Source organism: Zingiber officinale, chromosome 3A (genome assembly GCF_018446385.1).
Source record: "Zingiber officinale cultivar Zhangliang chromosome 3A, Zo_v1.1, whole genome shotgun sequence".
Classification (NCBI taxonomy): domain Eukaryota; kingdom Viridiplantae; phylum Streptophyta; class Magnoliopsida; order Zingiberales; family Zingiberaceae; genus Zingiber; species Zingiber officinale.
Window position 1 is genome coordinate 33,124,741 of NC_055990.1, and position 69,639 is coordinate 33,194,379.

The 69,639-nt window shown below is 38.3% G+C and overlaps 1 protein-coding gene and 1 pseudogene across 3 annotated transcripts; both read right to left on the minus strand.

Moving 5' to 3' along the window:
• Positions 1–16,006: 16,006 nt before the first annotated feature.
• Positions 16,007–37,866, minus strand: LOC122051686. 3 transcript variants are annotated; one of them, XM_042612907.1, is made up of 8 exons: positions 37,572–37,866; positions 37,373–37,482; positions 19,900–20,005; positions 18,963–19,145; positions 17,324–17,797; positions 17,160–17,246; positions 16,975–17,067; positions 16,007–16,383 (listed from the first exon to the last, which is right to left on the minus strand). In XM_042612907.1, exons 2-7 carry the CDS (start codon positions 37,397–37,399, stop codon positions 17,000–17,002), a joined length of 945 nt encoding a protein of 314 aa, XP_042468841.1. In that variant the 5' UTR covers positions 37,400–37,482; positions 37,572–37,866; the 3' UTR covers positions 16,007–16,383; positions 16,975–16,999. The 3 variants fall into 3 exon arrangements, with proteins under 3 accessions (XP_042468841.1, XP_042468840.1, XP_042468838.1); XM_042612906.1 differs by having other exon boundaries at positions 17,330–17,797; positions 37,349–37,482; positions 37,572–37,865; XM_042612904.1 differs by having other exon boundaries at positions 37,349–37,482; positions 37,572–37,864.
• A 251-nt stretch (positions 37,867–38,117) lies between these two features.
• On the minus strand, positions 38,118–49,758 carry LOC122050327 (annotated as a pseudogene).
• Positions 49,759–69,639: the final 19,881 nt, after the last annotated feature.

A 69,639-nucleotide genomic window follows, 5' to 3' on the forward strand; every position in this document is an offset into this window, starting at 1 on the left:
CTTCATACCATCGGCCACCAAATGGAGAACTGCGATTAAATAAGGTACACCCTGTACGCATTTTCTCGAAATGTATTGTGGGCATCCATCGTGGATGCCTACAAAATTTCGAAGAATCTTTAAAAAATAAAATTGGACGAATTATTTTGTGAACTTAAGCTACACGAACAAACTAACACCATAACCAAGAAAGGTGTTGCTCTTTTTGCAGGTTCCTCCAAAGAAAAGTCAAGAACCAAATCTAAATTTGAAGGTGAGTCTAACCAAGGCTCAGAAGATGAAGAACACCTGGTGAACTTGGTAAGGAAAATGTTCACCAGGAGAAAGAAGAACTTGGCAAAAAAGACCTACAGAAGATCAACTCCACCACTGAACCAAGAAATGTGACCTACTTCGGATGCAACAAGAAGGGTCACTACAAGAACGAGTGCCCAAAATTGAAGAACGACAAGTCAAAGACAACCAAGAAGAAGGCACTCAAAGCAACGTGGAACGAATCGTCTTCAGAGGAATCGGAAGACGAAGAGCAGAGGCACCAAAGCCACCTCGCATTGATGACCCGCAAATCAGAATCGGAAGACAGGTCCAATGTAAGATATCACAAAATTTAAATAATAAATGTTATTGGACGAAAAATCTTATTGGAGTTTTCAGGAATTTTTAGAATTTTTTTGGGATTTAAACGGAGTCCGTATGATCCGTTTTGAGGGGATGGATTTGGGGTACAGTGAAAGCCTGTTTGGGATACCTCTTAAATAGGAGTTGATTAGGGAATAAACTTAGAGGTTAATTAAGCTAACCTAAGTTATTAATCCCTAATATCCCAAATTCACTCTCCCGATCTCCTCCTCACATCGTGCCCGAACCCTCCTTCCCTCTCCGGCGATTCCTCCTCGCCCGATCGCCGGCCACCGCGAGTTCACCTCCGGCAGCGACCTTTCCTCCGCGTGCCTCACCAACACCAACCTCTCTTGGCTACCAGGCGGCTCGATCCTCTCCTCCCTCTCCCTCGCGATTCCTCCCCAAAATCGCGATGCCGACCCTGTGCTGCTCCGATTCGTTGGTCGCCGAGCATCCATGAGCAGTCGATGCTGGCCACCGCTTCCTGAGCCCTAGCTTCGGGTCCGCAACCTTCTTCTTGATCCAAGACCTCGCCTTGGCACGATTTGATCTTGGACAAGAGCAAGGATCGGAGCCCTAGCTCCTGTTTTCCCACCGCGCCAACCTATCGGATTAGTCACGATACTTCCGGCCATAGGAAGGTAGGTTATGTTGTTGATTCCTGTTTTCTCTAGCTGATCTTTGCTTTGAGCAGTGCTTGGATTCTCGATCCTTTCCTTGTAGAGGGATTCCGTTCCTGATACTTGGAGTTGTACTAGTCTTCTTGCTTGGATCCGACATGAAGCATCTGCTTTGAATCTCCGAGACAATACAACCCGACTACACATCACTGTTCTCGTTGGAAAACAGGGATTGAATTGGAGGTAAGCTGTGATGAGAATTGAATTGATACACTATTGGTTATTTCTTGCATTAGATTTGTGGGTTGAAAGGTTGGTTGGATTGTTAGGCTAGTAGGTGATAGAGGTGTGGGCAGTAGTAAGCATCATACCCATGATTCCTAGTAGTAGTTGCTTCGATTTTGGCTCTTTGATGGCTCCTGGCACTGTCGACACCAATCTATGGTAAGTTGTTAATTAAAGATTGTGAATTAAGGATTAAGATTTTTCTTCTAGTGGTAAGTATTGTTTTGGTTAATTAGTTGTTGATAGTGATTGGTCGATATAGATTGTTATGTGATCATTCTTAGGATCATCGGATTGATTGTCGGTTGGATTATCAGATGGGGTGGTTAGAGATTAATTTGGTGGAAGGATTATGCATGTTGGATTCATAATGTTTAGTAGAGATGATACAGGGGATTGATTAATAGATTGTGGATTATGTTTGGATTTAGAAGGGGTTGGGTTAAGGATGGATTTATCATTTAATTGGATCTTTAGGTGGAATTAAACATGGTTACCTAATTTACGTAGGATTAGGTTCGGGGTTTAGCTAGTTGTTGTTGATGTGAATAGCTAAACTATATATATCATGTGACTCACAGGACTTGGATTAGGGACGAGCATCTCGATGTGGGATTTCCAGGCACGGTCTACGTATTAAGGTGGGTATTTCGTCCTTGGCTCTATGTAGATTTTTATTGAGCTTAGTGCATGGTTTTATGTGATGGATTAGGCTGCATTTCCTTATATCGTATTCATTTGCTGTTTTTCCTGCTTGATACTTTTGCTTGACCCTTGTGATAATCTATTTAATTCATATACAGTCTCCACTCTTGATATCTACTCTGTTGTGATTACACGTATAGAGTATGTCTTATAAGGATTGTCGGGTTATTGGTATTACCATGCTGATTGGGTATAGGATGTGGACTGCACATAGATGGGTATGTGTTATAGGAGTCATCTTGTTGACCGTGCATCTGCATGTTGTATGTACACGTATTTGTCATGTACTTTTAGAGGAGTTGTGTTGATTGTATGTTTGGAGTATATATACATGTCTGTTGTGTTTTTACTGGAGGATGCATGTTGATTATACTTATATTTTGTGTACATGTGTCTGGTGGGGTTATTGGAGATTTTTGGTTGATTATACATGTGTAGTGTGTACATATGTATGGTGGGATACTTGGAGGTATCATGACGATTATATTCATGTTAGAGGTATTCATGAGGTTTGGGGTATTGCATGGATGATGATTATATATATATATATCATGTTTATCATTCATTGCATCTGATGACTATTGTCTCCCTTGTGGTTGAGAGAGTCATCGGTTTGGTTTAGCGCCGCACACTCGGCCACTCATGGGTAGTGGTAGCTGGAGCAGTTGCCGCTCGTCCTGTCGTGCCACCCGGTCATGAGGTTTAGTGAGATCCGGCGTTGTGAGCAGTCAGAGATCCTGATGCTATGTAGTTAGATAACTACTTAGCATTCCGTCTGCCTCAGCTTCTTTATAGCAGTTTGGAGTATGAGGCTTGTACGGTTGTCACGGACCCAAGCCTCTCGGCCATACTGGGGTCGTGGTGTCTGGAGAGGTGTCGGGGTGACCATGGAGCATGCATACGCAGTTATTATTCTTGCATTTGATGCGCGGTGCATCTGCATTTGCATACATACCTAGTAGATACTAGTTGCATATGATTGTCGTTGTTGCACTTGATTGAGATATGGTTGTTGCATATGATTGTCATGCTGCATACATGTCATTTATTTTACATGTATATGCAGTCGTATTTATATTGCACAGGTGTCATGGGTACGTCTGTTGCAGATCCGGTGAGTTTACTGATCATTGTACTATGTGTCGATTCTAGATTGGGTATGTATCTGTCATTATGTTAGTTGTGGTTTGTACAGTTTATATGTCAGGTTATTATGTCAGTTATGTTTAGGTGCATTGATTATGAGAGTATGATCATGTTCTTTATTCCCTACTGAGACTGTATACTTGTGATCTCCATGTTGTTTATAGACCATGCACTATCTTATCTATTACCCGCTGAGTTACCTATACTCACCACCGCATATATATCTTTTTGTTTTCAGGTAGATGGTTGGAGTGTCGCTCGGAGTATCCTGTCTGCCGGGTCCTACGTCACATCCGAAGGTCGTTTTTGGTTTTGTTTATGTTTTATTTGTATTTGTTGTATTTGGTGGGTTGTTGTATTTGTTGTTGTGGTTGTTGTATAAAGCTTAGCCGGCTAGCAGTGTGTTGATTGTGTTGTATTGGGCTTTCCATTTTCATTTTTCCACTGTGTTGGTTTGTTTTGTACAGCCGTGTGGGCTGTTTTATATATAACTGCGTGGTTGTGATTGTCTCATTCCAGCCGTGTGGGTTGTTATTATAACTGTGTGGTTGTGTATATAAATATTCCAGCCGCATGTGGCTGATGCATATTTTGTTTGTAGTGATGCTTCATATTGTCACCAGTACAGGGGAGATGCTGTCGGATTTTTGTCTGGCAGGGACTCCTTTGGGGGCGTGACATCCAAACTCGAATCGAGCTACGAGTCCACACTCGTTTCCGAAGGTTCCGAGGAGGTATAATTTACTTTAAACAAAAAGTTTTTTAAAGTTATTGCTTGCCTAGATAGAAAATTAACTGCAACTGAAAATCAAAATAAAATGATCCTTGAGGAAAACGAACACCTCAAGAAACAAATTACAAAATCTAATCCAAATCAAATTATAAAACTTGAGGAGGAAAATTCAACACTAAAAGTTGAAATCAACAAACCTAAAGGGTTATTATAAAATTTTACAACCAGATCTAAAAACTTGGACTTAATTCTTAAAAGTCAAAAAGGTGTATACAACAAATCTGGTCTTGGATATAAGTCCAGTTCAACAAATAAATCATTTGTATTACTCGTAACCCAAAACAAAAACCAAATTAAAGCTTGGGTTCAAAAAGCGTGCTTAACCATGCAAGTAGGAATTAAACAATACTATATACCTAAAAACAAAATATATTATGTAAAATCAAATAACCTAAATCAAAAGCCAAAATATAAACCTAAATCAACTAAACTAAAACCAAACCATAGAAATAACCATAAAACCAACTTAAACCAAAATTATAATCAAGTATATTATAATTATAAAAGTAATCGACATAAACCCAAAACTAAAACCTAAATCAGATCATTAATTCAAGGGGAGACACCAGAATAGCTGGTACTTTTAAAAAATAACCTACCCGGTAGAGGAATTAGGATTAGTTTAAAAAGGGACAAAGTTTAATTTGACTTACGGTACTGGTGAAGTTTTGGATGATAGTACATTAGGGAAGCTCTGTCTATGCATGTCTAGGAAGATATGACTTTGACTTGATGCATTTGGCTGAGCCGAACTTATTGAAGCTACCCCTTACGGATCTTATCTAGTTAGACCAAGGTTCTGTACTAAGTTCAATGGATGATACTATTTGGAAAACCTTGAAGACATGGTTACTCTAATAATGTCCAGGTGACTCACCATAGCCCAGAAGTTTATCTAAAGAATGCATGTCTGTTGAGCACAAAGCTAAACCTGAATCTAACACAAAGTTAAACCAAAACCTGAAATTGAATTTAACTCATCTCGCAAAACTTATAGAATTCCCTGATTAAAAACATAGATCGGGTGAGATGACTAAGGATTTTAAAATTAAATTAAATTAAAATTTAAATAAAATTAAATTAAATCTAATTAACTTTAAAATTAAATTATTTTAATAATTATTTTAACTTAAATTATTTTAACTTACAAATTATTTAAAAATTAATTTAACATAAATTATTTTTAAAATCATTTTAACTTAAAAATTATTTTAAAAAAATATTTTAACTTAAAAATTATTTTAAAAAAATATTTTAACTTAAAAATTATTTTAAAAAAATATTTTAACTTAATAATAATTTTAAAAATTATTTTAACTTAATAATTATTTTATAAATCATTTTAACTTAAATTATTTTAAAAATTATTTTAACTTAAAAATTATTTTTAAAATTATTTTAACTTAAAAATTATTTTATCTTAAAAATTATTTTAACGTAAAAACTATTTCAAAAATTATTTTAACTTAATAATTATTTAAAAAATTATTTTAACTTAAATTATTTTAAAAATATTTTAACTTACAAATTATTTTATAAATTAATTTTAACTTAAAAATTATTTTTAAAATTATTTTAACTTAATAATTATTTTAAAAAAAATTAACTTAAATTATTTTAAAAATTATTTTAACTTAAAATTTTATTTTTAAAAAAATGTTTTAACTTAAAAATTATTTTAAAAATTATTTTAACTTAAAAATTATTTTAGAAATTATTTTAACTTAAATTATTTTTTTAAAAAACTACTTAAATTATTTTAACTTAAAATTTATTCTAAAAATTATTTTAACTTAAAATTTTTAAAATTATTTTAACTTAAAAATGATTTTTAAAATTTTTTTAAAATTATTTTAACTTGAATTATTTTAAAAATTATTTTAACTTAAAAATTATTTTAAGTTGAAAATTAACTTAAAAATAATTAACTTTAAAATAATGAAATTAATTTAAAATTTAACTTCTATTAACTTAAATTAAATTAATGTTAATATTTTATATTAAAAAAAATCTGAGTCGGAAACCAAGGGCAGGCGCCCCTGGTATTCAACTCCGGGCGCTCGGAACACGCTCCGGGTGCCCCGTCTCGCTCCTGCTCCTGGTGCCCAGACCCCGTCCAGGCGCCTGGAACACGCTCTGAGCGCCCCGCCTCGCCCCTGCTCTAGGAGCCATGACCTCGTCTGGGCGCCCAGATCGCCCTATATAAGGGGCGGCAAGGGCACCCCCAATAGCTGCACCTTCCCTTTCTCTTTTGCAAAGGCCTTCGCCAGGCTTTAATGCAAAAGAAACCAAATTTTAAATTTTATTTTCTTCCTCCGGTTATTACATTGTTGCGGAACAACCGAGATCATCAGTTCTATTATTTTCAGTACTGATGCCTCAGTAAATTCTATCTCCCTTCCTAAGTTTTTAAATTATTTTGTTTTAGTATTTTATGCTTAGTTCAATTTTCTTTGATAAATTAGGAAACGTTCTAGACTTGGTGCTAGGCCCTCTACGGCTAGTACTGACCTTAGATTTCCTACTGAAGAATTTAGGATTATGTTTGCTAGTACTATCTACAGTCCTATATGGACTAGGTGTTTAGATAGATAATTTTTTATGCGTTCATACATTCCTGTTGTAGAAGTCATTGACTACTACAGCTTGTATCATCTGGTTTATTGTACCAGTTCAGTTAACATAGGTTTATGTGCTGAACTGCACAAACCTAGTTAGAGTAGATGACCTTATATGCACTACTAGGGTAGCTGATATTGATATCATGCTATCCCCTGCTGTCATCCGTACCTTTCTAGGTTTACGTCTATCTGCATGCACTTTTCAATGCTATCCTCCTAGGAATCAACCATTTGGTGATCCTTACTCACACATCACACTTGATACGATTTACTCGTATGTTTTTTAGGAAGAGCGAGTACTCACAATTACCCTATTCAGGTCAGTCTCCCTTAGAGTTCAGGACTGTTGGAACCCCATCAAATTTATTTTTCAGGGCAATTCACCCGTCCCCTCTTGCCGGCCTCCAAAGGAACCAACAAGGACTATGTCCTTTATAGAGTTTTAGTCTCTTGCATTTTGTCGTTGACCACTCGTGACATCGCGATGATGCATCCTTTTCACTCATTTTACTATATGCCCTACGTCATAGATTAGATACAGATATTAGTCTGCATATTTTTCATGTCATTATTTACTCAGTCGGACTCATCACTAGCAGATGAGTTCACATGCTCTACTGTCATATCTTGACCGCATATCTTGCATCCTTAGATATTGATGTCACCAGAGGTGATGTCAGAGTCCTGACTGACTTTGACATGGTAGGATCTAGGAACTTTTCATTAGGTGGTATCCATACAGATGATGAGGGTGTCTTGTCCTGGCGGAGGGGGTCCCAGCATCAGCTTGACCCGGACGTCGAGCCACAGACAGATGCCGAGGGGGAGAAGGCAGGGGTGGATGAGTTCAAGGATGCACTTTTTAGTGATATTCCTACTCCAGCACCGCCTCCAGCTCGAGCACCATGTTCCACCCCTCGCACTCTAGCCGATCGAGTTACCGGCCTTGAGACAACTATGACTGGTCTTCGGCAAGAGGTCTCTGATTTTCCACGGGGCATGCAGCAAGAGATTTTCGATCTTGGACGAGACATGCGACAGGATGTCTTCGATCTTTGACGGGACATATCTAGCTCTTGAGAGGATGACCAGACTCGTCACACTAAGTTGATAGAGATGTTATGATCTTTGGGTTCCAGACCACCCTCCTCATTATCACAGTAGACTAGGTTGTTATTATCTCCGTGTATTTTGTCTTGATCGTTGTCCTTATATATTGACTTATTTTCACTTCAGATATTGACTTGTCACATTATGCTTAATAGACTAAGACTCTTACTTTTAAAATTATTTTCAAAATTTTATTTGAAATTCTAGGGTAAAACATTTTATTTATATTTCTCAAAATTTTCTATTTTTAGAATTTTTTAAAATCAGTTTTAGCCTTAGTATAGATCAAACCCTTAGAAAGCATGCTTCTATAGGTCTAGAACTTGAGCATCTCACCAACATACTAGAACTATCTTATTTGTGTATTACTAAACTTAAAAAGGGGTGAGATGCTTAGGCAGATTGCCTGGACTTAAGATGCTTATATCAGTGCATCAACATAAATCTGGGCGTTAAAATACCAAATAAATAGTAATGAGGTTAAGTATTTTAGCTTAGTCAAACACTAACTGAATACAATTAACTTAACCTGACTAACCAAGTGAAAACTGTTATCTTCTGATAGTCAATAAGTAACTAATGGTTAGATAGTTAAGGATTTTTTTTGAATGTCAAGTTCAGGGGGAGAATTAATTCAAATTATTTTTATACTTATTTATAATAAAATTATTTTTTCTTCTTTGAAAATATTTTTAAAAATTATTTTTGAAAAGTATTTTTCACTTCCTTAAAAATACTTTAGCAAAATTGTTTTAAATTGCTTTAATTTTGTAAACTTATTTTTGAAAATTATTCTGAATATTACTTTAATTTTGTAAACTTATTTTTAAAAATTATTTTTAAAGTTACTTTAACTTACAAAAATAAGTTACCTTACAAAGTTAGTAAGTTTTTACCTTAATATTTTAGAAAAATTATTTTTGAAAATATTTTTAACTTAAAAACTAAGCTATTTTAACAATTATGAAAAGTTAGTAAGTTTTTGAATATGTGTTCAAAATTTATCTTACAAAGCTTAACTATTATGAAAATTAGGAAAAAGTAGTAGATGTTAAAAATTATTTTTGATATAAAAATTTAAAGCTTATATTTTTTTTAAAAAAATCACTTAATATGATGCCTTTACAGACTTTTCCAAAAATTTTCCTTGTTTTATAAGTTAAACTCCCCCAAGTAACTCTGGATTCTATTAGCAATCTCTATTACAATTTTTTAATCGCTTATTCTTATCTTTTCTATGTTTTTGATGAATGTCAAATGGGGATGGTTAGGTGGATTAAGTTAGCACCAAAAGTATCAAGCATAAAACACCAACTAACTTAACTAACTTGAAAACCATTGTTTAACTAACTTAACCCAGTTTGTCATTGCATCAAAAAGGGGAAGATTGTTGGTGCGGCTAGCACTAACGGTCTAACTCAGGTTTTGATGAAAGTCAAAGTAGGTTAAGTTAGGTTTGTTGTGATCTAACACTTTGACTGAATGTACAGGAGAAATCCAGCTAGGTCAATGAGCCGACCAGATAGCTGGTCTAAAGTTCAGATAGGTCGATGGGTTGACCGGATATCTGACACGAAGTTCAGCTAGGTCGATAAATTGGCCGGATAGCTGGCACAAAGCCCAGCTAGGTCGACGGATTGACCGGATAGCTGGTACGAACTCCAGACAGGTCGACAGGCTAACCGAATGTCTGACAGGTAAGTTAAGGTAAGTCACTGGAGGGAATAACTTGGTGAGGACGCATTCCCCATTCAAGGGAACAGTAGATGTTGATACAACTTAGAACCATTTTAGGAATCTAAGTTGAGATCATGACTAGATTCTGATCTCGGTAAGACGAAATTTAATTACTACCCTAATTGACTATAATTGTGCTAACACTTTGTTTTGAAGGGTAGTATAAGTTTTATTTGGCTCGGACTAACTTTGTCTTGCAAGAAAGCAGCTTGTTGGAAAAGAAGGCCCGGGCGCTCGAAAGGCAAATTTTATCTCAACAGCTTGGAGCGCGCTGATTGGGTGGTCAACGTCACGGTCCAAGTGCCCGTGTAATGACCACCCTTCTTAGTACTCTACTACTCTCTAAAAGTGACTGTTACTTAACTACTAACTCTACTTAACCGGTATAATTAAAAACCACGAGGAATCCCTACCGAAAAATTTCGACAAAATTTCCCCTGTACCGGTGACCATAATCATTAATACATAACATGATATATACAGCCACAGGCGGCTGGAACATTTATCAAACAACCACGCAGTTTATAAGACATAACAACTTTAAAAAAAAAACTAATCTAACAATGATAAATGAATCAAACTCCAACAGTGGAAACATCCAAACAAACAATGCGGAATAGACTCAATAGCAACATCAGAAAAATAGAAACAACTCTTTATCAATCTCTATTGACATAAAACATAAAGTGTGACTCAATTCCCCTGATCTCTCCCACAGTCCACGCATCACACACCATCCGCACCACCTTGTCGCCTTCCTTGCTAAATCTTTTCCTTTCCTTTATCTGCAGTAAGAGGAAGTGCAGTCTATAAGCAAAATTTGCTTAGTAAGCGCTATCTAACTCACAAAAATACGAATATGCATGTATACAGGAAGATCTAAAAACTATATGCTCTAACAGAAAGTAAAGCACAAAAATATCTGCTCATGTCAAACTAATAGCAAAGAAAAGCTAAGGAATCTACTCATGTAAGTCTAATAGCTAATCATGCTGTACATGGATAAAACTGCATGCTGGAAAATAAAGCTAATCATGCTAAATATCAAATCAGGAAACAAATAAAACTAATACTGCATGCTAGAATTCAAAAGAACTAAACTTACTGATTCTAAGCATATGTGAAACTTGTTTCATTTGTTCCAGAACTTATACTTTATTACTTCAAAACAATAATAAAGTTCTTCTTGATTAAAAACTTATACTTTAATACTTAAAAATAATAATCAACTTCTTTCTTAGGCCCAGGCTTAGTACCAATGCGCGCTCCCTAATAGAGACTGTGGTAGCTAGTCATCAGTCCTACGAGGGTAAAGACCTTGGTCTTACCAGGGCCAAGACCTTGGAATTGGTCACCTGGATTTGTTTAACGACAACCTTGGAAGTCGGGTACTAGCCTTTCTTTAAAATAAAATACTTGTTATCTTTAATATTCTTATAATAAAATGCCTTGGCATTTCTTTGAGCACTTGATATGCTACTGATCCCAATTCTTAAAATTAGGGATCCTATTAAGACCTTGGTCTCTCTTTCTTATAACTTCTTATAAACCTCTAAGGATTTAATAGAACTCTTATTTTCTTTTTCCCCTTACATGCGGATCCTGGAGTTTTTATGAAGCAACAGGATTCTTTAAGCATATATCAACAGAATACATCAAAAGAAAGCAAACCTAACTTCTTTAAGTATGCTACAACAAATATAATTCAAAGGAGAACTGAATCTGACTTCTTTAAGTACGCTACAACAGAATTAAATAAAGGAAACCACATCTGAATTCTTTAAGCATGCTATGTCAGAATTAAAACAAAGGGAAGCAAATCTAAATTCTTTAAGCATGCTTCAAAATAAGAAACAAAGAATCTTCACTGCTAAAGGAGATAAACTGCAATGCTACATAAAGTGAATCACTTAAACACATGTTGTTCATGTCATTCTAATGGTAAAGAGGACTAGTCATGCTCAACTAACAGGTTATGCCAACTAGATAATTATTTGGAGTTGCTCTGATTAATTAATGACCCTTCTCACTTAAGAAAGCCAAACCTAAATTCGAGATGCTGATCATAGGGTTATAAAATGAAATACTAATCATAAGAGCTGTGGAAAGAAATGTTAACAACAAGGAGCTGTAGAATCTACAGAACATGCTTGATCTACAAACATGTTTGCTCTACAAAAATAACAGCATGCTTCAAGAGAAAATCCTCTTTACAGAATGCTTCAACAAAACCAAAGAAAGACTCAAGAATCCGAAACCTCATTCACCGCAGCAAGCTTCAAAATCAACTCTTATTCACGGCAGAAACCTAGTACCAAATTCTCAATTCACGACACATTCAAAAATAAAACAAAGGAAATATCAAATTAAACTCGGAAGGTCACGGCAGAACAATGATTCCCCTTTGCTTGCCCACAAAACCCTTAACCTAATCCTGTTCTTTCTTTGAAGGTCACGGCAGAGCAATGATTCCCTTTTTTTTAAGGTGCACGGCAGTAAACACTCAAACAAGTTCACGACATGCTTCATAATCAAAAGACACAAGGAAACTTCAAACAAATCTGGAGCCACTCTTACCGCAGGTGAGTAAACGACTTACACTTGATTGCTTGGACTTACAACCGAAGGAGAGGAAGGTCTAGGGTTTCAAAGCTTGAAAACTTGCGGCTTCTTCTTGTGCCCGCGCTGACCTTGCCGAGAGAAGTTCGTCTTGGTGAAGGATCCGTGGAGGAGAGAGCTCGCCGGCGCCGGAGACCAAACCTGGTTTCTTCTTTGTTTCCGCCGCGAGAGAGGAGAAGAGTCGCCGCTCGCGTCGGGAGAGGAGAGGGATTTTTTAGAGGAATTGTTTTGGTTTTCGGAAAATCAAAAACCTAATTCCCTTTCTTATATTTGGGTTTAATCAAAACTATGCTATAAATTTAATTCTCTCCATATAAGGTTAATAAAACCGTGTAGCTCAGCTGGTTGGGCCGATTTTGCTTGGGTTAGTCTGACCCGAGGTTGTAGGTTTGGATCTCGCCTTCAATAATTTTTTATCAAAATTTCTTCTTTTTTTGTAAACATACTAAACGACCTCCAAAAATTACGTAAAAATACTCTAAAAATTTCTAAAATTCTCTAGAATATTTTAAAAGTATTTCTAAATATTTTTATGGACTTTTAGAACTCAAAATAGGAAAAATTGGGTTGTTACAGCCCGGAAGGGATCCAGGCGCCCGGAGCACTCCTATAAAAGGAGCCTTCCACCAGAGCTTTAGTACACACCTTCTCTCTATGATTGCTCTCGTGCGCACTGCTTCCAAGATGCTCTTACTACGCTACAAAGATTCTCCGACAGCCAACGATTCAGTTTTTATTTTCTTGTTGTCGGTAATTTCATTTTACAAGTTCCTGTACTCATTTTGTAAACATCTTTTTGAATTATTAGTGATTGCCCAACGAAAGCACTCAACGAGTGCGGGCCTTGGAGTAGGAGTCAACGAAGGCTCTAAACCAAGTAAATTTGATTTTGTTAACGTTGTGCTTGTTATTTCCGCTGCGTACTTGATTTTATTTTCGAATTCTCGACAATTTCTATTCCCCCCCCCCCCCCCCCCCCCCCCTCTAGAGAACTCTATGATCTAACACTGAGTCCCGCCTTCTGAGCGTTCTACCTGCCCAAGACCTCGACAGAGTTGAAAAATACAAGAGTACAAAAGAACTTTGGGAAAAATTCTTAAAACTCTATGAAGAACCAAAAGTAGCCGAATCTAACTCCTCGATGAACTTTGAGTCGTCCCCAGAAGCAGAAAACCCCTCAATGAACTCCAAGTTGTCATCAAAAGCAAAAAATGAGGAAATTGTCAAAACTGCTCTCATAGCTAAGTACCTACATGAAGATAAAGAAAGTTCTTCAGAAATGAGCATTGAGAGCATCAATGAAGGGGGAGCAACGTTGAAGGAAAATAGCTCTACAGGGGGAGCATCAGAAGTCGACAAGATAAGTCAGATACGATATCTACTTCCTAACTAATTGTTTAATTTAATAAAAATATTGTCGAAAGATTCTTGTAAATCAGAAATAGAAAATAAAAAATTATTAACGGAAAACAATGAGTTAAAAGGAACTCTAGCAATAACTTGTCGATTAGAAGATTTCAACAAACTAAAAATAGAAAATGAAATGTTAAAGGAACGTATACAAACTTTAAAAATTTCTGCATGTTCAAAATTCTCTTCTTTGAATTTTAGAAATTATTATAGACTAAAATGAAATTTTAAATATCACAATGGACAAATTAGAAAATTATCAAAAACCTAAAAATATTCTTGTTAATACAGTAGAAAGGAATCTATTTTGGATTCCAAGATCATGCTTGTTTTTTTTTTCAAATTAATTTTTTTTAAACTACAAAATTCCTTTTGAGTTTAATTATTATTCAAAATTAACTTGATCCAAATTTGTTTGAGAAAGAGGAATTCAATATTCATCCATAGAAAAATTTAAATAGTTAAATTTTGTTATTCAAAATTTTCAAGAATTATCCCTGCTAACTAAGAAAATTTTTCTGAAAAGTTTTGGAGTTATTTATCTAAATACAATCTTTTTAAGAATGTTTAAAATTATAAATCTTGAAAATAGATTTTCTTTTGTCAAAATACAAGCTCTATACATTTTTAAGAAAATATTTTAAGATTTCTAAAATTATTTTAAGGCTTTCAATTTCAATTTTTTTCCTCTTAGACTTGTGTTTAAGATTCACCAAATTTTTTAAGTCATTTTAACCTTGTAAATTTAGAATTTTATTTGTTAAACAACTTAAAATTCTTGAAAAGTTACCCTTAGATTTTTTTTGAGGTACCTCATTTTTTATGTGATCAAAGAGAGAGAAGGGAAGATTAAGTCTAGGGGGAGGTAGTTTAACTTTTTTCAATTTTTGCACTTTATTGCAAAATTGATTTCTTTTACTTTATGTTGGTTTACCCTAATTTAACTTGGGTTGCTTACATCAAAAAGGGGGAGATTAATGTTACCCCAAGGTAGTTTTGATGTGATCAAACAAGTTAAGTTAGGTCCTGTTGTGTTTAACCCTGTGTCTAAGTGTGCAGGAACTTAGGAGTACAAGAAGTCGAACGAAAGACACAGCTAGCGAGAAGGATAGCACGGGAGAGAGCCAACGGGCTCGGTGTATCTGAGGGACGAGGTGCTGCGGAAGAGTACACCAGCGGACGAGAAGGAAGTGTATGGTGTTTCTGAGGGCGAGAAGCCGGAGCGGAAGATTGTTCAAGGAGCAAAAGACGCAGTTGTTTGAGGGACGAAAAGCTGTGGAAGAGTACACTAGCAAACGAGAAGGAAGCAAGCAACGATTTCGAGGGACGAGAAGCCGGAGCGAAAGTTTGCTCGAGAAGGTTGGAAGTTGGATTCGGGTGAGCCCTATTCCAGATGACTGAAATCACCCAAGCGAGAGGAGCCGGAGCGGAAGATCTGAACCAATGCGAGCGGAACCGGAGCAGGAGACCGGGACCAAAAATCAACAAAAACTTATTTTTGGCCCCGGGGCACCCGAACCTGGTCAGGGCGCCCGAACCAGTCTGGGGCGCCCGGACCAATCCGAGGCGTTCGGACTTTGGGCACCCGGAACCCAATTCTTAGCCAATTCTACTTGGTATTTGAACGTTGCGTCAGGAATAAAGTTTTATCCCATTTCAGGTGCTTAGAACCCTTCTAGACACCCCAAGTAAGGGTATTGTGATAAAAGACATTACAAAATCGAGGAAAGAAGTTTACAGACTATTATGATTACAATATTAGTACTCAAATATCTTAACATATCACATAAACTCTAACATCTAATGGATATTACTTATTATTTACATGAAAAAGATGATGGTGGAGATTCTTCAGATGGATGAATAGAATAGAAGAAGTACAAGACTTCAACAACTTCACCTTATAAAAATTTTATATTAAAATTAAACTTTCAACTAAGATTTTTTTATTTTTTCGTTTCTTTTTTATCTAAAAATATAAGATTAAAAATATTTCAATCAGACCATTTTTAACAATCAGAATTAGAATATTCAGAATTAAAATATAGGTAATAGATTATTTTGACCATTTACTATTTTTTTTCTTCTGATTAACTTCGGATCAAAGGAGGTCAAGTATTATTTTTTAAATATAGAAGTGCAAATTACTAGTTGATAGAAAACAATTTTTTCAAACTTTGAATTGAATTCCAATATCATATATATTTTTCCAGTTTGAATACAAATATTAATATTTTTTATTCTATTCCGCCAATTCGACTCGTTCATTTACGCTCCTAATTAACTCATTTAACCATGCATAACGATATCATACTTCAATTCCACTTAGTGCTGCTTAATGAGCCAACATGGGAATTCCAGCCTTTACTGGCATTAAAATGCAAGCATTCTCACTCGTTCTTCTACAGACAAAGAAACTTGCACATTGCAATGGATGGATAGAGAAACAACATAGGCAAAACATATGTACATTGGAATGAAGCAGCGCCATCCAGGTCTCACAACAGGCCACAATATGAAGGTGTTGCTCGCACTCTTCATCGCCGGTGTTCTTAGCTACATAATAACGTCTGCAAATTGTTTCAAATAGCAGTGAAGAGTAAGCATTTAGCAGCTGTCATGCGGCATTAGAGCTAGACAACTTTAATAGAATCCATTGGTGCCTGGAGAATAAGAATCTGTCATTTGGAACCGTACAGATGCCTGCCTGATCAACCTGCAATTAGAATATACCAAATGCGTTGGAACAATATCCATTACACTAGAAACTCACATCACAGAGTGTTGCTTAAGCACGTCAGCAGAAACAGTTAATTGTTTGTATAACAATTTCTTAGTTTCCACTAGATGCTTAGCCATTCTTGAATCGGTCTGATGGACAGAACAATAACACATGAAGTAAAGACAAAAGATAATAAAAGAAGCTCCTGGTGTACCCAGAACGGAGCATCAGGAGAAAGATGCATAAAAAGCATTTGGTTGTGATGAATCTTTGCAGAAAAGAGTGACTGAATAGAGAAAAAAGCAAATTCATGATGATTCACTTTACAAAACAACGTGATGAATCTTTACAAAAATACCTCTGTATAAATAACACCTAAATGCAAGCTAAGACTGACATTCAATTGTGGCATGTATGTTGTGCCCTGTGTAATTGTTCGCATCTCCAGGCACACTACTAAGTACTAATTGAATGGTTCCCTTATTTTATTGCTAGCAAGTAATATAGTCTTTCAGTTCCTGTGATCAAGAATCATTCTCTTCATGAAAAGTGAAGGTAGGTTGGCCCACACATGGAAAAAGTTACCTTGGAAGATGCCACATGACGTTAGTCAGCCACTTCCAAAATCCTCATAACTTACTCCTTCGGATTTGGTGTCAAGCCTTTTGGGGTCTTCCTCTTAACAGAAGTAAGAAAAAAGCTGCATAACTCAAGGTCGAAAAATATATAGACAAGACAAAGAAATAAGGAAGCATACAGCAACATAATACCTTTAAATTCCCTTGATGGAGGAGAGCTGGAGAAATCGTTTGAATCAGGTGGAATATAAGGAGATCTAGCGTAATTCTCTAATATATCTATAAAAAAAACAAATAAATTAGTATAATATGTCGATAAAAAAATTCTATATAAAAGTGTTGTGATTGAAAGAAACCAGCACAATGATTGAAGTCATCAGTTAAATCTAAAAAGCTGAAGTTTCTGGGCATCTGACTAAATCCAAATGAAGATGTATCCATATCAAGGAGAGAATTATGTATATGTTGTCCACTCAACTCTGAGCTACTAAAAGATCCAACTGAAGCATCTGCTAGTGATTGTGGTTCCAAGATAGTGCTATCATTACCAAAGGGAAACTCATCATTTGAATAGATTGGCTCTGACTTCACTGTCATCCCACCCATTTCTGAAATCCTCCCAATGCTGTCTCTATGTGACGAAAAGACATTTTTCGAGGCATTCATGTGCCCAGAAAGAATAGATGGATCATTGCCCAAACAATTTCCAGGTTGCCCTGAGGTTCTAGCATTTACAAGAGGATTTGAAAACTCTTCATTGTAAGGCATGGAATCTGGCCTTGAGGAAGTGGATGCATGTTGAGACAAATAGCATGATGGATTTTGATGATCTGGAAAAAAAATAAAAGAATTAGATTTATTGATTGGTGGAATACAATGATACTTTCTTTCATTGAAGAACCCTTTGTCAATGTCAAATTAATCCGGCAACTCTCCGATGTCATTCCACTTCATGGATATGTAATTTAAATATGACAAGTCATAGTCAAGGTCATTAGAAACTGTCCACATGGATTATAATACTTATGAAAAAAGACATTAACTGAAAAATTTTATAAAAAAATAAGAAAAATCAAGCAGTCAGAAATAGGAGGTTGAGATAGTCAAAACTTCAAACCCAAGAAAGTTAGAAGCATCATGGATATTCAAGTTATTTTGGTCTCTGTTCAATTGTTTTTATTAATTAAACTCTAACTATTTCATGCTAATTCAAATTCACACTCAGCTCCCTATTGAGGATATTGCTATGAGAGACTGCTGAGCTTTTTGTGGTGTCTATAGAGTGACAAGTGTTCTAACTAAACTATTAGAACATCCACATCAGATATCCTATTAAAAAATTTTACTCTAAATTTATGAACAGTACTTCTCTAAATTTAGGAAATGGATTTCATTCCCTAAACATTATAGAAGAGAGAGAAGAAATAGGGAAGCTGATATATGGTGTATTGAAAAACGGATATCCAAATTTAATAAAGTAACTTTTTTACCCTAAATTATATATTTTAGATAGGGAAGTTGGTGTTGATGCTCTTAGCAAAGAACTTCCATTTCTTCTCAGATAGTGTGCAGTTAAAATTCCATTACTTCACTTTTTAACAATGTCACTGTTTTCTGAACCTAATGAGCCTAAATCTTCCTGTAACAAGGATAGTAAAGGCTAAGGGTTAAAGTGTAGAGATTGTGATCAAATGGTTGATTTAGATGAGACCAAACAAACCAAGTTATGTGCAAAAATTCCAACTATTTGGAATTCACATTCATCTCATACTACCATAAAACTCAATGTACTACATTAGATTTTCCAAGATAACTTTTAACTATCATGTAATGTAAAATTTCTTTCATCTCCCTTTACCTTCTACTCTAAATGACTCAACCTTTTCAACTAACTAGAGAATTTCAAAACCAAAGACATAAAAGCAAACTAATATAGAAGAAAAAGGAATTAACAATAATTACAAAAAATAAAACACAAGATGAAAATAGCCGTACAAGCTAGAGAATTAGAGCCATTGGAAAAGGGTAAGACAGCAACTCCTGGAGGGCATGCTTTCCGCATAAGCTCAACCTGTTTCTCAAGAAGCTTATTGAAAACCACTATTTGGTTCTTAAGGATCAATCTAACATGATAAGCTTTGAAAAACTCTTGATTCTCTTCCTCAAGCTTTTGCCAAACTGTACATCAACAAAACATGGATCTTCATCAAAAATGAAACCAATTAAAAGTTGAACCAACTATCAATATGGCAGATCTGGTGTTTTTAATTCAAAATATTAAGAAAATTTTACGAGTCAATGGTATGATCAGAGATACTTTATAAATCAGGGTGTTGATTTCTAGATGGCAGACATACATGGCAGATCTCATGTACCATTGGCAGACATACAATATTGCTATCAAAATCAAAATATTTGTTGTTTGTTGGTTACATGAGAATATTTAGATAGATATGTAGGATTTCTAGGCAAGACAAAATCAAAGTCAAAATATTGCTATCAAGAAGCAATCTGGAATAGACAATAAAATAAGAGGAAAATAAGATTAGGAGAGTATTGATATGTTGATGGTCTGGATACAATACTTTGCAAATTAAATCAATTAAGGCGTGAGAGATAAAAGAAAAATATATTGATCAGAGATTTTGTAGTTACTAATAATATAAACTTGTAGGAGTGAAGACAATGTCCATGTAGCTGACTCCAACCAGTTGGGACAAACATAGATTATTATATTGATCAGAATAGTGGATATAAATGCTGAAGGACAACCAATCACAAGACTGATATGACATCTGCAAGTGTGAAAATAAGCTATATATTAAATAACTTGTTGGTCCAAATGAATAAAAATCAGACAAACACAATCCCCTATACAGTTTTCCAAAAACAGATGAATCGTAATGAAACAGGATGTTCTGTTTAGAATTACCAAGTTCAGTGAAACTAGGTTCTATATTTGCTTGGAGAGACAAAGTGTCAACTACTTCTTTCTGGTTCATGTACAGTTGCAGGCATCGTTCAATAAGATTCTGAACCTGAAAATTGTGAAGGAAATTTAGCAAATCAGGCCTACACTAAAAAAACTGATGTAAACCAACTATTTATTTAACATTAAAAAATCTAAGGTGTATATACTTCATAATCAACCAATCTTCTCTATATCTTAAAACAGAAAAGTAAAGAGGCAAGTGAGTTTTAGAAATGGAATAAAACTAACAGAATTGTTCATCATACTCATCCATTTGCCGATAAAATCTGAATTCAACTAGAATTTGCACACCATTAAATCAAGGTAACTAAATCATTAGCCTGTAGTATGTAACAAGAAAGCATAGAAGTCTAGACCATAGTTTGTAGGGTCGCAATCCTACACAAAATCAATTTGAGATCAGAATCAGATCAATCGGGATCAGATTGTAGAATCGTACGATCCTATCAAAAATCCTTAAAATTTAATTTAGTATTTGATAGGATAATCAAATTGATCATTGAAGACTAAATCAATTTTATATTTGATTAAATTCCCTTTAGAATAAATTAAATCAAATTAATAATAATAATAATAATAATGATATTAATGGCAATGATAGAGTGAAAATATATATAATAAATAAATATTATTTATTTATAATTTTAAAATTTTAAATAAATTTATATATATATTAATAGAATAATTCAATTAAGATTTAAGAAAGTCTATTTATACTATCTCATTTAAATTAAGAATTAGACTGAATCAATTAACTAAAGTTTCAATTAAAAATCTAACGTTACTATATCGTCGTCTCTCCTCTCAAAAATCATTGTGTCGCCTCCTCTCCTCTCACCTACGAGAGGCCAAGGCTCTCCTCTCACCTGCGCTCGTCGCTCCCCTCCATGTCGTTGTCCCTGCCAGCTATTGACTGATGCCTTCCCCTCTTCGTCCGTGTGCTCACCGTCGTTGTTCCCCTCACGGCCTCACCATTGTACTCGCGCATCCATGTTGCCGCCAATGCCTTCCCCTCTTCGTCCCCCTGCCTCCTCGCATCCCCTCCACTTGCTGCCCGTCAAGAAATCGACAAGGACGCTTGGTTTCATTGCCGCATCCGAATCGTTTGTAACATAAGATCTTGTCAATTCCACCGATATTATATGATTCCAGATCTAGTTCCGATTCCACCAAAAAATCGATCCCCAATAGATCCGGATCATTTTAGTGATTCTGGATCATAGGATTGTCCGATCCTATGATCCAGATTGCGATTTTACAAATTATGGTCTAGACTAACAAGAAGAATTTGATTGTCATCTTACATGAATTCACATATGATTTGCAAAAGCACCGGATGTTACGCATTTATCCAGATTACCAAAGTACTATAATCGAACAGAATTTAATGGCCTGTTTGTGACCCAGTAACATAAAATGTAATGCCATTTAAATTCAAACATAGTGCCACCTAATGAACAAGCAAGAAATGCATGCAAATATTACATGATATAGTAGAAATTATATAGATGTTCCATTAGATATTGTGGGTCCTCCAATTCTTTGAGGAATCAGAAGCAAACGACTCAAAGTTTAATGCCGGAGTACAAACAGTCAAGATGATTCAAATATTTGGCGTGCCAAAACATTATGGACTTGTGGCATGAGTTTTGTGTTTTTAGTTTTTTAGTAGAAAATAGCAATATACTCCAAACATAATCATAAAGTAGCACAATGATGAGACTGAGTATAAACATCATGGAATCTGAAGTATTTTTGTTGCATAGACTTGGTTTTTGAGTGTAAGATCTGGGTAGAAGAGGTGTAGGGAGTGACAGAGTGGTTGGCAAGGGACAGGAAGGCAAATATAGAGGTGAGCAAGGGTGGATGCAATTAGAGAACATAGTGTCGGGTGAAGGAAGCTGCTCTACCAAGCCAAAGAGATGATGGAAAGGGAAGGAAGGACTCAGAGAAAGCATCCAGCCAAGAACTCATGAAGCACTTCACGAGTGCATTTGTGATGGGCAGGGGAGGTTGTGGTGGCACGGCAAATGAAGCGTTGCGGATCACCATATCAACAAGACAATGCAGTAAGAGAAATGTCAAAAGGGAGGGCAGGCCAAGTGATAATTGCAGCCTCCCCTCCAACCAAGAAAACAAGGAAAGCAATAAAGATCAAAATTGACTTTGATACCATGTAAACTTTGGGGAAATGGTGGAATTTGTAAGTTATAGTAAAAGCAATTGACAAAATTACCTACAGATAGGAATTTGTTCCAAGTCTTCTTTTGGTTTTGTAGATCAATTCTCTCTGCTTATATTTTGTTCCTATCTGATACAAGTTATGACGAATGGACCCAAAAGATGACGTCGTAGTCAAAGTCAAAAGGACGTGATAGTCCTACTCCAAAAAAAGAGTAATATCCCTTCAAATCGGAGTAGTTCCCTAGTATTAAATCCTAGGATTAACTAGACCGGGTTTTAATCCGGCTAGGGGAAAATGGTCGATCATTAAATCGAACAAACTGGGAGTATAATGTCTTAAGGATAGCCAGATCTTAGGGAGGTCAAGTTTAAGGTTGATTGGTCTTACATTGTGATCGGAATGACTGACTCATTCTACGACATGCTGATCATAAACAACAGTGTGTGCATTCGTCCAGTCTTAAAGTCGAACGGGCATGTATGCTCTAACCGGCTGAATAAAGCCCGGCTAGGATAAAAGTGCTCAACCTCATCAGTTCTCATATATGTAACCGGTCGGATAAAGTTCGGCCGGGATAAAGGTGCTCAGCCTCAATTCCCATGTGTAATCAGTTGGATAAAGCCCGGTCGGGATAAAGGCGCTCAGCCTCATCAGCTTCCACATATGTAACCGGCCGGATAAAGACCGGCCAGGTTAAAGGCACTCAACCTCATTAATTCCCATATATGCGACCGGCTGTCCGGACTTGAGGCCCTCATCTTCATAAAACTTTCCAAGTACACCCGACCAAAGTGCACGTACTCCCGGTCAAGCATGATCAAGCATACGACACTTATCAAAGGGATTTCTCAGGATCCCGATATACTCCACCATTCTCTAGGAAGTATATTAATGTGGCGCAGGACATGATTGAACAACTTAATCTGATATAGGGCAAAGGAATATATAAAATGCAACTGAATGGTTCAATAAAAGAGGTCGGCTTAAGGACCGGCCGAGATATATTTAGCGCCGAGTACATTAGCCAAACAAGCAGGTCGGCTCAAGGACCAACCAAGGTAGCAAACAATATTTTAACAGTCTATCAAGGTTGTCAGAGAATATTCCTTAGATACTTCTTGCGGAGGTTAGTTATGATATCATACTCCCTCGACAATATCATCAAGGGTTTAAGTCATAAACGACAAAAGAGGTACATCTGATAGTAGAAAAAAGATTCCTCGGACTGTTACTACATATCATCCAGACTGTACTTTTTCCATCACCTAAAAAACTTAAATGCACGATGCCATCTCATGATCACGAAGGTTGTGAGAGGTGGTATATAAAGAGGGATCCTCTCCGTTGGCAAGGTACGCATCATTTGCATCTGAAACCTACGCTCTCGCAAATCCACTACTGTTCTTCATTTCACTCATCGGAGATAGTATTGACTTGAGCGTCGGAGGCCTGGTCTTTGGTCACTGACTTTTTGTTGGATCGGCTGAGTATGCGCAGGATCTGAAGGAAACCATCTTCTCTAGGAGGTCTTCTCTTCGTCAACAATCAAGTCATTGTCACCAGCATGTCATCTCTTCATCTCTCAGATAAGATCAAATTTTGCGCTGTCTGTGGGAAATTTCGTCTGAATCTGAGAATCAGAGATGGAAGAGCCTGGAAAACTCGCCACTATCACGTTGACGCAAGAGGATCTAGATCTACTCATCATCACAAAAGCGCAAAAGCGCAAAAGTTAATGCAACAGCAACAACAACAAGGAGCACCCGACGGTGTTTTGCTGCCATCTAATCCTGTCGCTTCAGTAACAGCTCACCAAAGGGAGCGAGGAGTATAGGAGGGTCAGGCCCATGTACCTAGGGCATCTAGTTCACTAGATCCACACTATTGGGCACTTTTTTGCACGCAGCTTGAATATATAGATCAAGAAGAACCTCACCAGGAGTCTTCTAGAGACAGGCGAAGGGGAAAAGCTTCGGCACGATATAGTTCTCCTGAAGACATTAGCACCCCATTCTCTTAGAGGGTGTTAGAGGATAAGTTGCCGAAGCATTATCAAAACCTAGCCATAGGGGAATACTCAAGATCAACTAATCCTGAAAATCATCTTGTCAAATTTGAGCATGCCGCCCTCCTTCATCAGTTTACTGATGGGGTGAAGTGTCAGGTGTTCCTCACCACCTTCAGTGGAAGGTGGTTCTGCATAGAGGTGGTTTAGACGATTACCCGCTGGATGAATCCAATGTTTTAAGGATTTCAGCAAAATTTTCCTTCACCACTTTGCAAGCAGCCAACGTGTAAAATACGGCAACAAGATAATAATTAAAAATAGGGTTATTTGACAAATAATCTTTTAGGAATTTTCAGAAATTTTTAGATATTTTCTAAGAATTTTTCGGAGCCCGTTTGACGTATTTTAAGGGGATAAATTTATAGGCTATATGGAAGCCTGTTTAGAGAACCAAAAAAAAAAATTGGGAGTTGATTGAGCAATAAACTTAGGTTTTAATTTTTCTAAACCTAAGTTTAAAATTATATAAACCTAATACTATTACCGTGCCATAGCCCTAGCCTCCTTCTCCCGATTCCTCCCCCTCCTCTCGTGCGTCACTGCCGACCGCCTCGGCCCGACACCAATCGCCAGCCACCACCCGCGCCGAACCTCCTTCCCTCTCCCTCTCGTGTGTTCCCGCAATCGGAGCCGCCGACCTCTCCTCCTCTTCACGCGAGCACCACACACAGCCGTCGGCCTCTTTCCCGCAGGCGGGCACCAGCAGATCTTTCCCTTGCGAGACTCCACACCACATCCGGCGATCTTTCTTCCTCTCTCGCGAGCACCACCGGCCTCTCAGATCTTTCCCTTGCTTTTCCAGTGTTGTTTCATTCTTCTGTAATGGATTTTAATTGCTAGAACAGATTTAAGAGCTTGTAATTGGGTTTGGGATTTGAGCTTTGTCATCTTGTGTTGACTGTGATATTTTTGTACAGATTTGTGGTAATATCTTGACAGATTTGGAGGTGGCGAAACAATTTTGTGGTTGTTCTTGATGTTCTGGGATTAACTTTGGATTTCTGGACAGATTTGAGTCATTTAGGATGGCTATACATTGTGCTTTGATCTCTAGTGTTGGCTGCGGTATTATCAAACAGTTTGGAAGAGGTTAAAACGGCTTTTTATGGTGCTTTTATTTTTGGTGTTGGTAGTTTCGATTCTGATTTGGAGATGTGCTTACTTCCTTCGTGTAGAATGAATTATAAACAGATTTGGAAATTCGTAACTCATTTCTCTTAAAACGTTTTATAGGTTGCAGCAGAATTCGGATTTGATGCTTCATCTTTGGTTTTTTAATGCTCTCCAAATTGTGCTTGCTTAAGCTAGATAGTTGTAGCAGCATCTGGATTTAGTTCTATGATTTTCACTAATGTTTTCCAATGTGTACTAGTTTGAGGTCTTACCTATAGTAAATTGATGTTGGGTTCTTCTTGTGGTATTTGAGGATGTTGTAACCGATCTGAGGGGATTGGAGATTCTCTGTTGTCGCTTTATTTTCATGATGGATCCAGACTTTTAGTATCGATTCGTAGAACGAGATTTGGGAGTTGTTTAGTTAGTTACTTCCTATGTAATTAGCTAAATATATTATGTGATCGCAGGACTTTGTTTCGGGATGAGCGTCTCGACGTAGGATTTCCGGACACGATCTACATATAAAGGTGGGTACTTCTTGCTTTGTTTCTTTTAGTACTTTGACCTTGGTGCATGAACTATTTTGGATAAGAAATTTTTTTTACCTTGACTCCACTCTTATTTTCCTGCGCTTGATACTTCCACGCGATCTTTGAGAAATTCGTTTCCATATCTATACAGTCTCTTGTTGTTATTCATGATAAGTAGCAGATACTAGATACCATGTTTGTATGCTTTGACTGTTGTTTATTTATGTACTATAATATTGAGCATGCTGGCTTCATGAAGCATACCTAATTTCTGCTTATATTTGTATGATGATTGTTGCATTTGGCGCATCATGTCATGGCATGCATGTCAACGACCAATTCTCCCTTGCGGTCGAGAGAGTCGTTGACCAAGGCCGCATCCTCGGCCACTCGAGAGGGTGGTAGCTGGAGTTGATGTCGCTTGTCCTGTCGTGCCGCACTCGGCCACTCATGTGAGTGGTAGCTGGAGTACGAGCAACAGGGACCTCATCGCAGATGTAGCTAGTTAGCTACTATGCAACTGTCCCCTCGGCCACTCGTGTAAGTGGTAGCTGGAGTGGTGTACAGTCTGTCACTGATCCGACCTCTCGACCATACAGGGGTCATGGTGCAGAGAGGTGGACGGGAGTGACCATCCGTGCATACGCTGTTATTATACTTGCTTTGATTATTGTTGTTTATATATGCCGTTATTGCTAACTGCTGTTGTTCACTTGTGCTGATATGCTTACTTATGTTGAAATATACTCTCATTGTAGATGTTTAGATATTGGTTTATTCATTGGAAAGTTGTATATACCTTGCTTATTACCTCTGTAGTTATGAGCAGTACTATAGCAGATTAGTGCCCTTTCTGACCTTCTATACCTAGCCTAGGATATGGTTTCAGGTATGAGCATTTATTATGGTTCTATTTTAATATCTGCTATTCCTTTTATGAGACTGTATTCCTTTTGGCATTCTTTATTGGTTTATTTTGTTCATGCACTATCTTATCTTTACCCGCTGAGTTTCAATACTCACCACCTCGCAAATTGGTTTTCTTTCGCCAAGTAACAGATAGATGAGTCATGGATGCTTGGAGAGTCTCGACTGTCGGTCCCACGTCACACTCGAGGATAGTTTTATTTTGGGGTTTTGTCACTGTTTGGGTGGTATATTAATTTTGCGTATTTTGCTTTTCAATAAGTCGATGTGGATTTTGGAGTCTAGTGTGGTGGTTGCAAGTATGTTTGGTTAGTGACTTTGTTGGTTTTACATTCGTATTATTTTATGATTTTCCGCTGCATTTACGTTCAGCCGTGTGGGCTGTTATCATACTGTGTGGTTGTGTGTTTACTTTTAGCCGTGTGGACTTATTATACTGCGTGGTTGTTTTATTAATTTATGTCCAGTCGGGTAGGATGCGTATATTAACTGCATGGTTATGTTGTTTCTATTGTGTATATATTCCAACCGAGTGTGGCTGATGGTTATATAGATGTATATTTTGTATGTAGTAATGCTTCAGATTGTCACCCGTACTGGGAAGATGCTACCGAAATTTCTTCTGACAGGACTCCTCTGGAGCGTGACACAACGCTACCAAAATACTCCCTGAGTCTTTTCTCACTAAAACAGGGGTCTAAGGAGTCACTGAGGTCCTACATTAAAAAATTCAACCATGTGGCAATGACGTTCCTTCCGCCACTACCGAAATCCTGATGAGCGTCTTCTCCCAAGGGCTTGTCAATAATGATTTCTTCAATTCCTTAGTCTGGAGACCTCCGAGGAATTTTGATCATCTGTTGGAACGACCAATCGAGTTTATCAATGTTGAAGAGGTGTAAGTTGCCCGAAGGAAAGATACTCCTACACTCACACGGGCTCCGGTGCCCAAGCGCTAAGCATTGCCTGCTCCTCCGCCTAGAGGACCTCGAGCTGCCCCTCAGCCTCATCATCAAGAGCCATGACCCCAGGTTATGCAGCATGTGGGGGTCGAGCAAGAAAGGTATCCAAGCCTCCTCAAGAAGCTCCAAGACGACGGTGCACTCTTCACCGGTCGACCACCCATGACACGCGGGATTACTACACACTGGCTAATCGCCAGGGTGGCAATCGAAGAGTTCACCGGCGCACTTCGTCGCCTAACCGCCGACCCTACCGAAGACCGAATGGCTCGTTCAGAAGAAATCAGTGCGAGGTTGAACGACAACAGAGGACTCCACCACCACCACTAGTGGATCAAACGCCCACTCCCACTCGAAACCAACCGAAGCTCCCGATCCGGCAGGATGAGAACCATAATAATGTCGTCAAGGGCAACATCAACATGATAGCAGGAGGACCGACTGATGGAGACTCCAACCGAGTGAGAAAATCACACGCTCGACGATTGAAAATTCATGTGGTCGGCTGCAGCACAGAACGGATGGCCGAGCTTGAAATCAGCTTCGGACCCAAGATCTAAAGGTGGTGGAGATACCCTATAATGATGCATTAATAATCAAGGCTGTTATAGCCAATTATAATATTTCTCGTACTTTTATTGACACAGGTAATTCTGTTAACATCATCTTTAGGCGGGCGTTTGAGCAGCTACAGATAGACGCGAGTGAACTCCAACCCATGGTGACCCCTCTATATGGATTCACTAGTAATGAAATCCAACCGCTCAGCTAGATAAAGTTCGTCATATCTTTAGGGGAGGAGCCCCTAATGAGGACACGCCGATCAAACTTCATCGTGGTTGACGCACCCTTAACTTATAATGTCATTTTGGGCCACCCGACCCTAAATGAATTCCGGGTGGTAGTCTCTACCTTCTGCCAAAAAAATAAATTCTCCGTGGATGACCGAGTTGGGGAAGTTCGAGAAGATCAACTAATGGCACGCAAGTGTTATGCTGATATAATCAAGACTGAAGCCCGCTCTACACGGAAGATACAGCGGATGAAAGTCATGCTATCCAGGAGGCTCCACCCGCCCTCGTCTATGAAGAAAAAGAAGAAATACAGATTCAGCCTGACCGGTCGAAAGCTACCACTCAAATAGTGGCCGACCTGGTTCCTGAACTTAAAGAAGAGTTGATCAAATGTTTGACGCGCAACAGATGTGTTTGCTTGGACGCCCAAAGAAGCGACGGGTGTGTCGCCCGAGATTATAGAGCATGTGTTTCATGTCTATCCAAACGCTCGGCCGATCAAACAAAGGAAGCAAGATTTTGGAGCCGAGCAGAACAAGATCATCAAAGATGAGGTGGATAAGCTGATAGAGGCGGGCTACATTCCTGAAGTTCAGTTTCTGAGCTGGTTGGCCAATGTGGTCTTGGTCTCAAAACCGGGAAACAAATGGGGGGTCTATATCAATTTCAGAGATCTTAACAAAGCCTGCCCGAAAGATTATTATCCGCTCCCTCACATCGATCAGGTGATGGATTCCACTTCCGAGTGCGAGTTCATCTATATGTTGGACGCATATTAGGGATATCACCAAGTCCCTTTGCTAAAGACAACCAGGAAAAGATCAATTTCATAACTGCCGAGGGCACTTATTGTTATAATATTATGTCATTCAACTAAAGAATGCAGGGCTACCTACCAACAGCTCATGAATAAGGTCTTTCAGAAGCAGATCGGGCAAAACATGAAAGTGTACATGGATGACGTCCTTAGTAAGTCCCTTCGAGCGGCTGATCTATGTGCCGATGTGGAGGAGGCTTGCAACACTCTAAGGTAATATGGATTGAAGCTCAACTCCAGCAAGTGCATGTTTGGAAACAAGAGAGGGGAGTTCCTGGGCTATATTGTGACCTAGCGAGGAATTGAGGCTAATTCAAGCAAAGTGCGACCGCTGCAAGATATGGCCCTTCCACGCAATCTGAAGAAAGCTCAAAGATTGATTGGCCGGATTATGACCTTCTCTCGTTTCATCTCCCATTCGAACGATCGAAGCTTGCCTTTTTTCAAGATATTCCGCCGAGCGCAATAGCTAGCCTCTGGCTCTTATTATCTGGAAGATGCAGAAGGCAAAAGATTGGATAAGCCCTGGAGTGCAAATCATTTACAACCCTATCAAGTACGCCAGTAATTTACTCATATATTATATAAAATTTCTTACACTTTATGAGAATGCAGGCAAATTTATACGAAAATTCATACAAATTGTAAATTATAGCCCCCGGCTTAAAGACTTGGTGAATTTTAAATTCCGAACCGTTCAATCGGGTTATAAGCGAGCATGCTCTCGCAACTCAAATAAATCCAGAGCGGCTTAATGATCGAATGAATTTCAGACTCCCGAACCGTTCGATCGGGTTATAGGCGAGTATGCTCTCGCAACTCAGACAAATCCAGAGCGGCTTAATAACCGAATGAATTCCAGACTCCCAAACCATTCGGTCGGGTTATAAGCGAGCATGCTCTCGCGATGGAGATAAATCCAAAATCATTCGGTCGAGTTACAAGTGAGCATGCTCTCACGGCACAAATACAGAACGGCTTAATGACCGAACGAATTTCAAACTTCCGAACCGTTTAGTCGGGTTATAAGCGAGCATGCTCTCGCGGCAGAATGGTTAAGTGTTTCTGCAAGTTGTTGTGCTAGTTCTCTCTTAAAATCAATAAAATCTAGATAAGCTCTCATCCTAATCTTAAGACGCTCATTCTCTTCATCTTTATAAAGTGATAGCTCAATCCGGGCAGCGTCTGCTTCAGCCTTTGCAGCGTCCAACTCGGCCTGCATGGATTGTAGCTGGGTTTCTCGTGTATTCAGCTCCACTTGTTGTTTCAATAACAAGAAGTTCTTAATGGATAGTTCCTGGGTTAGTTCAGGAGACCTAGATGCATGTGAAAGCTTTAGCTCTTCTAGTAGGATATCTTTATGATCTAGGTCAGAAATGACGTTATCTTTCATCACTCTTTCTACTCGGAGCTTGGATTCAGGTTCTTTACCTCGAGCAAAAGAGATCTCGGCCAAAGCAAAATGATCCCATTTAGCAGTAGGTTGTTTGGGTACATTCGGGCCTATAGCCTCTGCTTGGGATCTTTTGCACATAATTATGAGAGGGGTATCCGAATCTGTAGCGCTGGAAGAACAACTATGAGAAGGTTCAGAGTCTCTTCCGATGGCCAATTATTTTTGAAAAGGAAAGTCGAGGTAATGGCTTCCACTATAAAAATAAATAGATAATTAAAATTAAAAAATTTTATAATAAATGGTTAAGAAATAACAAATAATTAAGGGATTTTCTTACCGAAAGTGGCGCTTAGCTCAAAATCCACCAGAGTGATCCCAAAAACATATAGTAGACCTTCTATAGTCAACTCTGGCAAACTAAACTTCAAACCTCTCAGTTGACCTAGAGCTTGGCAAAGGATTGGGTGTGTGCGAAGGTTGCCCAAGATAAGAATAGGGAGAAAGTTTGATTGTCAGGTTGTGGGGCAGGACAGAAAGCTCGGAAGGTGTATGAAAAAATACTTGTCTCTCCATTCTTCTTGGGCTGGAATTCTATTGAACAAAATAGTCTTAGGGCGAACCTAAAAGTGAATAAACCGTCCTCTACTTGTCGGGGAAAGAAATAATGGTGGAACAAATGAGGAAAAAGAGGGGCATTGAACAAGTGGAAAACAATAAGGGCACCACTTAAGATGCGAAGAGATTGGGGAATAAGTTGATGAAGCGGGATGTCAAAGTATTGGTTAACATCAATGAAGAAAGGATGCAGGGGTAAACGAAAGCCGGCTATAACTTGTTCTCTAAAAACAGCAATACTCTCCAACGGAGGAAGATGGGGGCGATCGGATGGAAGCCCATAGTTGAGAGTGAGGTCATAGGCATCATCAATAGTAAAATTGGAAGAATAGTGAGTATACCATCGTGAGCTTCAACCCTGGTGAACAAGAAGATGAGGAGAATGAAAAGTGTAAAAATATAGAAGAATTAGAAGAGGGCAAAGTCTTAAGGTTTTTTCTTTTTCACGAAGTTTTTATACGGATTCTTCGAAAATGCTTTTTGAGTTAAATCGTCGAATCATAATAGTGAAAAGGCAAGGTCACCTGTGAACCGAGTGAGTCGATGAAAAGTTGTATATCTAGGATGAAGTGCGCACACGTGTCACCAATAAAAAAACTTGCAACGGTAATTGATTTGACAGGCAGTCATCCCGAAATGTCGGTGATGTTTTTGAGGTGAGCTTGGTTTTTTTTGCAACTCTTTTAGAAGCATGGCCCGTCCAAAGCTCGAACGAGCCTTTACGACTTGACCGGGGAAAATAAGTTGAAGACCGAATGGATCTGTACGAGATTGATTGTTTACTTAGACAAAGTTGTACCGAGCGGGTTCAATTTCGATTTGTTTGGACTAAACAATATTTGCTGCAGTTCGTCTTATCCTAAAGCTTAAGGTACGGACAAGTATAAGCCCAGGCAAAACTAAACTTGAACAAGTTTTATTTATGGCCGGTCGTAAAGATGGGCGTTCTTAGGTGAATAAGCATTAGGCGCTATAGCTCGTCCGGCCTAGATGGTCGGCCCTAAGCATTCTTGTCCTGCTCCATTCGGATTCTCGCCCGAACGTATTCAAATTATCCTTAAGATAGTGCACATGTGTTAAGTAAAACCATAAGTGGTTACACAATCAAATTTTAAAGAAAAGATATTTGATAGGTTCAACCAAAACTTACATTAGGACAGTAGAAATTAATATCCAATTCATTGAAGAAGACAAATAAAGAACAAGATAGATCACAATAGGTTTGGAAACCGATCAAGAGAAACGCTATGGGTTATCTTTTTATAATCCAAAAAACTGGTAGGAGGATCGGAGGTGAGATATCCACCTTCTTTTAATTATTTCATCGCACCTTCTGCTCCAAGGAAGAGGGCTTTAGTAATGGAGTCAGCGATGGGGACGTTGAAGTCATGTGTTAGAAACAAGGCCTTTTTCTTAGACTCAAATCACTCGTCCTCTCCTACCTGATAGGCTGCCAATTTCAACCAGACTGCTATTGATTCAATCTGAGAAGTCATTAGATCTGATAGCATCTCGCTTGGCCTTTTGAGTCACCAGTTCGGATTCTTTGGCAGATAGTTCAACGGCATATGAAGCCTTCAATTCTTGTAGTTGGGCAGACAATTATGCGTTCTCTGTCATTTGCTCATCCAGTTTTTTCTATATTTCTACCCGGGAACTTGTTTTCGATTGAAGTTGAGCTTAAAAAGTGTTCAGGGCAATCTTCCACTAGGTTGCCTTCTCTTGCTCGGTTTTAGCTAACTGTTGAGCTTCTTGTAGTTAAGCATCTAGCTCCTTTATTCGTTCAAAGGTACACGCGGAAGTTGCTTCGATGACTCGTTGCTTTAGCAACCCGTTCTCCTGAGCCAAGTCGTATAGTTGTTGAGCAACGCTCATGATAATTGTCCAACACTGAAAGATGAGTGTAATTATGAGCCTTCAGAATGGATGGACTACAATCAATTAAAGTAACATTACCTTAGTCTGTTCATAAGAGAATTCGTCTGCCAACTCTGTTGGAGTAAGCTCGCTAAGTCTATTTTTTACATCCTCCCAAGCAGTTATTAAACGATTTCCTAATAGTATTGGGAGGGTAGGAGAAGGTGTGGATGTTAAAGCGAGCAGAGCTTGGGCAGAAGGTAAGGAAAAAAATAATGGATAATTGATGAAGCCACTCAAGAGCGGCAGTGGTGGTCTCTACATGAGGGGACACGGAGAAGCTGGGGACTGAAGAACTGCTCGGCAAAGGAACGTCCTCTCAAGTTTGAGCAGGACCAAGGGTAGAGAGGGCCGGATAAAGGACAGACAAGGTTTGCTCAGGAAATTGTTCTTGTGTATCCTTCGAGGCAGAATCTTCCTAGGCAGAAGGCAATGGTAAAGAAGGTGTCTCTGTGAGGACTGCTAACCTCTTGGGAGGAGGGGCAAAGGTAATCTTTCGCCCTTTGCGTTTTTTCTTGGGGAGACATCCTTCTCCACAAGACAAACCTCCAACGCTGGAAGCGCATCGGGGGGTGATTCTTCGGAAGGGGTAGCCTCAATGGGCGCAGTTCTGTGGTGTCCCGAAGCCTCGTTAGAAGAAGCAGCCAAGGGTAAACCTCATTCGGTTAGCAATTCTTGTTCCTTGGCGGAAATCTTTTCGGTGGTCAGGTCAATTGAACTTCAAAATGGCATCCACTACACAAAACAAAAAATACCTTAGTTAGCAATAACGTAAAAATTGAATTACCAAAACTTACCAAAAGAGCGGGGTAGCTTCTTGTGAATGGGGCTTAAGCCAAATGGATATAGGAAGCCTTCGTGTAGCCACCTATGAATTCTAAAATGTTGATTATTCAGCTTAGGAAGATAAGAAACAAAAATAGGATCTTGTTTGAATTGGCCTAGGTCAGGAAGAGGAGGAAAAGAGGATCGTCATTCTACAGGTCAGGTAACCGGCCAAGCATTTTCATAAAAAAAAAATGAGATTTCCAGCCTTTGTTCGAAGATGGCATATCTTCGAAGAAGATCGCCTTTGGTCGGGGCTGGAAGAGAAAGGCATCAGGTTCTGATTTCATGGGATAAGAGAAGAGAAAAAAATTGCGTGGTGTTGGTGGCATGTCAAATAGGCAGAACAACATGAACATTCCACACATGTATCATAAAGCATTTGGAACGAACTGTTGCAAAGGGTTTTGGAAGTATCAACTTACTTCAAACAAAAAAGGATGGACAGAAAAGCGTAAACCTGCCGCTAATTGGTTAGAAAAGAAGGTAACGTGATTGGGGAGAGAAAGGTGAGGTTGATCGTCGGAAGAAGGCAAGACGATGGTATACTCTTTAAGGATTTCAAAAGATAGATCCGCTACCTTAGCGGCCCCCCTAGTGTCGGCCCCACGGATATGGGGGGAGGTTCATGCAGGTACACAGGCCATAGGCGCATGGCGGGGTAAACCCCAGGTCGTCAGTTCCTAAGAATCGACCCCTGCCCATTACGCCAGAGATACCATGCGCCCACCGTCTGCGCTACGCCCTGGGGCTACTCTTTAGGGATTTCAAACTTAGACCGGATGTAAGCCTCATTAGAATCATCAAAGGTGGAACAGGTAAAGATATACCGGGGGGTGAATGATTCATGAGCTATAATAGGATGTAAATCCAAAAGAAGGGGAACAACTCACTGGGTCGCTTAAGGGCGGAAAAAAGGAGAAGTTTGGAGAGGTCGTCGGAGAAGAAAGGCAAGGAAGATGAAATGCAAAGTGCGGAGAGCGCATGCCGCTTAGGGTTTTATAAAGTAAAATTTAATTGTCACCATTGGATTAAAATGACTTGTGTCGGGAGGGTCGTTGATCTGTAGGGAAATACGTGCAGTTGAGTCGTACAAAGAGGCGTGATTCATAAGTCATTTCAAAAAACAAAAAGGAGAGCCACGTGACTTCAACTCATAAGCAAGCATTTATGATGGAAATGACAACCATATTATTTCTCTGACCATGAACCTCCCCACGCATCCTCAGTAATCTCATCTAAGAAAAACTAGTTGCAGACAGATGGTTTTTGAAAAATTTGCCAAGTCTCCAAGGTACAAAAGGAAGGAAGCATGAAAAGATGGAGCGAGCAAAATTAAAACTTGAGTTTAGTCAGTCGGTTACACCTCCTTCGACTAGACATGAAGAGGAGGCTAGTGATACGAGTTATGACAGATGGACCCAGAAGGTGACGTTGTAGTCAAAGTCAAGACAACATGGCAATCCTACTACACAAGAGTAATATCCCTTCAAATCAGAGTAGTTCTCCAGTATTAAATCCTAGGATTAACCAGACCGGGTTTTAATCCGGCCAAGGGAAAATAGTCGGCCATTAAGCCGAACGAATTGGGAGTATAATGTCTTAAGAGTAGCCAAATCTTAGGGAGGTCAAGTTTAAGGTTGACCGGTCTTATATTGTGATTGGAATGACTGACTCATTCTACGACATGTCGATCATAAACATAGTGTGCGTGTGCATTTGTCTGTCCTTAAAGTCGGGCGGACATGTATATGCTCTAATCGGCCGAATAAGGCCCGACCGCGATAAAGGCGCTCAGCCTCATCAGTTCCCATATATGTAACCGGTAGGATAATGTCCGGTCAGGATAAAGGCACTCAGCCTCATCAGTTCCCATGTGTAACCGACTGGATAAAGTCCGGCCGGGATAAAGGCGCTCAGCCTCATCAGTTCCCAATTGTAACCGGTTGGATAAAGCCCTACCGGGATAAAAGCACTCAGCCTCATCAGCTTCCACATATGTAACCGGTCGAATAAAGACCGGCCGAGTTAAAGGCACATAGCCTCATTAATTCCCATATATGTGGTCGGCTGTCTGGACTTAAGGTCCTCAGCTTCATAAGACTTTCCAGGTACACCCGACCAAAGTGCATATACGCCCGGTCAAGCATGATCAGGCATGCGACACTTATCAAAGGGATTTCTCGGGATCCCAATATACTCTACCATTCTCTAGCAAGTATATTAATGTGGTGCAGGACGTGATTGAGCGGCTTAATCTAACATAGGGCAAGGGAATATATAGAATGTAACTGAATGGTTCAATAAAAGAGGTTGGCTTAAGGACCGACCGAGATATATTTAGCGCCGAGTACATCAACCAAACAAGCAAGCTGGCTTAAGGACCGTCTGAGGTATACTCAACAAACAAGCAGCAGACAATATTTTATAATAGCCTGTCAAGGTTGCCGGGGAATATTCCTTAGGTACTTCTTGCAGAGGTTAGTTATGACATCATACTTCCTCGATAATTTCATCAAGGGTTTAAATCATAAACGACAAAAGAGGTACATCTGAGGGTAAACAAAAAATTCCTCGAACTGTTACTGCATATCATTCGGACTGTACTTTTTCCATCACCTAACAAACTCCAACGCACGATGTCATCTCATAATCACGGAGGTTATAAGAGGTGGTATATAAAGAGGGATCCTTTTCGTTGACAAGGTATGCATCATTTGCATCTAAAACATACGCATCCACTACTGTTCTTCATTTTACTCACTGAAGATAGTACTGAGTTAGCGTCGGAGGATCTTGCCAGGAATCCTTTCCTTAGCCTTTGGTCACTGACGATTTGTTGGATCAACTGACTGTGAGCATGCGCAGGATCTGAAGGAAACTGTTTTCTCGAAGCCAGGAGGTCTTCTCTTCGTCAACGATCAAGCCATCGTCACCAATGCGTTATCTCTTCATCTCTCAGACAGGATCACTATATATTTCATAGACTTGGTCTTTTAGACAAATTCTAGTTTCGTTATGGTTAACAACATCATTATCAGTTCAACTTTTGGAAGGAATTTAAGCCAACAATTTGAGAATTACTTCAGTTCACAATCAGCAACCAGTAGATTACAAAAAAGTAATCATAGTCAGTGAACAAGTTTTGGATCACTTTCGAAATAGATTAAAATTCAGCAAAAGAGATCAAGGAAAATCTAAATTCACTACTAACAATAAATTCAAAAGCCTCCTTACTAGTTGAATATCCTGACGGGATACCTTCCTGACTTCTCCGCTCGACATCATGCCCTTCCAACCCAAAAACTTAAAACACTTGAATCTTCCGCAATAGACAGTGCCCCAAAACGCGCTCGAACACAGAGAACGACCTGATGAGCACACAGCAAAAAAAACTAAATAAACTCACTGAATTAAGAACGGCAAAGGATAATACACCGGACATGAAGGATCACTTTACCTTTCAGCAAGAGAGTACGATTCTTGAAGCGACCTTGCTGATTTGTGGGCTTGGGAACGTCGGCAAGCGTTTACGCCTGGAATTGGGCGCGGGCGCGGCCGATGAGTAGGGCATCGGTCAGGGTGGGATCATGGGAAGGGGATGGGAGTGGAAGAAAGGTGAAGGTGACGTCCTCGTGCTTCCCTGGTGGAGCAATACAAGGGCTCTGAGCGAACCACGTCGACTCTGACCCAGAGAGGCGACGATCGGAAGGCTTCGATGAAAGATTCATCGCATCGCGAATTAATTGTCCGCCGATTTTAAAATTCATACGCTTACTTCAGTTAACATGTGGCTGTCGTTCCCTTAGAATGGTGGCGTGCGTGGACCCCACAGAAGCTTCTTGTTACTAGGTGGGTAAAACTTAGGGAGGTCAACAGAGCGCATTGACCGGCAGGATCTGACGATTAGTGATTTGTCGATCGTGACTACTAACATAGACGGGTAAAATAATTAAATACACATTTTTTATTTAAAACAATTATATATCAAACTTAGTTCAAAGAAATAAACACACCGACTCAATTAATCTATTGCACGAATACAATCAAGTGAATTCAGAAACCTTATCGACGTACATTACTTGTCTTCTTCAACATCAAATTAAGCACGCTTGAATCTGTATATCTTATAGCTTGATCGTCGCTTTTTAACCGGGAAACCTCAGGAGCAATGGAACGGGATCGAAGGAGTTGGGAGGAGCGTCCCACACGGAGAATGCACTCGTGGAGTTCATCCATGTCGAAGCTATGCTGGGATAGTGGCGTTGGATCACATCCCTTAAACTCTCCGTCGAGTTCACCCACTGAAACCCCTTCTTCGTGTACGTTTCCTCGTTGAAGTAGCTCGTGAAGAATCGATCAGCTTCCAGTCTCCTGTAAATATTGATTCGCTTGTAAATAATGATCGATATAGTCTTGCATTTAATTGCGTTAATAATTGTATGATATTGTGTGTGTATATATATATATATACCTCGATGCCATGATCATGAAGACGAAGAAAGCAGTTTCGCTGATGGCGAATCCCTTGATCTTCTTCTCCGCCATGAGGCCTACGAGCAGGTCCAACTTCTCGACGTCCTCCCCGTAGACTTCGCGCAGATCTTGGACCATTTCCTTGTCGTCCGTCAAGTCCTCCCATTTGGAAATCGGGATCATCAGCAGGCCCCTGCGGAATTGGTTGTACCGTGGGACGCTCCGTTCGCGATCGCGATAGACTATGTATATACAGTTTCATCAATCAGTACCGGATCATTATCATACAACAAAAACAAAAAGATCGATCGACTTCAATAAAACAGGATAACAGTAGTTAGACGTACTCTCGAGAGCAGGCATGTCGACGTGATCTGACCTCTCTGTTCCGTCGACGTTATGGGCGATGAGATCTTTAAAGAACCATGGGTAGTTCCTGTTAAAGTTAATGTGTTATCACTTAAGTTTACTCATCACTAAGGTTACTTACCCACTAAGTTTCTAAGGTTACTTGCCCCCTAAGTTGCTAGGTTACTTGCCCCCTAAGTTTCTTTCAAGTCTATATAAAGGCTTTGTAATCAAAAGTTTAAGAATCAAGAAAAACTATCTATTTCTCCTCAAGAGCTCTACCAAAATACTTACCAATTTCAACAGTTGGTATCAGAGCGTCCAGGTTCTACCAATCCAAATCCATGGCCAGCTCGAGTTTAACAAACATCAACCATCTCATTCCAGAGTTTAATGGCGAAGACTATGATTTCTAGTACGTGAAGATGAAGATCATCTTTCGATCTCTTAACCAATGGGAGATTATGGAGAATGGAGTACAAGAGCCCGAGGAAGCCACTGCCCTCAATGAGGCCGGTCTGAAGAAATTAGAGAAGTCTCGACAAGCCGACGCAAGTGCTCTCTCAATCCTTCAAAGAGCAGTCACTAAGGCTATATTTCCCAGAATCATGCGAGCCAACACGGCTAAAGATGCGTGGGAGATCTTGCAGAGCGAATTTCAAGGAGATGTGAAAGTAAGAGCGATTAAGCTCCAATCACTACTCAAGGATTTCGAAAATGCCAAGATGCAGGAGAAAGAAACACTCATGGAATTCTCAACCAGAATCTTTGATCTGGTCAATATAATGAAATCTCATGGTGAAGATATTACAGATCAAAGGCTGGTACGCAAAATTCTCATCTGTCTTCCTGAGAAATATGATCCCATTATTGCCGTCATTGAAGAAACAAAGGACCTAACAACACTCACCGTTCAAGAAGTGATGGCGTCCCTAAAATCGTTCGAGCAAAGATTGTCCAGACATTCTGAGAAGCCAATAGAGGGTGCATTCCAATCAAAGCTCAAAATTGGTAACAACGAACGAGAAGGCCAATCACGATTTGGATGGAAATCAAGAGGACGAGGTGGACGTATCTCAAAAGGAAAAGGAAAAGGAAAAGACAACTCATCGAATTGCAGCAATTGCAATAAGCCAAATCACTCCGAGAAGGACTGTTGGTTCAAAGGTCAATCGAGATGCAAAATATGCAATCGATTTGGTCACCTCGCCAAAGATTGCCGAAATAGGAACACTTATCAGGCAAATCAGGTTGGAGAAAATCAAACAGCTGAGGAGACACATGGAACATTCTATGTATGTCACACGGCCACCAACAAGGAGCAAGGAAAATGGTTGCTGGACAGCGGATGTAGCAACCATATGACGCCGATCTCAGAAATTTTCTCTGAACTCGACATTAGCATCAATGCTCCTGTTCAGTTTGGAAACGGAGAGCAAACAAAGTCAAAAGGACTTGGGAAAATCGCCATCGAGACGAAGGAAGGACCGAGTTGCATCAACAATGTCTTGTGTGTGCCGAGCTTGAGTCAAAATTTACTCAACCTCGGACAATTGGTGGAAAATGGGTACAAGCTCTGCTTCGATAACAATGAATGTGTTATATTTGACAGGAGAGATAAGTCAAAGGTGTTCACAAAGATCAAAATGGTCAATCGAAGCTTCGCTCTCAACATCAATTATGCCGACCTAAAAGCTCATCAAGCTTCTACCTCGGACTACCTGACATCAACCTTATGGCATCGACGACTCGGTCATCTCAATTTACAAAGCCTCAAAGAGTTATCTGGCAAGAGTATGGTGCAAGGACTTCCTCACATAGAAGGAAAGCAACATGTATGCGAAGGATGCGCGTTTGGAAAGCAACATCGATTACCTTTCCCAAAGGAGTATCATGGAGAGCTAAAGAAAAGTTGGAACTTATCCACACCGACGTCTGCGGGCCGATGGACACCCTTTCTCATGCTCAGAATAGGTATTTCATTCTTTTCATCGACGATCACACTCGTATGACTTGGGTCTATTTCATGAGGCAGAAGTCCGAAGTATTCATGATATTCAAGAAGTTTAAGAGTCTCGTCGAAAAACAGAGTGGATGCTTCATCAAAACCTTAAGAAGTGACAGAGGCAAAGAATACACTTCTAAAGAATTTCACAATTTTTGTGAAGATGAAGGAGTAGAAAGGCAACTAACGGTAAGGTACACCCCTCAACAAAATGGTGTTACCGAGAGGAAAAACCAGACAATCGTTGAAATGGCAAAATCAATGATGCACGAGAAAGGTTTACCCAAAATCTTCTGGGCTGAAGCAGTCTACACAGCCGTTTATTTATCTAATCGATGCCCAACCACAGCCATACCAAACAAGACTCCGTTTGAAGCATGGAGTGGTAGAAGACCATCGGTGAACCATCTCAAGGTATTCGGAAGCATTTGCTATTCTCAAATTCCAAAACAGAAACGAAGCAAACTTGACGAATCTAGCGAAAGATGTATTTTTGTCGGCTACAGCACCATGAGCAAAGGTTATAGACTATTTAACCTACAGCTGGGTCAAGTTATTATTAGCCGAGATGTTCAAGTTGATGAAAATGCTTTATGGAATTGGGAAGAAAACAAAGTTGAAAAGAAAGACATTCTGATCAGTACTGACAAAGAAGATGAAATTGAGCCAAGCACACCAGATTCAAGCTCATCTCAACCCAACGAAGAAAGCTCAACTGATCCAACTTCATCAAACTCCTCATCCCCAAGCGCAACTCCAAAAAGGTACAGATCATTGAGCGATATATATGCTACATGCAATTATTGCTCAATTGAGCCTGAGAACTTTGCTGAAGCAATCAAAGAAGAACCATGGAAAAAAGCGATGGAGGAGGAAGTTCGTGTAATTGAAAAAAATCAGACATGGCAGCTCGTCGATAAACCAAGAGACAAAGAAGTTATAGGTGTTAAATGGATCTACAAAGTAAAGCACAACCCAGACGGATCCATTCAAAAACACAAAGCAAGACTTGTGGCCAAAGGATATTCTCAACAGCCTGGAATTGACTACGGGGAGACGTTTGCCCCAGTAGCTCGGCTAGACACAATCCGAGCTATAATTGCATTCGCCGCCAGCAAAGGGTGGAAACTTTATCAGCTTGATGTCAAGTCAGCATTTCTCAATGGTGAATTGAAGGAAGAAGTGTATGTAGATCAACCTCAGGGTTTCATCCTCAAAGGAAAAGAAGAGAAAGTCTACAAACTTAAGAAGCGCTATATGGACTTAAACAATCTCCTCGCGCTTGGTACAGTGAGATCGACAACTATTTCAACCGAACAAAATTCGAAAAGAGCAAGAGTGAACCAACTTTGTATGTCAAGCAGCAAGGTAATGATGTTCTTATAGTCACTCTTTATGTTGATGACCTAATTTTCACTGGAAGCAACGAGAAGATGATCGAAGAGTTCAAAGATGACATGGCTCAAAAGTATGAAATGAGCGATATGGGTCTACTTCGACATTTCTTGGGCATGGAGATCTACCAAGAAGAAGAGACAATCTTTATCTGCCAAAAGATATATGCAGAAAAGATTCTGAAGAAATTCAACATGCTGGGATGCAATCCTGTCTCTACACCACTCATTATGGGGGAGAAATTGAAAAAGGAAGATGGAGGAAAAGCAGCGGATGTCACTTATTACCGTAGCCTCATTGGTAATTTGTTATATCTCACAGCAACTAGACCTGATCTCATGTATGCTGCAAGTCTACTTTCAAGATTTATGCAGAGTCCGAGCCATTTTCATCTCGGTGCAGCAAAGCGGGTCTTACGATATGTTCAAGGGACAACTGACCTCGGTCTAAGCTTTCAGAAGAATCACGCACTTAATCTTGTCGGATATTGTGACAGTGATTTTGGTGGATCCTTAGATGACATGAAAAGCACTTCGGGGTACTGTTTCTCCTTTGGTTCAGCAATATTCTCATGGGTATCCAAGAAACAACAAAGTGTTGCACAATCGTCTGCGGAAGCCGAGTACATCTCAGCATCAGTAGCCACTTCACAAGCAATTTGGCTTCGAAAAATCTTGGCTGATCTCGGTCACCATCAGATTGAAGGAACCGTGCTACACTGCGACAACAAATCTGCAATCGCTATGGCTAAGAACCCAGTTCACCACAATCGAACTCGACATATAGCACTCAAGCATCATTTCATTCGACAGGCAATTGAAGATAAAGAAATTCAACTTGAGTTCTGTCGATCTGAGGAGCAATTATCTGACATCTTCACAAAAGCACTTCCGAGAGAAAGATTTCAACAGCTCCGAGCCAAACTTGGAATCCGACAACACATTAAGGGGGAGTGTTAAAGTTAATGTGTTATCACTTAAGTTTACTCATCACTAAGATTACTTGCCCACTAAGTTTCTAAGGTTACTTGCCCCCTAAGTTGCTAGGTTACTTGCCCCCTAAGTTTCTTTCAAGTCTATATAAAGGCTTTGTAATCAAAAGTTTAAGAATCAAGAAAAACTATCTATTTCTCCTCAAGAGCTCTACCAAAATACTTACCAATTTCAACAGTTCCACAGCTCAAGGGCGCCACAAGCCTGGTGTCCCATGGACACCAACTGCCTCTCGAACCCAATCTCAGCCAATTTCGACTCGCCTCTGATCCCCACTAGCTCCTCCATCTTGACTCTGTTCCACACCCCCATTAATTTGCACAGTTCATTATCTTATATTCTTATCAAGCAAAACTAAAATGTACACATGCATACTCTTCGAGATACTGTGGGGTTTTATTCTGTCCAGGAGTGGTGTTGATGTTCCTGAGGTGGAGAGAGTCTGGAAGAAGAGGGTGCATCCTGTAAACGCTGGTGAACTCTTCTGTCAGGGAGTAGGGGACCCCGTGGTTGTTCGGTTGGCTCAGACCGACAAGTCCTCCGAGGGCTTCTCCTCCAATGTGCCCAAACCTTTCCTTCACCCACTTCCCCAGCAACCCATACCTTCATTGCTACCAGCGTTAATTAATGTGTGTTTCTGTTGAAACTGCTAAAGAATTTGACATGTCAGGACTGATATACATTACCAGTTGGCATGCATGGCAGCATTCATAGTGTGGGTTTTGAGGAGCTCCACCGTCCAGTCGATGGTGTGAATCTTGGCGATGACGGCCGAAGTCACCAGCCTTGCTTTCCGGAACAGTTCCTCGTCGTCCAGATAGGGATACTCTGCCTGCAGTTAATCGATCGAGAATAAAAACTACGTTTAAGATATGATTAATTGATAAGAAATTAATTAAACGCTCTATTAATTATCATTGCCTTGAGTGCGTCGCAAACAGCGTTGTGTTCCTTGGCGAAGAGGGCTTGCAGCGTGGAGACGCCGGCCCAGCTGTTGCGGATGTCGCCGGAAATGGCGATTCCGGTGACGGGATCGTGCTGAAGGAGATTGTTATCGCCTAGCTTCAACTTGCCGTCGACGTAGGTCCTCACCGCCATTTCTTTCTTCCCTTCGCTCCCATAGATGGCACTTCCATCCCTAACAATAGATTACAATACGGATTAATCAAATAAAACTCTATTCCTAATACTCACTAAATATGATCTTAACATTTAATTTAGTTTTTTTATGTTAATATAAAGTCAACTAGAGCATATATTTGACGTACCACCAAGCAGTACGGATGTTCGAGTGACCGGCAGTGATCAAGTCTTTGTGTGTGGGGATCTCTTTTGTACAATTGAACCGAAATGACTTAAGGGCACATTGGTCGGCCACGTTCGCAGGAGCAACAAGGACAATCTAAGTCCACAAGCGTCGTCAGAAATGATATAATTAATGAACCAAAGCACACCAGAGATCTTTCAAAAATTTAAGAGCCAGCAATGTGATGGATCAAGGCTATAAATATGCACGATGCACTCAAGCGGGTGATGGGCCGTCAATTTAGATTATATCTATCAAGTTAATTTATCTTACTAAATAATTTAAATATATTAAATTATATTTTATTAACTCATTTAAAAATAGATCAAGACAGACCAATCGACCTATACTCATGACTCACACAAGTCAGCTTGTAGCAGATTTAAGTTGATCCACGGATTGAGAAAATATTGAAGTAGTCGCACGTACACCTTTAACATTCGTTGAGGTCCTTGACGCTTCTCTCATATTCATTAAAGCTAAGAGCACACTTACTGCTATTTTATAGCGCATTGATTCAATTGGGATTACTAGATTGGTGTATAATTATCTTTATGATAAGCTTCTTAACTTGTACATGTTTTATTGAGTAATATGTATTAAATTCATTTCCATTAATGAACATTTCCCTTAACTAGATGAGTAACCCGTAAACCAACCTAAGACATCACGAACTTTTTTATTTTATTTTATTTTTTGATGGATTCATCGATTGGTCCATCTAATTCGCAACCCCCCGCCATGAGTTAGGTTGGATTGGGGATTTTTTTTTTAATCCGCTAAGCAAGTCGGTCCATTTCGCCTCGCTAAATGGTTTGCTTTCCATGGGTCGACTCGTCTCACCATGGGTTAATCCGTCCTTTGAGATCGGTCTGTCTGACAGCTCTAGTTATTTTGTCTCACTCAATATTTTGGAAAACAAATATTTTTTTAGATTTGTATAATCAAAGACCAAGAATAATGAGATCAAGGTCTATGGTATTTTACTAATGGAAATAGTTATGGAAGAAATTTAGGTTGATGTTAAAGTTCCAAATTAACTCTAGGTAACTATATATAATCTCTTCACCTTCTCGATGGTATATCTATAGGAGTGATATTGATGCATGTCCAACTTAATATGACTACTTCTTAAATTTCAAATGATCATATCTTTTTGACTCAAAACTCAAAATAAAATTCTATAGGTGGCTATGTGTGCAGAATTTAAAAATTTACATTTGTTACTAGGTACCCGTAACCATCAATTTTCAGACCCAAATTATATCATCCAGCCTCTCAACTGCGCCTCTGAAAATTTTATTACTATTTTTTAATAATTTATATTTTTACGATATTTAGGGTATTTTTAGTATTCTTAGTAATTATGGTTCATAATTAATCTATAATAGTATCCTATTTTATTAATTTTAATTTCTATCAAGAGAGTTCTTTTTCTAGAAATATTTATTTTCTTTCTTTACAAACTTGGAATTTAGGTCTATATATTGAGATTTTGTTTTTCTTTATCTTGGGTCAAGAATATATATAAACACATGTCTCTATTTGTATGAGGATTCATTCCTCTTTTATTTTAACAAAGTTGCCTTTTTGGTAAATCCTATAAATTTCCCTTGCTTTTTGGCATTTTTTTCTTGAGTTTCTCTTCTAATCTTCCCTCTTGTCAATCCGTAGGATAATAGCTATTCTAGTAGGCGTTAGATATGGTGCTCGACTCCACTTATGCCCTTGTTTCCATGACTAAGATGTCTCAAGGCGTCTTGAGTGATTCCAAGCGCCCCGAGTCATCTCAGTTGCAAAAACTACTACGGAAATGGAGTTGGGCACTATATGAATACCCTGCATACCTTTAAATGAGTGGCGGTGGGCAGCATCCGACACAGAAGATCTACGCAGTCAAAATCTAAATTTTTTAATCTCTCTTTTATTTACATGCGCAACAAGTATCTTCTCTCTCCTACATGTAAAATTGTGCTAATTTGTAAAAACCAACACCAATTGGTTTAATTCGTCATAGAGTTTGCAATGAATCTCATTTTCGTTCTGAAATATATAAAGAATATGTTATTTATCGCAAAGTTTGCAATGAATATCTAATTTTGTTGCTATTTTGCAATGAATTTGGTGACAAAATAGTATTTGTTGCTAATTTGCGACGATTTCTTTTTTTGTCACTAAATTTGTTGTAGATTTAGAATGAAAATTTTTAGCCCCTAAAACTTAGTTTTTTGTAGTGTAAGGTGATGTTGATTTTTACAAACCAACACCACCTGGGTGTTGGTTTGTTGCCTTGGTGTTGGTTTGTAAAAATTAGAACCACCTTGGTACTGATTTCTATAAATCAACACTAGCACTAGTGTTAGTTTGTAGCATTCGTCCACCACTTGGTGATTGTTTCTACAAACTAGCACAAAGGTGGTGCTGGTTTGAAGAAATCAGCACTACCTTGGTGCTAGTTTATGGAAATCAGCATCAATGTGGTATTGATTTGTAGAAATCAGAATCACCTTGGTGTTGATTTCTACAAACCAGTAGCCTTGGTGCATCACTTGGTGTTAGTTTGTAACAAGATGATGCTGATTTCTACAAACCAACATCAATGCTTGTTTGTAGCTTTGGTGCACCACTTAGTGTTGGTTTCTAAAAACCAACACCAAGGGCACCACCTTAGTGCTGATTTGTAGCCTTGGTGCACCACTTGGTGCTGATTTCTATAAACCAATACCAAAGTTTGTAGAAATCGACACCACCTTAAAGCTGGTTTATAGCCTTGGTGCACCACTTGGTACTGATTTCTATAAAGCCTCGGTGCACCACTTAGTGCTGGTTTTTATAAATCAGCGCCACTTTGGTGTTGGTTTATAGCCTTGGTGCACCAAAATAACACCAAGACGATTCGTGTTGGTTTGTAGAAATCAAAACCACTTTGGTGTTGGTTTGTAGGCTTGGTGCACCACTTGATGATGATTTCTACAAAGCCTTGATGCACCACTTAGTACTGGTTTCTACAAACCAACACTACTTTGGTCCTCATTTGAAGCCTTGGTGCACCATTTGGTGCTGATTTCTACAAATCAACATCAAGACGATTGGTGCTAGCATATAAAAATCAACACCACCTTGATGTTGGTTTGTAACATTGGTGCACCACTTGGTACTGATTTCTACAAAGCCTTGGTCCACCACTTAGTGTTGGTTTCTACAAATCAGCACTAAGGTTGCGCTGGTTTATAAAAATTAGCACCACATTGGTGCTAATTTATAGTCTTGGTGCACCACTTGGTGTTAATTTCTACAAATCAAAACCAGTGTCAGTTTCTACAAACGAGCACCAGTGCTAGTTTGTAGTGTTGGTTTATAGAAATCGACACCATTTAACAGCATTGATGATAGTTTGTAGAAATCTGTACCAAGGTAGTGTTGGTTTATTGCCTTGGTGCACTACTTAGTGCTGATTTTTGTTTATAGAAATCAACACAACCTTGGTGTTGATTTCTACAAATTAGTATCACCTTGATGATGGTTTGTATCCTTAGTACACCACTTGGATAGAAACTAGTATTAATGCTAGTTTGTAGCCTTGGTGCACCGATTAGTGCTAGTTTCTATAAATCAGCACCAAGGTGGTGTTGATTTATAGCCTTGGTGTACCACTTGATGTTGATTTTTACAGTAAAAATTAACATCACTTACCCACACTGGTGCTAGTTTGTAGAAATGAATATTAAGGTAGTGCTGATTTTTACAAACCATCACCAAGAATACAAATAAGGTGGTGCTTGTTTGTAGAAATTAGTATCATCTTGGTACTCGTTTCTACAATCTAGTACCATATTATATATAGGAGAGAAAAGAGAATTGTTATGTATGAGATGAGAGAGGAATTTAAAATTTTAGATTTTAATTAAATCAGATTACTCACATCGAATTTCATCCATCGTCACTCATATAAAGATACGCAAGGTATCATATTAGATTTTGTTTTCCATTCAATTTTGCACTTTTATAAATTTGTATCATTTTACCCTAAAACTTAAAATGGGGAAAAAATATATTTGGTATTTGCAAAAACAAGAAGAAGGTTCTCGATTTTTTTTAATTATTAAAAGAATACTTATTCTAAATTTTCTTCCCAAGTGACCTTTTTTTTATTTAACATAGCCAAAATTACTCCAACTTTTTTTATAAAAACTGACCTAATATTAGCAAAAGAATATTTAATATTGGAGTAATTTTAATCATGAGAAGTTTTGGTGCTATTTAGACTGGACTAATAAAAGAGACCATTTTTAGAATGAAAAAAAATAAGGTAAGTAGTTTTTTTTTTTTTAGCAAAATGAAGATTTACCTTTGTGATGATAATGAAACCACAGGAAGTACTTTGTGATTATATTGTTAATTCATCAAAGAATATTATACATGTATAATTCTTAGTTTTACCTGCTGAGTGTCTTCGAGATGATCAATCCAATCATGCACCATGAACTGTATCCATGACGCTGCAATCAGATTGAACTGCTTGCCGGTGTCTTTGTAAGTTCCTCTCCGGTTCAGAAACTTCCTCGCCACGATCGCCGGATGGGGACACAGCAACTACTTTCTCGTACACATGCACAGATCATGTTGCATGGTCTCAAAAGCTCAAGGCGCTCTTCCCTGAAGAAAGAATTTACTTACTTATACACTTACTGGATCGTTTTGATCCTGAGGGAGCGTGTTCCTTCCGAAGAAGGCATTATGGCTCCCGGCCTTGCTGTTGTTCGGGTCATTGAACTCCCCGTCATCGGTCCGGTACGCGTAGTCCTTGGGGCCGAACGGAGTCGTCTCGCTCTCCCCGACGGCGCGCAGGTTGTACTTGTTGTGCAGCGTCCGGCGCTGCTGCAAGTAGGTCAGCCCCAGGAACACCGGCAGCCTGTGCCACAGCCCCAGCCTGTCCAGCGAGTGCACGTACTGTCATGCATGCAGCGCACAAAATGTACATGAGAGATCAATCAAGTCCCACGCTAGAAATGTACATATTAACGATGATCATTACGAGGAAGCTGAGCTTGTCGCCCAGAGGCATTCTCTCGAACACTTGATGGAAGTCAGGGTGGATGAAGGGCACCAAGAGGGGAAGACCCATGATTAATTGCTGACAGTTTTGGAATAATTAGTTGGATGGATAAAATGTCCGTGGGAAGCTAGGCGCAATTTATAGAGAGCTGGGAGAAAAGATCGATGCACACACATGCATGCCTCTTCTCTTTTTCTGTAATTTTCTTTACTTTTCTTTTGTGCATCATTTTACTTAGAGGAGGGAAAGCAATTTCCTTATCTTTTTCTTGTACATTATTTTACAACGAGAAGTTCAAACGGAGAGAAGAACAGAGAAAATCAGTCAACTCTATTATTTATTTATTTATCTATCTATTTATAAGACGAAAAGACAAGCAATTAATTGAAACGAGATTAATTATAAAAGAAACAAGATAATTATGTGGGAAAAGAAGCATTTATTTCGGTCTATCTCAAAGATGACTCATGCATGTTATTATTTCCCACTGTCTCTGATACTTCGAAATCTCCGTCATCAACTGCACAGGAAGGGAGCTAGTACAAGAAGTCAATCCACCAGAACAAACCGATCAACCGATCGTACACACGGTCGACCAAGCACACACCTGAGCGTCTGCAATCCAATCGACCGATCTGGCATAGCCCGATCAAAATACATATTAATATTAATCTTAATATCAATTATAAGATGATTGATAAATTATATTTTATTAATTAATAAAAAAATAAAATTAATTATTATATTTATTTTAGTTCAGTATCAAATGAATAAATATAATAATATTTTAAGTTAGTAGGTTATAGTTTACAGCATATCAATTAGTTGAATTGATAGTAGGAATTTGTAAATATATATAGACAATACTTTTTTACTATTCCTAGTCAAGTATTAATATATAAGAACAGTATTAATATGTTGAGACTAGTATTTAAGTCAACGGATAACTTAATCTCACAAGTTATGGATATGAGATATCATGTTGACACATGAGTATATATTAGAGAATATGTACTGAATGATCCGCTATGAGAATGTTTCATGGATCGTTATATGAGTGTCATAAACATTCTCATGTGACTATTGGTATGAATAGTCTTTAGACTTGAAGTCACTACGGTTCCCTACATAAGGAGTTGTGTATTTTGGTGTCGTTAAATATCACCTGTAACAGAGTGAATTATAAAGTCGATCACTGGGTATCCAATGAGTTATGCAGAGGGATGTGAGTGATGTAGATGAGATCTATCCCTTCCATATGACGGAAGCAATATCTGTGGGCCCCTTGATTAGTATGACACAAGAATGTGTGACTATGCTCAAATGAGTCAATATGAGATATTAAATTTATTTGTATGAATGTGTCTACTTAGAGATCAAGAAACACAAAGATTGATAAGAGGATGATACAGTCTATGCTTCATTGATCAATCTAGATATCAAGAATAGAGGGATTGAGTCATACAAGATAATAGCCACGGACAAGTTAGGTCGGATCTCGACTTTCTCATCTCTTGGGTATCAATGATGCATTGCTAGATGTCACTCATTGTTTATGTATCTAAAATGTTGATTTGGATACATTGCCAACATTACGAGAACCTATTGGGTCACACACAAGGAACAAGTTGATTTAGAGATGAGTTCATATGATGGATTATTGGATTAAGTCTAATCCGAATTAAACTCATTAAGTTAGACACAATTAGATCCAATTGTTGGATTTAGTCCAATTTGAATTAGACTCATGTAGTCAATTTGGACTGATGAGGGTCAATGAGTTAGACTCATTATGTGAACTTGAATTCACTAAGTAAAGGGGGAAGACTAAAAGACTCATCATGAAAGATGATTAAGATCAATTCATGAAGGAAGATCAAAAGACATATGACCTTTGGTATTCATTGGATGAATACAAAAGACAAATTCTCATGATTTTCAGCATGGGGAACAAAGGGAACAAGTGAGTTCATTTTGTCTTGTCCTCTTCTTTCCTCCACCGAGACCTTCCTTGTGGTTGTTAGCACAACTTTAGTTGATTTTTCTTCTCCACTTCTTTAGTTTGTGAGATAGAAGAGAAGCTTGTTCATGTGGATACCGTAGAGGCGCGACCACTTGATCACGCTAAGATCTGCATCCAAAGAAAAGTTGCTGTCAGGATTGTGAAATGCATGCAGCAAAGGTATAATCCTTCTAATTTAACTTAGTATATGAGGTTTTTCTTCTTCGTATGGATCTTCTGAAGAGGATCTAATTTGTTTCCAGCTACACTTTCTGCGTATTTAGTACACTAGATCCTTACAATACATGCCTAAGATAGACCCGACATACATCCCACCAGGTACACACTTGAGCGCCCACAGGGCATATAAGTCACACGCGACTTCAATCGTGTACTTCACTTTGAAAACATCTTGTTAAGTAGGATTGTAAATGAACCAAACATCCGTAAATAAACTTGGTATTTATCAAGATAAGAGCTTGTTTATGTTATATGATCTCGTTCGAAAGCTGAGTCAGATGGGGGTGTCGGTGATGAGGCGATAATTTTGACAGAGGGAGGACCTCCACACACCACAAGCTAATCACACAGGAGCATTAGTGCCCAAAACTAGGGAAGAGGTCTCCGACGAATGTCCTCCGACGCTCAAATCAGACTGAGAGCCTCAAGAATTGCAAGAGATGAAGTAGATGCGTATGTGCGTGTGGGTATCTCACTCCTAGGGACAACCTTCCTTTTTATACTACCTTTCGTAACCTCCACAATGATGAAGGAGCAAGAAATGTCGAGTGACAGAGTATGCTAGATGGTGGATTAGGTACGAAGAATTCCCATTGGATAGAAGAAGATTTCGTGTAACGTAGGTGGCAGGGCCTCAGAATATTCCCTTACACATAGTCATTATTCTTCGGCGAGTGGTTATGATTCTCTAACAACTTTGTCGCATTCCTGGAAACATGACCAATAGGCCGACCGGGGGTTTGATTGGGATGATTGCCAAGAGCAGATAAGGGGACTAAGCCCAAAAGACCTACTAGGCTGAGGAGATGACCGGGAGTTGTGACTGGGATGGTACCCAGGAGTTGGTGAGGGGACTAAGCCCAGAAGAACTGCTAGGCTGAGGAGCGGCCAGGAGTTGTAACCAGGATGGTGCCAAGGAGAAGGTGAGGGGACTATGCCCAGACGACCCGACTGGCTGATAAACCAACCGAGAGTTGTGATTGGGATGGTGCCCAGGAGTGGGTGAGGGGACTAAGCCCAAAAGACCTTCCAAGTTGAGGAGCTGGCTAGGAGTTGTGACTGGGATGGTACCCAAGAGCGGGTGAGGGGACTAGTGATGTGCGTAGATTATATATATTTTTACGTATGTTTTGACACACACCTACTTATATTTCATGAGCATAATTTATGTTTATTGTACTTTATTTCATTGTAATATCATCTTTTTACTTTTTATCGGAGATCTACTTTTTGTGTATTTTCTTATTGACAGGACGCTATTTGGAACAAAAATGGCCTTGATAGGTAATTTGGAGAGCAAATGAAGATAAAGGGGCGTGACCATGTGGAATCCACATGACCGTGCCACTTACCAGAGGAGGAGATGACCCCGGCTGTGTGGATTCCACACGGTCGTTCAATGAAGAAGAGAAGAAGATAGCACTGACTGTGTGGATTCACACGACTGTGTGGGTTTCCAGATGTAAAGCAGACTCTGGTTGTGTGGATTTACACAGCCGTGTGGATTTTTCAGAGTCAGAGTCTGTTAGATCAAGATGCGCTAGAGGGGGGGGGGGGTGAATAGCGCTCGTGACTTTCACTTTTCGTATTTGGAAAACTTAACAAGTAAGTGCAACGGAAATTAAAACAAACATAGAAGGACCCAAGTATTTTTACTTGGTTCGGAGCCTTGGGCGACTCCTACTCCAAGGCCCACGCTCATTGAGCATTTACTTTAGGCAACAACTATAATCGTGCAAGATTACAAGTATGAAATACAAGTAAAGTAATAATTAAATTATATTGACAACAAAAATAATAAATTTGAAGCTCCTGGTCGTCGGAGTGTTGCTACAGCTGTTCTGGATCATCTCTTGAGCAGCACACAGAAGACGCTTGGAATGTCTTGATGCAAGTTGCTGGTCGAGACTACCTTAGAAAGGCTGTTGAGGGCTCCTTCAAGCCCCTTGAGGGCGCCTCCAATCCCCGGGTCAACCGTGCGTGGATAAGGCCTGACTTCTTCGCCACTTATCCTCTTGAAGGCGCATCCATACTCCTTGAAGGGCACCTTCAAGGCGGTCCGAGGCGCCTCAAGCCTCCACGAGGGCGCCTCCAGCTCTGCTGCATAGACTCCTCAACCTTGTACCCGAGGCGCCTCCAAGCTCCAAGGAGGGTGTCTCGGGTACTGTTCATCTGAGGCAAACCTTGTTCTTTTGTCCTTGTAAGATATGTTAGTCCACAACACAACAATATATCCTACAAAACAAAGTTAGCATATAATCATAACATAAAAATAAAAGTCTGACAATCACTGGACTGTCTGGTTATGATTTCGGATTTTCGACCGGAAACCCTAGGTCAAACCGACGCCTACTGTTCCCTCAACGGGGAATGCGTCCTCGCCTACTCCACTCAGGAGAAGTTATCTTTTGCCAGTTCGGTCCTCCAGACCGACTGGACTTTTGATCGGCGCTTGAGTCTTCCGGTCTTCATGCTATACGCTGCTCCATGACCCGTCCAGACTTCCACCTAGTTCGCGACACCAGGATTTCCACCTAGGGTTAACGCCCCTAGGATTTTTGCCCGAAGCTTCTACCCGCCAAGACTTTCCGCCTAGGATTACCACCCCCTAGGACCTAGGGTTACCACCCCCTAGGATTTTCCTGCCTACCTAACCGCAGCTAGGACTTTTGTCTAAGATATCTTAGGACTTTTCCTGCAATCTCATTCAACCATATCAGATAACAAACCAAATTAACTTGAATCCTTTGACATAATCAAAACACCAGTTCGATCGTCGGATGCTTCCCGCACCAACAATCTCTCCATTTTTAATTGTGGCAACACGGTTCAAAGTTAAGTAAAAAATATGACAATAAATAAGAAATTTATACATGAGCATGAATGTAAAAATTTATAAAACTTATGCTCCTCCTTATGTTTAAATTCTTAATTTATAAAACTTATACTCCTCCTTATGTTTAAATTCTTAATTTACTTAACTTTTTAAAAATTCTTAATTTACTTAACTTCTTATTAACTTTGACTTTTCTCTCCTCTTTTGACATAAATAAAAAATAATAGGTAGAGAGAAAAAATAGGAAAATATTCTATGTAATTCTAAGCTCCCCTTGAAGAGTAGCACTTACCTGAATTTAGTTTTAAAAATGCTTAGCTATTTTAGAAATGCTTTGAAAAAATATTTAACTTTTTCAATAAAAACTTAGATAAACATAAGTTTTGTATCTTTTTTGAAAAATAAACTTAGCTAAATTTTCAGCTTTAAAATAGTTGTGTTGATAAAACGTCTTGCTAAATAGCTAAGTTTAGAAAATATTTTAATTTAATATTTAGTTTTGAAAATTACTGAGCTAAAAACTTAGTTGAAAGGGAGTTTAATAAATATTAGGGTTTGAAAGAAAAATTTCTTGCAAAAATACTTAGCTTTTTTAAAAAAAACTTAGTTAAATTATTTTCTTTGAAAATACTTTTATCAAAGACTTAGCTAAACTTTTGAAAATAATCATTTTGTCAAGTATTTAGCCTTAAAAAAACTTAGCTTTAAAAAGACTTTGAGAATTTTAACACTTAGCTTCAAACGTAAAACACTTAGCTTCAAGTAACGATTTTGAAAAAGTACACAACTTAAAATAGATTTTGATAAAAGCTTTAGCTAAAGAAAAAATTTAATAGAATCTTAGATTTAAAGTTAAAAACTTAACTAAAAAATATTTTCTTGAAAAACTACTTAATTCAGTAAGTAGTTTTTCATATTAAAAATAAATTGAATTTTTAGAAATATTAAAAAATTTAAGAAAAACTTAGCTCGACTTCCTTCACTCCCCCTTGATTAATAAATTCTTAGGGTCTTAGAGTCCAAACATGTAAATTAACAAAAGCTTAGCAATTGTTACATATAATTTTCCTAAATTTCCATCTTACCCATTCTAGGTTATCAAGCATGTTCAACTTATGAGTGAGTGAGAGATGGAGTTAACTTTATTTAATTTTTATCAATATTTGAAATTAAGATAAGTTTGAAAATTTAGTGAGCTAGAATTTCAAATGATTAAACATTTAAAATTTTAAAGATTTTGAAAATATAATTAATTTAGTTTTAAATCATAATTTGAAAATATGATTTGAGAATTAATTAAGATTTTAAAAATTAATTATCATTAAGATTTTGAATTAACTATAATTTAAAAATTAATTATTATATGATTTGAAAATTAAAATTTTAATGATTAATAATTTAAATTTTAATTATGATTTGAAAAATTATAATTTTGTAAATACTGATTTTGAATTTTGAAATTATTATGATTTGAAAATTATTATTTTGTAGATTATGATTTTGAAATTTGAAATTATTATGAATTGAAAATTATATTTTATGTAGATTATGATTTTGAATTTTGAAATTATTAGATTATAATTTCGAAATTAAGATTAAAATTAATTAAGTTAAATTTATTAAATTGATTAAATTGAATTAAGGTTGATTAATTAGATTAAATTAAATTAGGTTGATTAAATTCGACTAAGTTTATCCTATGCCCATCTCACCCGATTCTAAGTTGTTAATCAGGGAATCTTATGTATTTTTGTGAGATGGTTATGTTTAATTTAGATTATATTATGTCTAATGATTAATTTACATTTGTGTTAGACTCATGTTTTCTAATTAGTCAATTAAATACACATTTCAAAGATTGACTCCCAGACTGTGGCAAGACACTAGGCCTTCTTGGGTATGAGATCATCCACCACTTCTAGACAGAGTCTTTCAAAGAAATTATATATTTAATTTTCTTTTTGAAATCCCTAGGTTTAACTAATCAAGTGTAAATTACGCCTAGGTCCTTAATCTAGCCTAATATAAGCATGCATAAAAGTAAAGCAGAAAATAACAATCACCAAGCAATTCTATTTATTTATAAAGACAGTTTTTCTATTGGCTCCCCCTGGATCATAGTCTCAATATGGTCTATCAAGGAAATGTACTTGATCCTTGGGGACCCAATACTGACCAAGTCCGACTTGATTAGTCAAGTTAGACTTGAGGACCCATGCTTGGACTAAGTTTTTATTATTTATATTCACAAGTGATAAGTACAACTTGTATTTGTGTTTGACCTTAAATCCAAGTCCGGATTTGTTGTAGATGGCTCGTTGTTTTCCAAGAATCAAATCAAGATTCTTGGAACCCAAGGTAAATTGTTCCAACGTGCCCTTGAGTTCTTTAACTTGAGTTTTCAAATTGAAATTTTCTTCCTCAAGTTGTTGGACTTGGGTTGAACTTCCAATCTGAACTGGCTCAATTAAAGGACTCGAGTCAGTCGCTTCCTTAAGGGTTGTTGCCTCCTTTTGGAGTGACTTGACCCGGACGTTGGATTTAGCCAATTTCTTTAATAAATAAGAAACTAAAATTTCTAGATTATCTATGTTAGAAATTAAGGAGCTTACAGTGAATTTGGGCCCTTCGGAAACAGATGCGGATTCATGGTTTTGTTCGGACTCAGTTTCTGACTCGCTCTCAAATTCTGAATCGGACTCGATTTCTGCAACATGTGCTTGTACTGGTAAAGCAAGGAGGCTTGCTTACTCTTCTTTGTCAGATTTAGATTCGTCTGATGACTCGGACCATGTTGCCTTCAACACCTTCCTTCTTCGTTACTTCTGGTTTAGAGAATCTGCCTTGTAGTGTCCCTTCTGGTAACATGTAACTCCAGTCTTGCTTGTACCTGCAACCAACGTAACACCTTTCTCGGCCGAAGTAGTATTAGTCTGCTCAAATAATTTGTCTATTAAATCATGCTTACTTACTTTCGTATTGGAAGTACCTTCGTGTAGCTCAATCAGCTTCTGCCACAATTATTTTGCACTTGAGAAGGGGCCGACGCGGTTTAGCTCCTCCTTGGTTAGGCCGCACTGAAGTGTATACGTGGCTTTGGCATTTGCTTCTACCTTCTTTATTAAAGTTGCATCCCAGTTCTCGCACGAAATCAGTTTGCCGGTGTCGTCAGTTGGAAGTTCAATACCGATTTTGACGATCATCCAAACTTCAAAGTGTGTTTGAAGGTACGACTCCATTCAACCCTTTCAGTAGCCAAAGTCCTCTCTGGTGAAGAGCGGAGGTCGAGCTGTACTGTAGTCTTCTTGAAGAGCCATAGAAACTTGCAAAGGAAAAACAAAAAAACTTGTCTCAGGGCTTGATCCTATATTAGTAGTGCAGGAAACAAGAAAACTAATACTCAATCTCGAGTGGTGTTGCACCAACTTCGAGAATAAAAATTGATTCCAAAAAACTGGATCGGAAGACAACAAGAATACCTATTCCAATCGATTCTGAAAAACTGAAAATTACCATGAAAAATATGCTTGACTGGTGGTTACACCAAATCGAAGCTACCCCGCTCTTATACCAATTATTGGATCGAGATGCGCTAGAGGGGAGGGGGTGAATAACGCTCATGGCTTTCACTTTTCGTATTCAGAAAACTTAACGAGTAAGTGAAGCTGAAATTAAAACAAACACAGAAGGACCCAAGTATTTTTACTTGGTTCGGAGCCTTGGACGACTCCTACTCCAAGGCCCATGCTCGTTGAGCGTTTACTTTGGGGAACAACTAAAATCGCGCAAGATTACAAGTATGAAATATAAGTAAAGCATTAATTAAATTATACCGACAACAGAAATAATAAATTTGAAGCTCCTAGTCGTCGGGGTGTTGCTACAGCTGTTCTGGATCGTCTCTTGAGCAGCACACAGAAGAAGGATCGCTTGGAATGTCTTGATGCAAGATGCTGATCGAGACTGCCTTATAAAGGCTGTTGAGGGCGCCTTCAAGTCCCTTGAGGGCGCCTCCAATCCCCGGGTCAGCAGTGCGTGGATAAGGCCTGACTTCTTCGCCGCTTATCCTCTTGAAGGCGCCTCCATACTCCTTGAGGGCGCATTCAAGGCTGTCCAAGGCGCCTTAAGCCTCCATGAGGGCGCCTCCAGCTCTGCTGCGCAGACTTCTCAACCTTGTACCCGAGGCGCCTCCAAGTTCCATGGAGGGCGCCTCGAGTACTGTTCATCCGAAGCAAACCTTGTTCTTTTGTCCCTGCAAGATATGTTATTCCACAACACAACAACATATCCTGCAAAATAAAGTTAGTACATAATCATAACATAAAAATAAAAGTCTGACAATCATTGGATTGTCCGGTTCTAACTTCGGATTTTCGACCGAAAACCCTAGGTTGAACCGTCGCCTACTGTTCCTTCAGCGGGGAACATGTTGTAGGATCGAAAAGAATTTAGATATCTCCACAATTGCATGCTATTGTCCACTTTGGGCCTAAGCCCTTATGGTTTTGCTCTTGGACATTACCCAAAAGGTCTCATGCCAATAGAGATATCTTTTTCTCTTATAAACCCATGATTTTTCCCATGTGTTTTTAATGTGAGACTATGTTTACAACCTTGCAACCCCAACAATCCCCCCCTCAAACAAAGGACCACAGGCTTCCCATGTCCAATCCTCGACCCACCAGGTCTTCCTGCCCCTTGGTCCACCCGACTTACTAGGACTTCCTTACCTAGTCGCAACTAAGACTTCTTGCCTAGTGTCTGGTCCTCTTGATCCGAACATAGAAGTCCCCACTTTCTTTGTTCAAGGTCAATATTGTATCCACATGACTCAATCAGATCATAGCTCTTGTGCACAGTTGGAGGTTAAAATTTCTGATAGTCCAGGCTCTGATACCAATTGTAGGATCTAAAAGAATTTAGATATCTCCACAATTGCATAATATTATCCACTTTGGGCCTAAGTCCTCATGGTTTTGCTCTTGGACTTTACCCAAAAGGTCTCATACCAATAGAGATATCTTTTTCTCTTATAAACTCATGATCTTTCTCATGTGTGTTTCAATGTGGGACTATGTTTGAAACCTTGCAACCCCAACACATGTCCTCACCTACTCCACTCAGGAGAAGTTACCTTTTGCCAGTTCGATCCTCCAGACCGACTGGACTTTTGCTCAGTGCTCGAGTCTTCCAGTCTTTATGTTGGACACCCGCTCCATGACCCGTCCAGACTTCCACCTGGTTCGCAACACCAGGATTTCCACCTAGGGTTACCGCCCCCTAGGATTTTTGCCCGAAGCTTCGACCCACAAAAACTTTCCGCCTAGGGTTATCACCCCCTAGGACCTAGGGTTACCACCCCCTAGGGTTTTCCTGCATGCTTAACCGCAGTTAGGACTTTTGCCTAAGATACATTAGGACTTTTTCTGCAATCTCATTCAACCATATCAGATAACAAAATAACTTAACTTGAACCCTTTGACATAATCAAAACACTGATTCGATCGTCGGATGCTTCCCGCACCAACATAGTCAACCTTGGTTGTGTGAATCTGCACGGTCGTGCCACCAGATCAGACTGTGGCTGTGTGTTTTCATGCCACCAGACCAGACTATGGCCGTGTGGTTTCACACGACCGTGGAATGGGACAAGACTGTGGCCGTGCCAGGCCCATGCCCAGCACTATATAAAAGGTTTCTCTCTCTCCTTTTTACTTATCTTTAGCTTGGGGCTCGCTCCCATTCTTTGGGGAAGGGTTCTCCCCCTTGGGGGAACCTGAGATCATCCATCTTTGCCGATCTGCTCACTTCCAGAGTGAGGATTGCATCTAAGAAGATCGACGTTACATAGATAAGCCTTTTCTTCTCTCTCTTTACATTTTGAGTTGTAGATTGCTTTACTTCTTGTCTCTTGGTTGTATTTTCTTTATAATGAAGTAAATCTCTAGATTTAGGATGTAGGAAGTGTTGGTGCAAGTTGCACTTGTTGGATCGAAAGCGCTAGAGGAGGGGGGGTTGAATAGCACTCGTGACTTTCACTTTCGTTTCAGAAGATTCAGAGTAAACACAGTGGAAAAGTAAATAATGTAAACACGTAAACACCAAGTTTTTTACTTGGTTCAGAGCCTGGGGCAATTCCTACTCCAAGGCCCACGTTCGTTAAGTGTTTACTTTGGGTAATCACTATCAATCCGGAAATATTACAGTTTAGGTTTACAATATTAAACAATAATGAAATTATACCAACAATGAAAATAGTAATCTTTGAAGTTTCTGGTTTTCGGAGACTTGTTGCAGCTTCGTTGGATCGATCTTTAAGCAGCACACAGAAGAAGGGTTGTCAAATTGTGTTATTCCTTTACTGTTGCTCGAACTTGCCTTATAAATCATGTTGAGGGTGCCTCCAACACCATGGAGGGCACCCTCATCCGCACCGAATTCGCTGCGTGGATGAGCTTTGACCACTTCGCAGCTTATCCACCTAAGGGCGCCTCCAACCTCATCGAGGGTGCCCTCCACCTACGTCTAGGGCACCCTCAGCTCCATAGAGGGCACCCCTCTGTTCAGCATCCAGGGCGCCCTCGCGCCTTGCTGCGAGAGGGTCTTTACATGGTACCCGAGGCTCCTCCAAGCTCCATGGAGGGCACCTCGGGTACTGTTTACCCGAGGCAAGGATGTCCAATTCGCTTCCTGCAAAATACGTTAGTCCAACAAACCAACATACCCTGCAAAACAAATTTATCACAATATAGATATGTAAAATTAAAGTATTTGACAGTCATCGGACTGTCCGGTTCTAACTTTAGATTCTCGACCAAAAACCCTAAGTCGAACCGACGCCTACTGTTCTCTCATCGGGGAGCGCGTCCTCACCTACTCTACTCAGGAGAGTTTACCTGTTGTCAATTAATCCTCTAGACCAACTAGACTTTTGCTCAGCGCCCGAGGCTCCAGGACTTTCCGCTCCACGACCCACCTAGTTTTCACTTGGTTCGTGATACCAAGACTTTCTATGTAGAGTCCTCGACTCTAGGACTTTTGCCTAAAGCCCTCGACCCGTCAAGACTTTTTGCCTAGGGTTACCACCTCCTAGGGTTTTCTACCTGCCTAACCGCAGTTAGGACTTTTGCCTAAGTACACTTAGGACTTTTCTGCAAACTCATTTAAATATGTTAGATCACAAATGACCTTAACTTTGAACCCTTTGCCATTATCAAAACTTAGGTTCGATCATCGGATGCTTACCACACTAATAATCTCCCTTTTTTATTATGGCAATAAAATTCAAAGTTGAGTAAAAATATAGCAAGATCATAGCATAAAAAGATAGTAAGATAAATACAACATGACATTAAAACATAGTAAGTGATGCAATAACAAGTTGTTCTAATTATTCAACTTTAACTTAACTTTTTATTTATTTTTAACTTAACTTTTACTTTCCTCTCTCCCTTTGCCATAGATCAAAAATACTAATTATAAAAGGGAATAATTAGCTCCCCCTGAAAGGTAGCTCGTACTTTAAATATTAGTTTTGATAAAGAAACTTTAGAAAAATTTTGAATTTTTGAAAATGACTTAGAGAGAAAGTTATAAACATTTAAAGAGTTCTAAAACTTAGTTAAGTACTTTACTTTATTTTTTTTAAAAAAAAAGGTGTGAAAGATAAGCTCAAGATAAGTACTTTTACTCAATGCTTAGCTAGATATTAGGATATTTTGATAAAACAATGTTGACTTTAGAAAAAATGAGCTTAAAATAATCTTAAAATTTAGCACTCTAGCTCGGAAAAAGAAAAGCCTTAGTAAAATGTAGTTAAAATAAATTTGCCAAAAGACATTTTTAAGCTGAGTAAAAAAATATTTATTTCAAAAACCAAGAATTTATTCTAACAAAAAAATTCCAACACTTAGTAAAATGTAGAGAAAAAACTATAAAAAAGTTTTTAACACTAAGTACCATAATATTTTTTTTTTATTATTTCAAAAACTAAGTCAAAAGAAAATATCAACTTGGTTTTAAAAATCCCTTGTTCACTCCCCCTTGATTAATGCCAAAATAATTTTGTTATATATAAAAAATCCTAGAGTCCAAGCATGAGTAACCAAAATATTTACTTACAAACAATTGTCTAACCTTTAATTACTAGTTGTTTACTAAAAGGTAGTAGCTTTCACTTGATTAGTCAAATTAAGTAAATTCTAAGTGCTTTTCATACACAAGCAAGGTAAACCTAGTGTGCTTGTGAGATGCTCTGGCTAAGAATTAGGGGTACATGCTTTCTAGGGGGTAAATACCTAAGCTAAATCCAATGTTTTGAAAAACTAATAGAATTGGAATTTTGAAAATATTTTTTCTAGAATTTTAAAAATGAGTAACAGACTGAAATAGCAATTAGAAGAATTAAGTTTGACAGTAAACTCTATTCTACAAAACACAATCCTATCTGTCTTCTAAGTGTATTGAACTCAAGTTTAGGTAAGGGTTTTGTGAAAATGTCAGTCAGGTTTGATTTGTACTCAACATAGTTAAGTACAATATCACCCTTAGCTACATGATCCCTTACAAAGTGACGTTTTACCTCTATGTGTTTAGTCCTTGAGTGGTGAATTATGTTTTTGGTTAAGCTAATTGAACTTACATTATCAATTAAATTTTTTTGTGTTTTTATAATCTAGTTGATAGTTTTTAAGGTATGTATCATCCATAGTAGTTGAGATGCACATTCTCCTAGAGCTATGTATTCAGTTTCAGTAGTGGATAAAGAAACACAGTGCTACTTTCTGCTTGACCAACTTATTAGGCACTAACCAAGAAATTGATAGCTACCACTTACGTTTTTTTTTTATCTAATTTGCATTCGGCATAGTCTGAGTCAGAATAGCCAGTTAGGTCAAAGGTGCAAGTCCTAAGTACTAGAGTCCTACATTAAGGGTTCCCTTAATATACCTTAGAATTCTCTTAACATTTGTTAGGTGTGACTCTTTTGCACAAGATTGGTATCTTGCACACATACCTACTGCAAACAGAATGTCGGGTCGACTTGTGATTAGGTATAGTAGACTTTCTATCGCACTTCGATAGTATTTCAAGTCTACCGGTTTTCCTTCTAAGTCAGAGTTGATTTTAATATTAGTTGTCATTGGAGTATTTATATTTTTCAAATTTTTCCTGACAAATTTTTTGATTAGTTCTTTAGCATATTTAGTTTGAAAAATATAAATTCCATCTTTGATTTGTTTAATCTGTAAGCCTAAGAAAAAGTTGAGTTCCCCAACTAGGCTCATTTTGAATTCACTTTCCATTAATTTGGTAAATTCTTTTAAAAATTTAGTGTTTGTCGAACTAAAAATTATATCATCTATGCAAATTTGGGTTATAAAGATATCTTTTTCTAAGATTTTTACAAATAAGGTTTGATCTATTTGACCTTGTTTAAATCCCTTAGTTATTAAATAATTTTATAGACATGCATAGCACACCCTAGGTGCTTGTTTTAGTCCATATAGGGCAAAACCTAAAAATATGGTTCAGGTGGTCCAAGTCCTCAAATCTTAGGGGTTGACTAACATATACTTCTTCCTTAATGAACCTATTTAAGAAAGCGGACTTTACATCCATTTGGTATAACTTGAATCCTTTATGTACTGCATAGTCCAGCAGCATTATAAAAGATTCAAGTCTGGCTATGGGTGCATAGGTTTCATCGTCGTCTAATCCTTCTACTTGGCTGAACCCTTTAGCAACAACCTAGCTTTATTTCTTACTATTTCACCCTGATCATCTAATTTATTTCTAAATGTCCATTTAGTGTCAACTATGGTTTTATTTATGAGTTTAGATACTAATTCCCAGACCTGATTTCTTTCAAATTAGGCTAACTCCTCTTGCATTGCTAGTATCCAGTCTGGGTCTAGTAGGACTTCTTCTATAGTCTTGGGTTCAATTTTAGAAATGAGGGCTATCTGACTTAGGTTCCTATAAGATGCTCTAGTTCGAACCCCTAAGGTTGGATCACCCAAAATTTGGTTAGATGGGTGATTAATACTTGTTCTTGATGGTCTTATGTTAGAGTCAATAATTGGTTCTTGTAATTGACTAGATTTAATTTGAACATCTTCATCATCTTCTATGTTTCTTGTATTAATATTTTCAGTGTTTTAATTAATATTTTCAGTGTTTTGATTAATAGTTTCATTTATTGAGTTAGGTAAATTATCTTCTTCATAAAAAAATCACATAAATTGTTTCTTCAACTTTTAGGGTATTTTTGTTATAAGCTCTATAGACCCTACTGGTTGTGGAATACCCTAAAAAGATTCCTGAGATTGATTTTGATGTAAATTTTCCTAAGTAGTCCTTAGTGTTTAAGATATGAACTTTACACCCAAACACTTTAATAAAGTTTAGATTGGGAATTCTATTATAATATATTTCATATGGAGTTTTATTTTGAATTTTATTGATTAAAATTCTATTTTGAATGTAATAGGCTGTATTAATTACCTTAGCCCAAAATTGATTATTTAAGTTGTATTCATTTAACATGGTTCTAGCGGCTTCTTGCAGGGTTCTATTTTTTCGTTCTACTAAACCATTTTGTTGAGGGGTTCTAGGGCATGAACATTCATTTTTATATCCATTAGTTTCACAAAATTCAATAAATTTGAGGTTTTCAAATTCCCCCATGGCCACTTCTAATTTTTTTAATTTTAGTATTTTTTTTTTATTTTCTACTAAGTTACAAAAGGTTTTAAAGATTTCGTAGGTTTTATCTTTAGTTTTTAGAAATTTTACCCAAGTAAACCTTGAGTAATAATCAATTATTACTAAGCAATATTGGTTTTTGCTTAGTGATTTGACCCTATGTGAATCAAATAAGTCTATGTGAAGGACCTCAAGTATTGAATTAGTTCTATTCAAGTTGGTTAACTTGTGGGTTGACTTGGTTTGTTTACCCTGTTGACAAGCAGCATAAATTGAATTTTTGGTAAATTTTAATTTGGGCAAACCTCTAACTAAGTCATTTTGACTCATTTTTGAAATAAGTCTGGTGTGAGTGTGACCCAGTCTTCTGTGCCACAACTTGGTTTCCTCTTGTTGTGTCAATAGACACTTAAATGAGGAGGTTGGTAGATCAATTGAATAGATATTTTTTTTCCTAATTCATTTAAGTGTGATTTTAGGATTTTCAATATTTTTAATTAAGCACTCAGATTTTGAAAATGTGACTAAGTACCCTGAGTCACATAATTGGCTAATACTAAGTAAGTTAAAATTCAATCGATCAACCAATAAAACTTTTCGAATATAGAAATCGGAACTTAGTTGGATATTACTTGTTCCGATTACCTTAAGTGTTCCGTCGTTATCGAATGCAACAGGCCCTAGGTTCTTGAATTTCAGCTTAGTGAATTTCAATCTATCTCCAGCCATGTACCTAGAGCATCCACTATCTAGCATCCATTGATCCAAATCTTTATGTTCCTATACATAAAGTATTTAATTTGGTTCAATTTGATGGATCAAAAGATAGTTTGATTGAAATTAATTCCTTAATGTTCCATCTCACCCAGTCTAGGTTGTCAAACATGGTATCTCTATGGGTGATTGTGAGATGGTTTTATTGTGTTAATCATGTTTAAGTTTAAGTTGATTTATTAATCAAGTTAATTGATTTATTAATTAAGTTAAATTGATTTATTAATTAAGTTAAATTGATTTATTAATTAGTTTAAGTTGATTTATTAATTGATTTATTAATTAGTTTAAATTGATTTACTAATTTAAGTTAAATTGATTTATTTAGGTTAAATTAATTTAAGTTTAATTATGTTAATTGATTTATTCAGGTTAATTTAAGTTTAATTATGTTAATTGATTTATTTAGGTTAAATTAATTTAAGTTTAATTATGTTAATTGATTTATTTAGATTAAATTAATTTAAGTTTAATTATGTTAATTGATTTATTTTGATTAAATTAATTTGGTTGATCTAAATTTTACCTAAGTCCATCTCACCATTTTCTAAATTATCAATCAAGGAACTTATGGGTTTTTTTTAGATGAATAATTTTATCTTTAATTATGTCTAAGGATTAATTTACATTTGGGTTAGACTCATGTTTTTCAATTAGTCAATTAAATATATATTTCAAAGATTGGCTTCTAGGCTCTGGAGAGACATTATACCTTCTTGGGTATGAGATCATTTACCACTTCTAGACAAAGTCTTTCAAAGAAATTGGATATTTAATTTTCCTTTTAAAATCCCTAGGTCTAACTAGTCAAGTGTAAATTACGCCTAAATCCTTATCTAGCCTAATTTAAGCATGTATAATAAAAGCAGTAAAAGCAATCATCAAACAATTCTCTCTATTGAGAAAGATGGTTTTTCTATTGGCTCCCCTTGGATCATAGCCTCGATAAGGTCTATCAAGGTAATGAATCTGATCCTTGGGGACCCAATAGTATCCAAGTCCAACTTGCTTAATCAAGTTTGACTTGGGGACCCATGCTTGGACTAATTTTCTATTATTTCGATTAACAAGGGATAAATAAGATTTGTATTTTCCATTAGCCTTAAATCCAAGTCCGGATCAGTTGTAAATGACTCATTATTTTTCAAGAATCATATCAAGATTCTTGGAGCCCAAAGTAAACTGTTCCAACGTGTCCTTTAGTTCCTTGACTTGATTTTTCAGGCTAGAATTCTCTTCCTCAAGCTTTTGGACTTGAGTTGAGGTTCCAGTCTGAATGAAATCAGTCAAGGAGCTAGGGTTAGTCACTTCTTTAAGGGTTGTTACCTCCCTTTGAAGCGATTTGACTCGAACATTAGATTTAGCTAACTTACGCATTAAATAATTAACTAAATTATGCAATGAATTTCTTACAGTGGGTCTGGGTCATTCGGAAATGGATGTGGATCCGTGGCTTTGCTTAGACTCGGTTTCTGATTCGCTTTCGGTCTCTGATTTGTCGATGTGTTCTCGGGCCGTCAGTGCAAGAAAGCTCGTCTGTTTGAGCTCTTCGTCGGAGTCTTCTAAAGAGGACTCGTCCCATGTTACCTATAGTGCTTTCTTCTTCCTATGCTTCTTTACTTCTTTTAGGTTTGGAAAATTGGCTTTGACGTGCCCCTTTGATTGCATTCGTAGCAGGTTACTTCGAACTTTACCTTTGGACTCGTTTGTGCCTTTTTGGACTGAACCACCTTCTTGATATCCTTCTTTGTGAACCTCTTCTTCTTTCTGTAGAGCTTGCGTACTAGGTTGACGAGTTTGGCTTCTATCTCGTCGTCGTTATCTTCTGAGTTTGGTTCTTTTTCAGATTCTGGTTTGGTTTTATGCTTTATTTTTGATTCCTGGGTTCTTCTTGTACCTGCAATCAAGGCAATACCCTTCTTAGCAGTTGATTCTGGAGCACGCCCCGTCTCACAAGCTTTGTTTCGAAAGTTCCTTCATGCAATTCTAGGAACTTCTCCTAAAGTTCCTTTGCTGAGTCGTAATCTCTGATTCAATTTACTTCCTGGCGGAAGTACGCTGAGTAGGTGGAACTTGGCTCGTCCGCTTGCTATGAAGTCTGCTTGCTCCTTCTTGGTCCACCGATATTCTTTATTTTCTTCTCCTTGGGGGGGTTTTGGAGCTACAAAGCCGTATTTAATTATTAGTAGAATTTCTAAGTTAGCTTTGAAGAATACCTCCATGCGTTTCTTCCATAACGCAAATTCTCCTTCAAATTTTGGTGGATAGATCATTGGTCCGACCATCGTCTTGATCTTGATGCTTCAGTCGGTGGTTAGTCCTTTTGAGGCGATTGGGCTTTGATACCACTTGTTGGTGTAGCGGGGCCGGCAAGAGAGGGTTGAATTGCTTGAAACAGAAAAATATACCCTTCCTCTATCCTTGGACTCAGATTAGTAAAGCAATTATAAAAAGAAATAACAACTTAAAAAAGAAGTAAAATGACACTATTTACTTGGTTATAAGCTAGGTAGTTGTTAATCCAAGTCGGTTGCAAAGCTCACTAAGAATCTCCTTCTCTGAAGGCGGAAAAGCCTTTTTACACACAATGAAAGCTCAGAAAAGACTAGGAAAGTAATTACATCAGTTGTTATTGTATTTTCTAGCTCCATGGTCCTTTTTATAACTCCTAGAAATCCTATCTGTAGCTTTATCCACTGCCAACAGTAGTAAAACTAGGTCGAAGGCGCCTTCCATAAGTATAGAAGGTGCCTCCCTTTCACATGGAGGGTGTCTTCCATGTTCATGGAAGGCGCCTTCCGCTTGAAGGAAGCGAAGGCGTGCTGGGGTGCCTCAGAGGTGCCTTCAATGCTCTTTGAAGGCGCCTCCAGCAGCGTATACCTTGCTCCAAGCCTTCCTTTGGATCTTCCGCTGCTCTGATCACTTGGGTGATTTCGACCAACCGAAATAGAGCTCACCCGAATCCAATTTCTCACCTTCTTCTCGAGCAGGCTTCAGCTCCAGCTTCTCATCCCTCGAACATCATGTACCGGTGTACTCTTCCGAGCACCTCGTCCCTCAAATGCATCGAGCTTGTCGGCTCCCTTCCCGTGCCATCCTTCTCTCTAGCTGCATCTTCCGTTTGACTTTCTGTGCTCCTAAGCTCCTTCACACTTAGACACTGGGATCAAATCAAAACAGGACCTAACTTAATTTGGTTGATCATATCAAAATAACCACGGGGTCCAATAACTTAAACTGTTAGATTATAATGCATGCTTAGATAAAGATCATGTTTATGTTTGTTTAAAAATACATATGAATACTTCTTTGATTTAATTGTTAAATTATAAATAAAATTTTAAATTTTCACTGCATATAGGAGTGTAGAAACATGATATCCGAATTTTGA

Excerpts from the sequence above, each read along its gene's own strand:
- LOC122051686 (XM_042612904.1), bottom strand. The coding sequence starts at position 37,399 with ATGATGTCGAGCGGAGAAGTCAGGAAGGTATCCCGTCAGGATATTCAA. Across the intron at positions 19,146-19,899 it reads ACCTAGTTTCACTGAACTTG|TTTGGCAAAAGCTTGAGGAA; the intron begins GTAATTCTAAAC and ends GTTGATGTACAG. Across the intron at positions 17,068-17,159 it reads TCCATCAAGGGAATTTAAAG|AGGAAGACCCCAAAAGGCTT; the intron begins GTATTATGTTGC and ends ACTTCTGTTAAG.